Source organism: Erinaceus europaeus, chromosome 14 (genome assembly GCF_950295315.1).
Source record: "Erinaceus europaeus chromosome 14, mEriEur2.1, whole genome shotgun sequence".
NCBI lineage: Eukaryota > Metazoa > Chordata > Mammalia > Eulipotyphla > Erinaceidae > Erinaceus > Erinaceus europaeus.
Window position 1 is genome coordinate 10,148,355 of NC_080175.1, and position 72,089 is coordinate 10,220,443.

Sequence of the window (72,089 nt, forward strand, 5' to 3'; positions counted from 1 at the left end):
TTCCCTTGTATGTGACTTTTTGTTTCTCTCTTGCAGCCTTTAGGATCCTTTCTTTATCCTTACTACTTCTCATTGTGACTATGATGTGTCTTGGTGTCTTCAGGTCTGGGTTGATTCTGTTTGGTACTCTCTGGGCCTCTTGAATCTTGATGTCCTTTCTGTTATTCAGGTCTGAGAACTTTTCTTCTATTATATCCTCTAGAATGTTTGCTTCCCCTTCCTCTCTTTCTTCCTCTGGCAGGCCAATTATGTGAATGTTACTTCTTTTGATATCATCCCATATGTCTCTGTTGTTGTTTTCAGTGTCCCTCAATCTCTTTTTAAGCTCTTTCACCTCTTCCTTAGTTTTCTCTCTCACTCATCCTCTGTCTGACTAATTCTGTTTTCTGCTTCTGTTACTCTGCTTTCCCTTGCCTCAGCTTCTTTCTTCATTACAGCTATTTCAACTTTCAGTTCTCTAATTGCCTCAAGATAATCAGTATTTTCCTTATGGGTCTCAACTGTCGTTTCCCTAATACTGCCATTCCTTTCCTCCAATGTTGTTTTCATTTCTGTGATTAATAAGTTTATTATTGCTTGCATACTTTTCTTATCTATGGTTACTTCTGGCTGATTTGTAGTTTCTTCTGGCTCTTGTCTTCATTCATTGGAGTAGCAGTTTTATTTGTTTTTGATCTACCCATTTTTTTGATTTATGTGTTTCTTTTTTTATGCTCTGTTGTTCCTCAGCTGTTGTGTCTTGAGTACAAGCAACACTGTACTAAATACCTTCATGACAATTGCACTCACCAACCTCAGGAATTAGAGTAGCAGCTGAAGCAAGTATTGAAGCAGTTTAATCACTACCAGTTAGCCAAACAATTTCTCCAGTCCATGAAAGAATAGTAACCAAATCCCAGGGAAGAAGAAAGAGAAAAGAAAAAAGGGATAGCAAGAATAGACAGTTATGCAAATATACTATCCACTGTATATTCTAGGGGTAACAAGAGGGGAAAGGGAAGTAGAGCAGAGATACACACATAGAGAGTCCACTCTGAGTCAGATTTCTTCCCCAAAATAATTCAAAAATTCAGAAAGGCAAAGAAGAAGGAAGGAAGAAGTGTATGACAAGATAAAAAAAAGAAGAAAGAAAAAAAAAAGAAAAAAGAGACAAGAGAGAGAAAAGAGAAAAGATAAGAAAAACAGCTGTAATTAAAGAGCAGTGAAAAGAAAGGGTTTTTTTTATTACTTTATTTTTAATTTAATTTAATTTTTTTAATTAGCTAGGAGGAGGAGGGAGTGGAGAATCTGTAGAGGAGGTAGGAGTAACGAGACAAGTTCCTCCCACAATAGATAAGATGCCCACCACCCTAGCAATGAAAGATACCCTAAGAGTTAATTCTAATCAACCTAAAGGGGGGGGAAGATATATGCCTTTATATAATATTAATAATAAAATAGAGCAGGGTAAAAAAAAAAACCTGTCCCAGATTACCTCAAACCTCGTGATCAGAGGTGATTGTTAAGAAAGAGAAAAAAAAACCTCAGGACTAGACAAGGATAGCTGAAATAGACAGTTATGCAAATCTACTATCCACTGTATATTCTAGGGGTAGCTAAAGGAGGAAGGGAAATTGAGCAGAGATACTCGCAGTGAGAGTCCACTCTGAGTCAATATTCTTCCCCAAAATAATTCCCAAATGTGTTTCAGTGAATTCAAAAAAGCACACTGTTTGGTGGTGTGGGGGATGGGGCCTGTGGCTTTAGAAGCTGTAGGATTAAGGAAGAAAGGATGACAAGAATGAGAAAAAGAAAAAAAAAGAAAGAGAGAGAGAGAGAGAGAAGAAAAAGATAAGAAAAAGAACAGTCATAAAAGAGCGGTGAAAGGAAAGAGTTTTTTAATTTATTTATTTTTAATTATTTAATTAGCTATGCGGGGTGAGGTGGGGGCGGATTGGCTACTTAGAAAGAAAAAAGGCCAGAGGTTTCAGAAGGGTATAGACTTAGAATGAATGATACTCCTTGGTGGGACAGGAATCTTGGTAAAGAAAGAAGCTCAGCAGGGGAGCCTGCTAGGAGCTGGTCCCCAGGGACTGGTTATGGGGGGGTGAGGGGAGGGAGGTGTGCTTAATAATTTAAAAGAAAAAAATTTTTTTCCCTTTTTCTCTACTCTATTTCTTAACCCAAATTAAGTTATAATCACCTCCTTGGTGTCACCGCTAGGACCCCTAATTGACTGGCCTACTAAAGGCAGAAAATCCTACCGTTTCCAGAAGATGTGGTCAGAGCTCAAGCCACTAGCAGCTTCTCAGTCTGCCATCTTCCAGGAACCCCCCACAATCAAATATCTAAAAGTAAGCCTAACAGAATATGTGAAAGAATTGTATACTGAAAATTATGAGTCACTATTCAAGGAAATAGAAAAAGATATGAAGAAGTGGAAAGATATTCCATGTTCATGGATTGGAAGAATTAACACCATCAAAATGAATACTCTACCCAGAGCCATATACAAATTTAATTGCAATTCTCATCAAAGTCCCACCATTTTTTAAAAAAAGAGTATAGAACAAAAGCTATAAATGTTTATCTGGAATGAGAAAATACCTGAATTCATGAAAGACATCTTGAGGAAAAAAGAACAGAACTGGAGGCAGACTGCTCCCACATCCCAAACTATATTTTAGGACCATGGCCATAAAAATTGCCTGGTATTGGAAGAAAAATTAACACACTGACAAGTGGAATAGAATTGAAAGCCTGGAAATAAGCTCCCACACCCATGGACCTCTAATTTTTGACAGGGATGCCCAAACTATTAAATGGAGTAAGGAGAGTATCTTCAAGAAATGTTGTTGGGAAAATTGGGTTGAAACATACAGAATAATGACATTAATGTCATTATAATATAATGACATTTCACCACATACAAAAGTAAACTCCAAATAGGTCAAGAAAATGGATGCCAGACCAGAAACTGTCAAATACTTGGGAGGAAAATATTGGCAGAACTCCCTTCTATCTTAGTTTTTTAAATTTAAAAAATTTTATTTATATTTATATTATTTATTTTTCAAATTTTTATTTATAAGAAGGAAACACTGACAAAAACTGTAGGATAAGAGGGGTACAACTCCACACAATTCCTACCACCAGAACTCTTGCAAACAATGAGGAAATGACCGAATTTTCTCTAAGTCTTAGAACTGTAATGGTTATTGGGGGAGGGCTTAGGAGGAGAGAGCATTATAATACTTTGGTGGTCAGTGTGACGTAGAACTAAAACTCACTAATCTTACAAATTTTATGAACCATAAAATCACTCATTAAAAAACAACAGCTAGAAGTTCTTTCCTGGTGACCAAATCTGAACTGAGAATTATAAACAATTACAAAGTGAAAGTTGCGTAAGTGAGTCAGCGTGGTAAGTGCAGTGAATTCAGACTAAGAGTTCAGGAGAAGTTTCTGGGATATTAGGTTTGATGAGGAGGGCTGAACATTTCAAGTAAAGAACAGATGTTGATCATGGCTGAGAAGGACATCCAAGGAAACTCAGAACCTCTGTAATCCAACCCTTCCACTGTTACTTGAATTTCCTCATGCTACAAACATGTTATCACTCAGTTTCTACTAATCTTTAATGTCCAGTTTAATCATTCACTCATCATTTCAATATTTGAGTGACTGATCTATGATTTGTCTCCATGTATGTTATCTATGTCACAATGAGTAAGACTTAGAAGTTGACAGTCTACCATAGTGAGAGACAATGAGAGGAGGTGAGCTGGGCAACAACACTGGAATGATGACCTCAGCCTCGGGGATTCAGAGCTCGCTCCCTAGGAAATGATATTTGATTTGAGTTTTACAAGTCATTATTATCAGTGCCCTAAGGCTGTTCATTTCCTCTTTAAATAGACCTTTTTAATGTTGAAGCAAAATGTGTGCTTCATTAATTTTTACCTGAATTCAGAATAGTTCAAACCAATGATTCCTGAAGACTTTGATCTCAATGGGTGGAAAGACACCAGGAATGTTTGCACTCAGTTTTCAGTAAATGTCTACCTTATGGGGATCCTTTAAGAGAAAGAACAAAATATTCTTATTTCTTGAACAACAAATTCTTGAACAAGAATTTTTAGGGATTGCCAGAGGTAGCTACTTTGTTAATGTTGTGGCAAATATGAATTCTTAGTTAAAGTTCCATTTTCCTGCTCTACACATCAGGTCAGGTCTTGTCCACATGAAGGGCACAGGTGGGGACATAAAGCTCATAGTAGTGGCTGTTTGAGGTGTGCAAATTCAACTGACATTGGACATATACAGATATAGCTGATGGACACTGAGAGATATCGGGGTGCCAGGCCCATCCACCTGTTCAATCACTCCCATTTTTCTCTCTACACTGCCAAAATTTTAGACTCGTTTTGGATCCTTCAGAACAGTAGTTTTTCCTCAAGCCCAGGCCTCAGCACAGATTCATTTCCTGGATTAAAAAATTCTTCATAATATTCGATTCAAATAGATCCAAACAGGAAGACAAGATAGATTTAATATTCATAAATATTCTTGCAAAGGATTCAAACCATGTAGCCATCTCTATGGACATACACACACACACACACACAAAAGGGAATCCTGGTAAAATTCAGTTATATTAAAACTGGTTTCCAAAATAAACGACATCATATTTAACATCACTAAAGCTGAAGAATAGCCATTGGAATAGGGTAAGAAACAAAGACTGCATGGAGTCAGGCGGTAGAATAGTGGATTAAGTGCATGTGGTGCAAAGCGCAAGGACTGGCATAAGGATCCCAGTTCGAGCCCCCGGCTCCCCACCTGCAGGGGAGTCCCTTCACAGGCGGTGAAGCAGGTCTGCAGGTGTCTGTCTTTCTCTTCCCCTCTCTGCCTTCCCCTCCTCTATCCATTTCTCTCTGTTCTATCCAACAACAACATCAATAATAACTACAACAATAAAAACAAGGGCAACAAAAGGGAAAATAAATAAATTTAAATTTTTTTTTAAAAAAGAAAGAAAGAAAGATAGCCATTGAATATTTTAGCTCTAGCTCTCCTTAGCTCTTCCCTCAGTAATGAGTAAATTAAAAAAAATAATAATAAATGATGCTAAGGGGCCAGGTGACGGCACACCTAGTTAGCTCAGACATTACGGTGCACAAGGACTCGTGTTCAAGCCCCTGGTCCCCATCTGGAAGGGGAAAGCAGGGCTGTAGGTGTCACTCTGTTTCTCTCCCTCTCAATCTCCCTCTCCCCTCTCCATTTCTGTCTCTATCTAATCATAAATAAAAATATTTTTAAAAAAGAGATGTGAATTATTTTGATGAGGAAAAATAAAATAAATTAGATGCTTATTTTATGCCATGCATCAATTCATTTAGTGACGTTCTCTGTCGCATAATAAAATTGAGAGCCACTCATGTTCTAGATAGTAAGAACTTTAAATAACCTCATAAAAACATTAGACAAGACTTTAATTCAAAACTTCTAAAAGCAAAATAAAGAGCAAACAAGAAACAAATGAGATTTTTTTCAAATCTGTATGACAGCTAGAGGTGCCCCATATTTAAAGTGGGAAAGTATTTATAATTAGTGAGCTAAAAAATTAAATAGAAAAGAGACCAAGGATGTTGACAAGCAATTTTACTGGGAGTAGAAACTGTTGGTAGCATGTTCAGAAACTTTTAACTTCACTAATAATCAAAGAAGTGCTGTCAAAACATTTTCTCAGTTTAAATAATAAAAAATTTGTGGGGAAAAAATGCTTGTGTGCTCATTAAACAATGTTAACACCTGGTCAATTTTACTTTTTGTGAGTAAAAGTGTGTATGTGTGTGTGTGTGTGTGTGTGTGTGTGTGTGTGTGTGTGTGTTATAACATTACAAATAAAATGGAAACCTCCCTTTTATATCCTCCTTGTCTCTTACTGCTAAGACACAGCTGACTTATTATTATTTTTATTTATTTTTAACATTATTTGAGCCTTCTTTTACCTTGAAAGTTCTTGGCAGAGATTTTTCAGTTTAATTAATATTTTCTAAAGCATTTTTATTTTGTTGTTAATCTGATTCTTTTCACTAATTTTGCTTTTACTTTTTAATGTTTGGAAAAAAAAAAAAGAGCTCCTTTCTTTTTTTCCTGATAAGTATGTTTACGTTGACAGATTCCACATTTTTAAGTTTTTAAAATTATCTTTATTTATTTATTGGATAAAGAGAGCCAGAAATCAAGAGGGAAGGGGGTGATAGAAAGGGAGAAAGGTAGACAACTACAGCACTACTTCACCACTTGCAAAGCTTTCTCCCAGTAGATGGGGACAGGGGGCTCGAACCCGGGTCCTTGCGCATTGTAACATGTGTGTGCTCAACCAGGTGCACCACCATTGGCCCCAGATTTCACTTTTTTAACCAATGTATAACCCTACATTTTACAGGGAAAAATTTTTCTGTGATTCAGCTTTAAATATTTAATGATTCATATTGTTGATTTCTTCAGCGAAAGAGACTTGCTTATTTCAAACTTTTTAATATTGATCGACATGTTGATGAGGGTGAAAGAGAGAACCAGTGCATACACTTTGGCATATTTGGTGCTGGGGCTTTCCTTTTTCTTTTCTTCTCTTTCATTGCCTTTCTTTCTTTTATTCTTCCTTTCTTCCTCTTCTTTTTTTTTTTTTTTATAGAGACACAGAGGCAGAAGGGCTGGTAATGGCACACCTAGTTGAATGCATATGTTACAGCGTGCAAACATCCAGGTTCAAGCCCCTGGTCCCCACCTGCAGGGAGAAAGCCTTGCATGTGCTGAAGCAGAGCTGGAAGTGTCTCTCTTCCTCTCTAGCTCCCCTTCCATCTCAATTTCTGGCTGTCTCTAGCCAATAAATAAAATAAAATAAAATAAAATAAAAGACTGAAATCTCAGAGCCTGAGGCATGAAAATATTAAGAGAGACAGGGGAGGGCAGAGAGAGTGAAAGAGACAACACTGGATCATCCTTCAGTATGGTGGGGGCTGGGCTCTAACCTGAGTTGTGCACATGGCAAAGCAACACACTATATTTCCAGTCTTTTCATATTAATTGATTTTCTTTTACTTTTTAATTTATTTTTATTCATGATTTAATTGTGGTTGCAACACCATATGATTACAGGGGTATCATCCCACACCACACCTGCCACCACAGTTCTGACCCCTACCACACAAGGATAACCATCATAGTTTTCACAAAATCTTAGAGCAGAGTACTTACACACACACACACACACACACACACGTTCATGTGTTTCAATTCCTTATATTACGCATATGAATGAAATCATTCAGTAGTTATTTCCAAGAAAAGCAGGTCATTTGATAATAGATATGAACTATAATAGTAGGAGGCCACAAACACTAAAAACTGAAAGATGAAACTCCTTGACTTTGCCTATTTTCACCTCTCTTCCCCCCACATGCACACCACACACATTAAAAAAAAAAAAAGCAAGGAGCCCAGCGGTAGCACAGTGGGTTAAGCACACATGGCGCAAAGCACAAGGACTGTAGTAAGGATCCTGGTTTGAGCCCCTGGCTCCCCACCTGCAGGGGAGTCACTTTACAAGCAGTGAAGCAGGTCTGCAAGTGTCTATCTTTCTCTCCCCATGTCTGTCTTCCCTTCCTCTCTCCATATCTCTCTGTCCTATCCAACAACATCAATAACAACAACAACAATAACAATGAAAACAATAACAAGGGACAACAAAAAGGAAAATAAATGTATTAAAAAAATTTTTTAAGCATAGGCAAGGGTTTTTATTATTAAAATGACTCATGTCTGTGGCTTCAGGGTCTCAGTTCATATATATATACCAGGCACCATCGTAAGCCTGAAGAGTGCTCCACTGAAAAGAAAAACAAAAGCCAACAAACAAAAGATAAAAGCCAATCAAGAGAGAGAGAAATGCACCAGGGAATGAATTTAAGGTCTCTTGCATGCAGGGGTAACAGTGATGCCATAGCATCTCCGCACTGTCCGTGGAGTTTCTCTGGTGTTCCCTCATAGTGCCACGGTTAAAACCTAGACCTTCACATATGGAAAAGCAAATAAGTGATAAATGGCCTCCAAACCACCTCCTCATGTCATTCTTTTAATTGTTGTCCCAGGAAAAGAATCTCATTGAAATGTAAATAATACAAAAGTTGAGGGATTGAGCAGTGGTATGGTACACCTGGTTAATTAAGAACACGTTACTATGCACAAGGACATAGGTTCAAGCCCCCCTCCCCTATCCTTACTCTGCAGTGGGTAAACTTCATAAGTGGTGAAGCAGGACTGCAGGTGTCTCTCTTTCTCTTTCCCTCTCCATCTCTCAGTCTCTATCCAATAAAATAAAAATAAATTAAAAAGTTGAATTCATACTATTCAGGAAAGATATTATGTATTATAAGAGAAATAACAACAATCTCCAATATGTGAAGAAGCTAGAAAAATATATATGTTGAAGTGGATAAAATGTAATATACAATATTACAAAATCATTTTTAATTTACATAAGAAGCAGGTCAGATAGGAATATCCATGCTAAAGGAAGAGATAGAAAGGTAATTGGGGATGGCTGTTAGTCAAAAGGAAAGGGTAAATAAGAACTAGTAGTAGTAGAACTCTGTAAAGAAGTACAAAAAAAAAAAAAAGAATAGGAAAGCTATCAGGGAAGTGGATGGGATACGGAGTTCTGGTGGTGGGAATTGTGTGGAGTTGTACCCCTCTTATCCTATGGTTTGGTCAATGCTTTCCATAAATAAATAAATAAATAAATACAAAACAAATTTCAGAACCTCACCTCTCCAGAGCCTTACCTGGCCAGGGAAAGATAGAGATAACCTGGGGTTATGGATCAACCTGCCAACATTCATGTCTAGCAAAGAAGCCAGTTACAGACACCAGACCTTTCCACCTTCTGTACCCCAAACAGAATTTTGGTCCATGTTCCAAGAGTGACAAATAATAGAGGAATCACCTTTTTCATTTTCCTGGAAGCTTGCCTTTTCTTCTTCCCATTCTTCTTCTTCTTCTTCTTCTTCTTCTTCTTATTATTATTATTATTATTATTATTCTTTTTCTGCACTTGATTTATAAGAGTTTTACTCTGTCATCAGATAACTGATTCACAAGCTATCAGCAGTACTCTGTGTTTGGATTTTTTGATATAAGTATGTTTATTATTTACTCTGTAAATTGAATGTTTTTGAAAAATTTGTCATGATTGGTTGTCAAACCAGCTTCCATTCCTCTTTTAAATAGTGTTTAAATTCTCTCCTGTGGCTTTCTTTCTTTCTTAACACCTTAAATATTCTGAAGTCTATTTCTGGTTCTCCTCCGTGTAGTATTTGAAGCACAGGCTATCCACTGGAATGCGTCTGAATCTCCTTCTGGGTGACCAGTCCCTTTATCTGCTTTGTCATTTTCTACTGTGAGCTCATCTTTAGTTGTGGATGTTTTCCTGAAAGTCTTGTCTCCTAACTTGCTTTTTCTTTTTAATATGTCGCCAGGAAATGAACCCAAGTTTTCACACATATATGATACTGCTGAATGGGCTCTCTGGCCCAATTTATTTTTTTTAATTTTTAAAAATATTTTTTATTTTTGTATTTATTCCCTTTTGTTGCCTTGGTTGTTTTCTTTACTGTTGTAGTAAAAACTGCAGCAAAGGTGGGCGCGAGGAATCACATCATTGCAAGACTGGCCAGCTCCTCATGGGGCACGAGCGCTTCCACACTACGATCATCCTCTCTGGCATTATGCTATTCCACTGCAGAATACTGTGCCCCAGGATGGTTCCGTAGCCCCCATGTCCACTTGGTCGATTCCAAATTATATTCCTCCATGAGGATAATTTCTGGAACCATCCGTTCCACCCCGGTTCCATGGCTGCCAGTTCTTAGCAACATCACCCCGCCAGATATTCGTCGGGATGCGGCATCATCTAAGTTCATTTCCCACGTCTACGCTCGACCGGACCTGCCAATATACGTGGATATCTTCGCCCACCCTGTCCAACGCTTGACGTCTCGTCACCCAATCTGGTCCCCTATGCCTACACTGAACTTCTCTGTTCCAGACTCTTGGAAACAGAGTTGGCAGTCAGCTGAGGTAAAGAACAAACACCTCATCACAGACCCCTGCAAGCGTCAACCCGGCTTTGACCTAGCACGTTATGATTGGGCCCTCCTCAATCGCTATCGAACAGGCCATGGCCGGTGCGCCGCTATGTTCCATCGCTGGGGAGCCAGAGACGACCCGAACTGCCCCTGCGGCTCCAGACAGACTATGACCCACATAGTCAACGACTGCCACCTCTCCAGATTCAAAGGAGGTCTCGAAACTTTACATCAGGCTCAACCTGACGCTGTTGACTGGTTACGGAAGAAGGGCAAATGCTAGAAGAAGAAGAACTGTTGAAGTTGTTATTGTTGTTGTTCTTGATGTCATCATTGTTGAACAGAACAGAGAGAAATAGAGAAAGGAGGGGTAAACAGAGAGGGGAAAAGAAAGACAGACACCTGCAGACCTGCTTCACTGCCTGTGAAGCTACTCCCCTGCAGGTGGGGAGGCAGGGGCTTGAACCAGGATTCTTACACCAGTCCTTGCCTCACGTGCGCTTAACCCGCTGCGCTACCGCCCAACTCCCTTTTTTTTACTTCTAAGGGAAAGAAAAAGGAGAGAGAAAGAGTGAGAGCTTTTAAACAATGTGGTGGGAGTAGGTGAGGTTTTTCTCTATGGCACCTGAAATTCCTTAAAACCTTTTCTTAGATTAAGAGAGAAGGGGGAGGAGAGAGAGAGGTAAAAAGAGGAAGAAAAATATAGTACAATGTCACTTCACCATCTGCAAAGCTTCACCTCTTTGAAGTTACCTTCTGCTGTCCATTTACTCCCGATGTGGTACCAGAACTTAAACCCAGGATCCCTGAATGATCCTTGGTTTGTAAAAGTATCCATGTCCAGGGCACACCAGGCGGAGCACACACTTTACTATGTGTGATGATTCCAGTTCAAGTTTCCAGTCCCCAGCTGCATGGGAGAAACTTCATGAGCAGTGGAGCAGTGTGGCAGGAGTCTCTCCTACCCTCTGTCTCTTCTTCTCTGTCTGTATCTCATCCTCTATCAAAACAGAAATAAAAAGAAAAAAATAATTTCTGGGAGCAGGCACCAAGCCCCAGTGATTACCCTGGTGGCAAAACAAACAGAACGGTTTTGCTATTCCAGCATCACTTTTTATATTAACATTTTAATTTGAATTCCTGATCATAGTGGTCCACGGAGTCCAATACCACATTGTTGTGCCTTCATCTTACTCTAGCTGCCAAGGATGGCATTTGTTTTTGCACTGTGACCTCACATAGATAATAAGCTTCCTTACTGAGCTGATGGATTTTTTTTTTAACTATCTTTATTTATTTATTGAATAGAGACAGTCAGAAATCAAGGGGGAAGGGAAAATAGAGAGGGCGAGAGACAGAGAGACACCTACAGCCCTGCTTCACCACTTGTGAAGCTTTCCCCCCTGCAGGTGGGAACTGGGGGTTCAAACCTGGGTCCTTGTGCATTGTAACATGTGCGCTCAACCAGGTGCACCACCACTCGGCCCCGAGCTCATGGATTTTATAGAGACTTTTCTCTTTGGTCTTTCCTTCAATGAAAGGGCAGCTCACTATTTCTTCTGACTTTATACTCAGGACTTCACTTAAAATCTAGGTGTGCTGAGTGTCTGTCCGTATCCCTGTTTCCCTGTGGGAAGCTCTCACCTCATCTCTGGCTGTGCCTTATTCTCAGTGAACACGCTCACTGCTTCCTTTACTCACTGCTGTGATTTCAAGAACCCTACATCTGGTGCTTTTCTTTATTAGTGTCTGACTCTGTCGGACATTTATTGGTTTTGTTCTGTTATATCTTACTGACTTTTAAACAATGTGGTGGGAGTAGGTGAGGCTTTTCTCTATGGTAACTGAAATTCCTTAAAACCTTTTCTTAGGTTAATTTGGCTTAAAGAAAGAATAGATGATTCTCATTGTTGAGAATTGTTTGGTGATATGGACTTTCACCTATTTGGTAGGAGTAAAAATTTCATTGTAATTTGATCATAAAAATATGCTTACTCTATAAGCAGGATATGCTAGTCTGGTCCTTTGTGAATAAATATGTGGATAACAAAGTAACTATTATCACTGCAGTATAAAAATGGGGGTAAATTGCACTAATGGAAAATATTTTTTTATTATTGTTGTAGTTGTTGTTCTTAATGTTGTCGTTGTTAGATAGGACAGACAGAAATGGAGAGAGGAGGGGAAGACAGAGAGGGGGAGAGAGAGACATCTGCAGACCCGCTTCACCGCTTATGAAGCAACTCCCCTGCAGGTGGGGAGCCAGGGGCTCGAACCAGGATCCTTACACCGGTCCTTGCACTTCGCTCCATGTGCAGCTTAACCCACTGCAATACTGCCCAATCCCCGTGGAAAATATTTTAAGTGATCCATGTGTCCTGTTCGGACACCTGAAATATTTGAAATATATTATTTTCAAACCAAAATATATGCTTCTGTTTCTTGATTGTGAAAATTCTTATTTGAGGTTAGTTTAAATATACTATTTGCAATATAGGAAGAGTCTTCATATTACCATAACAGGGCATAGGTCCTATCAACTTATAACTAAAAAGTTTAAAACATTTTATAAAATATGGTGTAAATATATAGTATTTAGTGAGCATATACGAATAATTTATCTGAATAATTATTAAGGGAACCACAGGATATCAAAACAGGTTCAGAATAGATAAATGAAGCAAGAAAGCTGAGGGGCCAGATGGTGGCCAGGTTTGAGCCCCCAGAGCCCACCTGCAGGGGAAAGCTTTACAAGTGGTGAAGCAGTGTCTCAAGTGTCTCTCTGTTTCTCTCCCTCCCTATCTCCCCTTTCCCTCTCGATTACTGGTTGTCTCTACCCAATAAATAAGCAAAAATAATTTAAAAAGAAAAAATCCTTTTGTGCACTGTTGAACAATGACTAATAAGCTAAAGTTACATTTACCTAGTGAGTCAGGCATTGTCACACAATGCCTTAATAGGACAATGAAAGCAATGCCGTGATTTTCACTTATTTTAGAAACCTCAATGATTGCTACTGCTCATAAAAACCATTCTTCTGGGAGTTGGGCAGTAGTGCAGCGGGTTAAGCGCAGGTGGCACAAAGCACAAGGACAGGCGTAAGGATCCCAGTTTGAGCCCCCGGCTCCCCACATGCAGGGGGGTTGCCTCACAGGCTGTGAAGCAGGTCTGCAGGTGTCTGTCTTTCTTTCCCCCTCTGTCTTCCCCTCCTCTCTCCATTTCTCTCTGTTCTATCCAACAACAATGACATCAATAACAACAACAATAAAACAAGGCCAACAAAAGGAAGTAAATAAATATTTTAAAAAATTTAAAAAAACATTCTTCTACTTCCTTAAATATGAAAGTCAGGGACTACCTTTGACTTTCTCTCCCCAGAATCTAGAAGATCTCTCAGCTATCCATCCATGTTTATCTCTTTTGTTTATTTCTTTGTCTTACAAGCACATTGTTCAGCCAAGGACTGAGCCTGGGACTTTGCAGTTTCAGGTATGAAAGATGTTTTGGGGTTTTTTGTTGTTGGTGGGTTTTTTTGTTTGTTTGTTTGGTTTTTTTTTTTTTTTGCACAACCACTAGGCTACTTCCCAAGCCCCCATGCACATTCTTAAGATCTGCAGTATCTGTGTGTCCCTTTCCTCCAATGTCCTCTGCCACTGAATTTAGGTCATTTAAGAAAAGCTCTTTTTAAAAAAACCCTCTTAAACCACTGCAATAGCCTCTTTGCTTAATCTATGTCTCCAATTAATTCCAGCTCCCCTAGAGCTTTTTCATTGTGGTGGGGGAGAGGCTGAACTAGAGATATGCACATGGCAAGGCGGCACGCTATCCTAGTGAGCTATTTCCCCAGCTTTTGGATACATGTTATTGCCTGTGATATAATAGAAAAGTAAAGCAAACATTCAAAAGAGAGTCAGAGGCAGCAAAGGGAATTTCATGAAAATGAACAGGTCTGCCTTTGTCTTTGCATTGCTGAGGAAGTGAGCTGTTGAACGGACATGAGGCATGGTCTCTGTTGAGATGTGAGCCCTGAAGCTTGGGGAATGATGTGGTGTAAAAGGACACAGTTGTCAATTTAGATTTTTTAATGATTTATATCCTTGATGTATTGGAACTCTGAAAAATTTCCCAAGCTTGAAGGATGGTTAAAACTAAAGTGATGCTGAGTAAAAAGAATCTAAACATTGTACAGAAGGTATTTTAACCAGTCAAATGGAAAACAGATGTCTTAAATTAAAACACATAAATTATTTGAGCTTAAAAATTTCACATATCTTTGTGATGAAAATCTATCAGTCAGGATTTAATAAGATAGATTTTGAAAGCTTACATATTTGTATGTTTAGTTAATTGATGACATTCAATAAAAGGTCTCTTTAAAAAGCTGCTTCAAATTACAGATAACAATGATTATATGATAATGTTATTACATTTTCTTCATTTCATTACTGCTGTTAAAACGTGTTTAAGAATGGGAAATTTAGAAGACATAAGATATTGCATGTAAGAACATAACTATCATTTATAGTCCAGGTTTATAGAATTAATCATTATTAACAAACCTGCTTCTCACTTCTCACTTGTTAAGGAAAATGACTACTTTTCATAGATAGGATACATTTATTATAAAGAAGTCATATCACTTGGAAACTATAAAAGTGCAGTTAAATGTTTTTCCCCTGAAAGTCTTAATGACTTTACAAATGGATATGTTGTTCTCACTAAGGGACACTAGGAAAGTCCAGGTTTAAATTTAAGTTATGTTTCAAACACTGTCCTACAGAGCATTAGTTCATGCTGTTCTGGGAAATGTCAGTTTTTGTTTTAAAGTTGATAGCTGTGATGAAGTCAGTTTTCAAAAATTGACTAATTTCAATTTTGAGAGAATGCCTTTTATTTTTTTTTTCATCAGTAGAAATGAATAAACGAATTACCTTATAAGGACTGAGAGATGCTTTGCAGGATGACAGCTACTAAATTGAAAGTCCAGTGATGAAGATTCAGCTTTAGGAGCTGTTCAGTCTTGTGGCGATTATACTTTATTCAGAAATCCTTGAGAGCAGAAATTTTTACCTATTTGTTTCTTATCCGTAAACATATTTTCCTAAAAGCACAAACTTATGTGAAGTGTTTTCAGCAAACTGAACCCTTTAATCTGCAGTGTGTACTGTCTGCGGCCACCCACTCAGAAGGACATTTTTCCAGAAAGATTTCCTTTCTCTGGTAGAGCACAGGACTGAACATGTATGAAGTGTGATCCCTGGCACTGCATACCTGGTAATGGTGTACTGGCCTCTCTCCTTCTCCTAAATACAAAATTTAAAAATAATTATAAGCCTTCTCCTCAGGATGTGACATAATGTTAATACAGGATGACTTTCATGTCTGAGACTCTGAGCTACCAGGTTCAATCCCCAGCACCACCATAAGCCAGAGCTTAGCAGTGGTCTGGTAAGTAAAGATAAATTTTCAAACGAAATAAATAATAAGCCTTCTTATACTTGTTTCTCCTTCTTAGAAGGTATATGAAGACATGCGCTATGTGTACCAAAATTTGGGGTAAGCAACGTTGTCTCCTCTCGAGTGTTACCTTAGAAAAGAAAACAGAGCAACGGGATAGACGCTTCCCATTTCCTCTCAGTGAGTGGGAAGGAGAATGAGTGAATCTCTTCCTGGCAAACTGCTGGCCCCAGACACTTGGTGAGCTACACTTTGTCTTTATTAACAATGTCCTTCTTGCTTTGACACTAAATGTTTTCACCTCCAAGCTGGAGAGCAGAGTGGAGCCCAGTAAGAACATTTATCCAGCGTGATGAAAGAGGACGCTCAGGAGGGAATACTGGGAGGGAAATGTATCAGGCTGAGGTTGCATTTGTAGCTGAACATAGCTGCTTGGGGCCAGGGGTGGGGATGGGGGTGGGCTGAAGCTGAGGTGCCATCTGATGACATAATCACAGACACAAGTGGCCTGACAAGTGAATGAACAGGGAAGCCACACTCCGTTCCCCGCACACAAGAAGTTCCAACAGATCGTGGCTTTTTCCTGCCCTCACGCAATTCCCTCATCTCTCATTGAAATGGGTTGCTGTTCATAGGTCTCAAAAATGATCTGACCTAACTTTATAGGTATAGGATCTTCTAGATCTCAGTGCCTTTAACCTAGTAGTGAGGAAGCCTCGCTGAGGAAGAGAGGTCGCTCTCCTATTAATAGCAGAAAAGATTTATTTACTTAGGAAAGAGTTGCACTCTGCTCTAAGTGGTGCTGGAGCCGGGGATCCCACTCAGAAATTTGTTTTGAGTAGTGGTTTCTTTTGCTGTGAAGAAGCTTTTTAATTTGATGTAGTACCATAGGTTTATACTTGCCTTAGTCTTCTTTGTAATTGGATTTGTTTCATTGGAGATGTCTTTAAAATGTATGCGGCAAAGAGTTCTGCCAATATTTTCTTCTAAGTATCTGATAGTTTGTGGTCTAACATCCAAGTCCTTGATCCACTTGGAATTTACTTTTGTATTTGGTGAAATACAGTGGTTCATTTTCAAGAGACCCCTCACAGAATGGGAGAAGATCTTTACATGCCATGTATCAGACAAGAGTTTAATAACCAACATATATAAAGAGCTTGCCAAACTCAACAACAAGACAACAAATAATCCCATCAAAAAATGGGGGGAGGACATGGACAGAATATTCACCACAGAAGAGATCCAAAAGGCCAAGAAACACATGAAAAAATACTCCAAGTCTCTGATTGTCAGAGAAATGCAAATCAAGACAACAATGAGATACCACTTCACTCCTGTGAGAATGTGATACATCAGAAAAGGTAACAGCAGCAAATGCTGGAGAGGTTGTGGGGTCAAAGGAACCCTCCTGCACTGCTGGTGGGAATGTCAATTGGTCCAGCCTCTGTGGAGAACAGTCTGGAGAACCCTCAGATGGCTAGAAATGGACCTACCCTATGACCCTGCAATTCCCCTCCTGGGGATATATCCTAAGGAACCCAACATATCCATCCAAAAAGATCTGTGTACACATATGTTCTTGGCAGCACAATTTGTAATAGCCAAAACCTGGAAGCAACCCAGGTGTCCAACAACAGATGAGTGGCTGAGCAAGTTGTGGTCTATATACACAATGGAATACTACTCATCTGTAAAAAATGGTGACTTCACCGTTTTCAGTCGATCTTGGATGGACCTTGAAAAATTCATGTTATGTGAAATAAGTCAGAAACAGAAGGATGAATATGGGATGATCTCCCTCTCAGGCAGAAGATGAAAAACAAGATCAGAAAAGAAAACAGAAGTACAACTTGAAATGGAATTGGCGTATCGCACCAAAGTAAAAGACTCTGGGGTGGGTGAGTGGGGAGAATACAGGTCCAGGAAGGATTCAGAGGACCTAGTGGGGGTTGTATTGTTATATGGGAAACTGGGGAATGTTATGCATGTACAAACTATTGTACTTACTGTTGAATGTAAAACATTAATTCACCAATTAAAAAAAAGTGAAAAAAAATTTGTGCGTACAAGTCCTATGCTCTGCCACGGATCTACCTCCTTGGGATGGCCCCTTGAGTTTTATACTGCAGGGCCCTTATTTATGAGGAGATAGCATTCTTGTCATGCTCAACGGGCGAAGTGACTACTGAACAACAGGCTCGTCCCAGATCACACAGCCAGGCAGGAGGAGTGAGACTGGCAGCCTTTTCCCTCTCCAGCCTTTGTCTTTCCACACCTGACTGGCTTGGAGACTATGCCATTTTTCCCGTGACAGGAGATGGCATTCGCATGGTGCTGCCAGAAGATGAACAACACGATCTGAGGAGCTTTTGGTGGAATGAATTTCCCCAAACAAGACTATGGGGGCAACAGTGACATTTGAATCAATATACGGTTCGTCTTTTGCTATGATCCCATGGAAATTCAGAATGAAATGTCAATCAACAAACCCAGCTAACAGGCAAAAGAGAACAGCATAGCCGATTCCAAAAGAAAACCCTGAGTGCCAGAAGAGATAGGAGGAGGTAGTGTCAGAGCAGGAAGTTGGCCAGCTGACCATGGCCTTCAGGGGTGTGGCTTCTAATACCTGGGCAGGGCCAAAAGTTAGGACCAGAATCCTCCAGGAGAGGATTTGGGAGGGAACGTTTCAGGGCTTAGAAGGCCAATATCAAGGAAATACTCCTCTGTCCGGGCCAAAAGAATCATCCCCAAGAGAAGTTCAAATGAAGTCATGTGTAACTGCTGATAATAAACTTAAACAACTCACAGCATGTGAACTATCCACCCCAGGAAAAGGATTATTCCAGAAAAAAATATATATTAGAACCCGTCTCTGACTTGCAAACCTCAATAGAACCAAAACCAACCTGGCTTGATGCCAGTAATTTTGAAAGCCGGGAGACAGGAGTAATGATTTTATGGCCAGGTACTTTTTTTTTCTTTAATATGACATTAGGGGGTCTTGGTTACTGGAAAAAGTTTTGTGAATTAGTTGATTCCTTTTAAATTGGATACAAGCTCAGTCAATAACTTTGTGTGGGTCTGTGGTGGGGTGCTTCCCCATATTGCAAACACAACAGATTGATCAGTTTAATTCTTATGCTCAATAATTCTAACGCTAATTTATAGTAAGTAATTATTATAGTCAAATCACAGAGAAAACATTAGATTCATTCAAATCATTGCCTTTCTGACTTTTGAAAATTCATTTTTATTTGCTTTATAGAGGCAAAGAGAAATTGAGAGGGAAGGGGGAGATAGTAAAAGAGAGAGAGAGAAAGAGAGAGAGAGAGAGAGAGAGAGAGAAAAAGACACCTGTAGCAGTGCTTCATGACTATGGACTTGAACCTAGGTCCTTGTGCCTGATAACTTGTGTGCCCAACTGGGTGGAAACTCTTCCAATATGTCTTTTGTTCTTTTTTTTGCCTCCCAGGTTATTGCTGGGGCTCCGTGCCTGTACCACAAATCCACTGCTCCTAGAGGCCATTTTTTCCCTTTTGTTGCCCTGGTTGTTTTATTATTATTGTTATTATTGTTGTTGATGATGATGCCATTGTTGGATAGGACAGACATAAATGGAGAGAGGAGGGGAAGACAGAAAGGGGGAGAGAAAGACAGACACCTGCAGACCTGCTTTACCACCTGTGAAGTGACTCCCCTGCAGGTGGGGAGCCAGGGACTTGAACCAGGATCCTTACACCTGTCCTTGTGCTTTGTGCCATGTGCACTTAACCCACTGCATTGCCCAACCCCCCCATATGTCTTTTTAAATAAATCTACTAGAAGTATCAAAACCTTATATGTGGGAGGCGGGAGAGAGCTCACATGGTAGAGTGCATACATTAGCGTGAGGACCCATGTTGAGGCTCCAGGCACCATGGGTGAAGTTTCACAAGAAGTTGAGCAGTCCTAAGGTGTTTCTCCTTATTTCTCGATCTGCCTCTCTCCTTCTCTCCCTAAAAGGAAAAAAAGTGTCTACCAGGAGCAGTGGACTCATGCAGATGCAAAACCCCAGTGATAGCACTAGTAGCAAAATAAAAAGAAGAAGAAGAACAATAATAGTATGTAGAAATTGTTTGGAACAGATTGCTGATGTACTTAGTAGGGCTGATGTGCTAAAAGGAAATGAATTCTCTGTTCATTCTTTTATCAGCTACACTTGAGCAGTATTCTTCTCATTCGAATAGCTTTTCCATTGTCATGTCCTCATACAAAACTTTCAGTGTTGATAGATGAAAGAGATTTGTTCACTTTGAGTTTCCAAGAGCTTGGAGAAAAGAAAAGAAAAAGTCAGTGGTCTTGAAAAGAAATGTGAGCACAGCCCCTTTCTCATCCTTGCTGGGGGGGGGGGGGTTCAGCCAGGAGGGCAGCTTACTTACTTTCACTTCAGCCCCCACCCTTGGCAATCTCGCTGAACCTGCCGTGACCTCCTTTGACCAAGTCTCTCCATCCACCAGCAGCAAGAGCATCTTGTGGCCAGATGTGCGTCCCCCCCCCCCCACACACACACACACCCAGCGTTCCTGGGCTCGGATTCATAAATCCCCAGTTGCCCACTCTGGCTGCTCTCTCGCCACTAACAAATGCCTCTTTAGACCGCTGCTCTCTGACCCAGTCCTGAGGCAGGAAGCTGATTGGCCATTTTCTGAAATGACACAAGATGGATGAGGTGTCTTCATCACCAGACCCAAGAGGATGACAGTGAGGCCTCCTGCCCAAATCCTCCTTCCCTTTCCCTAGCAAGCGCAGAGCTGATGAAGTTATGTTGTATCACCAAGGAGTCCAAGAAGCTTAATCCAAGGGACATGGGTGGGATTTTTTTTATGCCCACCTCCATGGTCCAAAACACCATTGTGCGTCCCAAGTCAGTCCCCTGACTAATCAGGCAGGATCCATGGTTTCCTGTCTAGCTCGTTTTCCTCTATCGATGCATTAAACAATGCTTCTGGTGGGGAGATGCTTCAGTATCAAGCATCAGTGTCAGTCAGGGAAGAAGGTTGTAGCCATTAACATTTCCATGCAACTTTTCTGGAGAGAATCCATGTATGTACTTCAAGTGTTTTCTGCTCCTTTGCTTCCGTCAGCACCCACCACTTCTGGGGTCATAAACAAGCTGACATTTTTAAGACACTTAATTGACGGTTCACACCTTGATTTGTTCACTGAATCCTCTCTATAACCCCGTAAGATGGATATTAATGGTATATTTTACAGATGAGAAAAAGCAAGACTCAGAGACATGGGAATGACTTGTATAATGTCAGTGGTATAACAACCCTTCAATAATTGGGCTGGTCCACTAACACAAGAGCTTCTGCTGTCTAATGGTGATATTTCCACTGCATTATTATTACGTCTTTGGAGGACATCTGGCTCAGTCCTTTTTCTGTTGTTGTTCTGATCAGTGAATTGAGTCCTCTAGTCTGCCTGGTAAACAGAGAAGGGTAGAGCTGAGGAGGCTCTGGTTCTCTCTGCACCACACGGGATGCTCATGTCTCTTTCTGAGCATGAGTCTAAGGGGAAGCAGCACTGCCATGCCCAGCATCCTGTGCTCCCAACTGGATGCCACCAGAACATCAAATAAAAGTTCCTCCTCTCTTGCACAGTTGACTCCTTCAGTTGTGTTGTTACCTCTCTTTCTGACACTCAGATGCTTTTGTAGAATATGATAGAAAATTGCAAGCAGGGGCCGGGTGGTGGTGCACCTGGTTAAGCACACACATGACAGTGCACAAGGACCCAGGTTCAAGCCCCTGGCCCCCACCTACAGGGGGAAAGTTTTGCAAGTGGTGAAATGGGTCTGCATGTGTCTTTCTGTCTCTTTCCCTCTCCCTATCTTCCCTTCCTCTCTCAAGTTCTCTTTGCCTCTATCCAGTAATAAATAAATGAATAAATAAGAAAGTTCTAAGCAGTAAGCAACCAATATATTATGAGTGTAGACCCTATTCTATGGACAAACAAAAAAACAACACTGCTCAGAACAATAATCTCATTTTTTCGTCTACCTCTTCTTATGAACCATATTCTCTGATTGCCTTCTCTTTACAATCTTGGAAATATGAGGACAGGGACTCAAACTTGTCATTATTGTTAAAGGATCTGTCTTTCTCATGCCCAGCTCACTCTGGCAACAAAAAGGCACATAAGAACTTTAATGCCAGAAGATTCCAATCCCCATTCATTCCCACCATTACTTTGCTGTAATTTATGGAAAACCTGTAGCCCAATATTGATTTTTAAAAAAATGGTAGTCACTTATCTATGCATGCCAATTTTTAAAAAATAATCTCAGTAATAAAAAAAATAAGTAAACTACTACCAAGGGGCCAGGCGGTGGTGCACCTGGTTGAGTGCACACATTATAGTGTACAAGGCCCAAGGTTCAAGGCCCCAGTCCCCATCTGCAGGGAGAAGCTTCAAGAGTGATAAAGCAGTGCTTCAGCTTCAGCTCTCTCTCTCTCTCTCTCTCTGTCTCTCTCCTCTCCCTCTCAATTTCTTTCTGTTTCTATCAAAAATAAGTGACAAATTTACAAATATATATAACTGGGGGGCCAACTGGTGCTGCACTTGGTTAAGCATACATATCACCATGTAAAAGATCTAGGTTTGAGTCCCCTCTCCCCACCTGCAGGGAAGAAGCTTTATGAGTGGTGAAGCCGGTCTATGGGTGTCTTTCTCTCTCTTTCTCTGTCTTCCCCTTTCAATTTCTTTCTGTCCTGTCAAATAATAATAATAGTAAAAGTACAACTGAGTTTCAGAAACCTTGCATAGCTTGCTTATGATAAAACAGCTACAAGAAGTAAAGCTATCGACTCTAAGGTCTCCTGGCTTCTTCTCTTACATAGATGACACAGACAAAGTCATAGGACAAATCCTACCCATTTTAAAGAGAAATCTCCCAGACCTTGACTAAAGTCACAAGGATCTATTTGATCGCCTGGGTTTTATATGAGGACTGCTGATGAAATTATTAGACACAATTTTTCAAGGAACTTCCAATTTTTAAAGGCAAGATTCATTTGAAGTGATTTGAAAACACAGCTTAGAATGGCTCCAGAGAGTACCACCCACCCAATATTTAGAGGGAAAATTCAAAGTTTCTCTCTCTAGTATAATCTGGGAGAAATCAGTAAGTTCTCTCAAATGAATAGAATCACTACTTTCTTTTTTTCTTTAATTTTTTAAAACTATTTTTATTCATTTATTATTGGATAGTGGCAGAGAGAAATTGAGAGGGGGGCAAAGGTAGAGAGGGAGAGACACCTGCAGCCCTGCTTCACCACTCTTGAAGCTTCCCCCTGCAGGTGCAGACCAGGGGCTTGAACCTGGGTCCTTATGCACTGTAATATGTGAGGCTGAAACTGGAACTGGTTTTTACTATCACCCACCTATCCACACCAGTGAACCTCTTACATCCCTACATACTAGTGTCCCATAAGCAACTTCCCACCCCATGAAGCATCATGCTGGATTTTGCTAGAAGTCTGTGTTATTAACACGTTCTTACATCAGCGTAAGGGTGTTACTTCTTCTAATCTGTCTCCATTTTGAGCCAGATGAGAAAATGGGCCATGCAGGCATGGGGGACACTTCCCACCTGGGTTCAGTCTGACATGGCTGACGATGACTTCAAGACTCCGTTCTGAGAAAAATATCATCTTCAGGAGTGTGGCATCAGCTGGGTACGACCACTAGACCCAAGAATGTGTTCAGACACACCCCTGAATTACACTGCACGGTAAGTGGACAAATAGCCCCAAATCTTTTGCTTAAAAGCAAAAACTCAGTGACGGCATTTTGCAGTCTCCTGAGCATTGCTCTGACTTCCATACCACTGGCATAGACTCTCCAGGGAACCAAAAGCCCTGCTCTAGACTGCGTCTTTCAGTTGGTGAATGAAGCAGTGAATGGGGCCAGACTCAGGACCAGCTGAACCCCTAGAACTCAGTGGAAAGAGGAACATCTCAGAGCCCAATCAGAGGCAGAGAGGTAACGTCTTCCATGGCAAGGTAGGGACTACTGAAACTATTTGCTCTCAGTTATTGCTCCTTCCTAGACATTGGCACTATATTAATTTAGAAGTGATTATGTACATGGCTGTAAACTGACTGTGCCCATGTTAATTGATGCCCAGGACTACACCTGTGGGTAACTGGAGTGAGGCTGCCCACTTGGTTGCTTGATCACAAAATTAAACCTTTGATATTATGGTAAGACACAAATTGTGCTGATAAAATTCTGTCCCTTACCCCCATGTGTGCTCATGACACGGGTCAGATAGTGTCAACATCACTGTCATCACTGTCATCTATGGGTCTTTAACACTAGAACAAGATTTCAGCAGCCAGGAAAATGTCTCAAACAGTAGTGCATGGGATTTGCATGCCTAAGGCTTCTGGTTTAATCCAGATCTATCCCCAATGCCACATGGACCAGAGTGGTAACTTCTCGTGCTCTCTCACATGTTGCCGGGGTCTTAGAACCAGAGTTTAGAAGCATACCAACAACATATGAAACTTGATATCAGATCAAATAAATAAAAGAAATACAGGAGCCAGATAGAAAGAGACCTCAGGGAGCAAGGGTGCCTGTTGCCACACATGCCAGCTCCCTCTGTGCTGAAGTCCTGGCAGCACATGGGAGGTGCTCTGGCAATGGAGAAAACTCTGGCACTGTGGTGTCTCTCTTTCTCTGCCTTTGTTACTGTCTTTCTTCCTGAATGAGAAGGGGTCCCAGGGTGGTGCACTCATGCATGTGCCAGGCTCTAGTTACACACACACACACACACACACACACACACACACAACTTCAGATGCTGTTGCATGCCAGCTTCATGCCACCATCTGCCTTGTTCTCCCCTCTGTCCTGACTGCATCTGGGAACAAGACCCAATTGTGCGGTGCTTGAGAATTCCCTAGTAAACACAGTGGCAAACCAAACTTCCCCAGCAACTGCTTATTAATAATTGTCTATGGACATGGTGAGGGTGCAGACCAGGTCTTCCTGGTATGGCTGTGTATCCCAGGACCTGGCAGAGCTCTGGACATATAGATTTGTCTTCTGCAGAAGTGAAAAAGAAACCCCACTTCCTCCCACCCCCAGGACCTTCAACTCAAAGCCCCAAGCCCTGAATTTCTCCCAACAGGCCACACAAACTGGTCCAGAGTAGGACTTGTAGTTTTCACAAACACAGCTTCCTGGAGCCCCTGTGTCCATCCAGACCCAGGAGACAAAGGAGCATATTCATGATCAAATGATCACCTTCATGCCTCTCTGAGATTATTGCCAACTCTTTCAACTAGAAAAAAAAAATGGGAGGGAAATATTAAATGCAAATGACGTGATTGTCAGGCAGGCCTAAAACAGGCTTCGATGTCCACTCCTGAGGAGAGAAGGAGGCCAGGGTCCAGCTTTAAGGGAGATTTATTTTTTGCAGGTCAGGTGTTTTTTGAAGTTTGCAGATGGCGATTTCATTTGCATTTAATGTCCTTCAGATTATTTCCTTTCTGCTGTGCTAAACACCTCTCTCTCGGTTGGGTCTAATTTGATGAGGTCATGCTGTAACCCTTGACCCCTTGAATCTTAAATGAAACCATCTGAGCAGAAAGGAGAGGGGCCTTCTTAGTCTTGTTCACAGACATTGGATATCTGCAGATGTGCAGCCCACTTTGCTAACTACCCACTGGCCAGTCCAACTCCTCATTAGAAGTAGAACTAGTGAATTCCCTGAGAGTCCAACATTTGAAGAATAAACAGGTCCAATTAATGCTTTGTCACATTCTTGTCAAAATAAAAGCACTATGCCAAAGAAAGAAAAAACAACAGTCTGTATCTAGACAGAGTAATTTGGGAGATTAGCAAACAATTCATCTTGGAAAACACCTAAACACTGCAGTGTGCAAAATATTTGCAGTGTTCTGCCGAGGAATTGAGACATGCTGTGTAAAAGTAGGCAAGTATTCTTGCCTGTGTGCTAGAATACACTGTCGACTCCCTTGGGTCCTTATTGGTATAGGTTGAGGGCAAAGAGACTAATTCTTTTTTTTTTTTTTAAACTTTTTATTTATAAAAGGAAACACTGACAAAACCATAGGATAAGAGGGGTACAACTTCGCATGATTCCCACCACCAGAACTCCGTATCCCATCCCCTCTCCTGATAGCTTCCCTATTCTTTATCCCTCTGGGAGTATGGACCCAAGATCATTGTGGGATGCAGAAAGTTGAAAGTCTGGCTTCTGTAATTGCTTCCCTGCTGAACATGGGCATTGACAGGTCGATCCATATTCCCAGCCTGCAAAGAGACTAATTCTAACTCCTAATTAAAACTAAGAGCAAAGTTTAAGAAAATAAGTGTAACACTCCTTTCTTTCTTTTTTTTTCTTTGTTTCTTTTCTTTTTTTTTTTTTTTTTTTGCTTGATTAGGTCTAGCATAGAAGCCTTATAAGCAATTTTTTGCAATAATGTTTATCTCCTTTAAATTTATGGACAGAGACAGAGAGAAGTTGAAAGAGAAGGAGAAGGGAAAGATACAGAGGTAGAGAGACAGAGAAACACCTGCAGCACTGCTTCAATACTTGTAAAGCTCCCCTCCTGCAGGTGGAGAGCAGGGGCTTGAACCAGGGGCCTTTTGCACTGTCACATGTGTGCTATACCAGGCTGGCTGTTACCCAGCTACTATTGATTCTACATGTCTGCCTTTTGTAAGTAACACTGTGATGAACAACTCATGCATTCATCTTTACTGATATTCCAGATTCTTCCCTTATCATAGATTTCCAGAGATACAAATACCAGGCCATAGAGTGTGAACATGACTTTTAAGCTTCCCAGAAGGACTTTGTTAAATTACATTCCTGCCAGTAGTATCTGTGTTCCCCTTTTACTCTATTTCTTCCTTGATATGCAGACCTAGAGGCAATAATGTAGATGTGTACACACACATAAATGTGCATACAGTGCCTCTCCCAATCCATATCAAATAATATTGCATCCGCTGATCACAACTTAACCAACGCAACGATTGCCACCTCAACATGCTTCACTTCAGACTGTGTCCAGAGACTTCACATGTGGAATGACAGCCCTTCAGCTTCATTACTCGGGTGAGACTTTTCCTTTCATAGTACACTCTAATTCCATCTCAGGTGGTTCACTTTCTAACAAAGTCCCAAAACCTAGATATACACCAGTTTCTGTGAGAGAGAGCATATGTTCACACGTATCTATAAACTACTGCAAAATATATACCTGAAAGCAGAAGTACACTGGAGTTTGCAGTGAGTACCTCCCTAACACTTCCTCTCCACTATTCCAAGTTTTGGGTCCATGATTGCTCAACAATTTGTTTGGTGTCGTATGTTAACTCTCTTTTCAGTCACCAGGTTCCAGATGCCATCAGGATGCTGGCCAGGCTTCCCTGGACTGAAGACCCCACCAATGTGTCCTTCCCCAGAGACACACCCTACTAGGGAAAGAAAGAGGCAGACTGGGAGTATGGACCGACCAGTCAACGCCCATGTTCAGCGGGGAAGCAATTACAGAAGCCAGACCTTCTACCTTCTGCAACCCACAATGACCCTGGGTCCATGCTCCCAGAGGGATGGAGAATGGGAAAGCTATCAGGGGAGGGGGTGGGATATGGAGATTGGGTGGTGGGAATTGTGTGGAGTTGTACCCCTCCTACCCTATGGTTTTGTTGATTAATCCTTTCTTAAATAAAAAAATAAAAATAAAATAAAATAAAAAATGTGCATACAGGACAATTCATTGTGTGCTAGAAACAGCTCCAGAGGTCCCTCTTGCATTTATCTATTTAATTCTTACAACAGCGCTACCAGATAGCTCTTATTCCACCCAGCTTTCAAGAAAAGGTGTCAAAGGCACATGTTGTCAGGTGTGCTATAAGCATGCTCCCCTCACCTCTTCCTCTGCCATCTCTCATAGAGAGAAATGCTGACTTAAGTTCAACTCAATTAAAAATAATCACAAACACTCAAGAGAGTGCATGCCATACAATTTTGCAGACTGAGAACATTAACAGAAGCCTAGCTCAAGTACAGGAGAATGCCAGGAGCAGTTGTCATGACTTGGGAAGTGGGCTTCCTCTCTCTTCAGATGGAGCTGTAATCTGAGTCCACACTGTAATCACAGCCCTGGTTTAACTTTGTGTTTGTTGTATTCAGTGAATGTTGTGTTATAAGCATGTCTGTACTCCTATACAGTCAGTATGACATCTTTTTTTGTTTTAATTGTGGAATAGTATTTTATCAAATGATTGGTTGATCCCTAATTGTACATAGCTCTGATTTTTATATGTTGACATTATTTCCAGCTTTATTCTGGGCTCTGAGTAATATTGCAAAAAACACTTTATTCCTGTACAATGTTATCATAATTGAAATTACTTTTAAAAATCAGTTTAAATAAAAAGTAATTACTTCTAGACTGTTATGATTTGTTCATTTTGACTTCAAAAATTAGTTATGTAACTTATAGTACCTTCATAGTATTATTTTTTTTACTGCCAACAGGGCTATCACTAAGACTCAGTGACTGTACAACAAATCCGCCGCTCCCAGTGGCCATTCCCCCACCCCACCCCTTTCTTTTTCTGTTTGATAAAGACAGAGAAGGCAGGAGAAGACAGAGTGAGAGAAAGAGAGAAACCTAAAAAGCTTGTGAAGCTTCCACCCAGCACAGGGGGACTGGGGATTTGAACCTGCATCCTTATCAATATTAATGTGTGTACTCTACCAGGTGCACCCCCCCAGTCCTGCTCTCATAACTATTTAATATGAATAGCTAATGAATAGCTATGAACAGTAATTTAAGTGAATAGCTTTGGGATGGTGGTCAACATTAGAAGGCGAGAGAGAAACAAATAAAATAATGGCCCTGTGTAGTATTCTATAACTGAAATTTGTAAATGAGACCAGGAAACAGCTCAGCCAGTAAAACAAATGCCTAACCAATGCCCTGGGTTGGAGCTCTGGTACCAGGTAGGAACACCAATGACAAAAGAAGCCCCATGGGTAGTGGAGTGGTGATTTACTGTTTCTGTTTCTTTTCTCTCTCTCTCCCTCTCCTCTCTTCCTCTCTCCCTCTCTCCTTCTCTCCCTCTCTCCCTCTCTTCCTCTCTAAAATAAAAAATGGCCCAGGGAAGCTTCTCACATTTATTCTATACTTATAAAGCCCTTTGTTCACTCCTCCAATACCACATTAAAGAAACAAACAAACAAACAAATAAAATCTGTGAAAATACACCAAAGAGATGCCTTGGGAAGGAGATCAGATAATTGTCTGATTTCAAAGGAACATCTTTTTTTTTTTCTTTTTACTTATAAAAGGAAACATTGACTAAACCATAGGTAGGATAAGAAGGGTACAACTCCACACACTTCCTATCACCAGACCTCCATATCCCCTCCCCTCCCCTGATAGCTTTCCTATTCTTTATCCCTCTGGGAGTATGGACCCAAGGTCATTGTGGGATGTGAAGGTGTAAGCTCTGGCTTCTGTAATTGCTTCCCCGCTGAACATGGGTGTTGACAGGTTGATCCATACTCCCAGTCTGTCTCTCTCCTTCCCTAGTGGGGTGGGGCTCTGGGGAAGCAGAGCTCCAGGACACATTGGTGAGGTTGTCTGTCCAGGGAAGTCTGGTTGGTATCATGCTAGCATCTGGAAACTGGTGGTTGAAAAGAGAGTTAACATATAAAGCCAAACAAATTGTTGACCAATCATGGACCTCAAGGCTAGAATAATGCAGATGAAGAGTTGTGTGTGTGTGTGTGTGGGGGGGGTCCTCCATTTTGTAGATAGCTAGTAGGCATATTTTAGTTAAATTCCAAAGGGCCTGTGGCTATACTAGGTGTTATTTTTTTTCATTGATTTAACACTGATTTACAGTACAACAAAACTGGGAGGTGACTTCTTACACCTAAGTATAGGCACAAGACCGCACCCACCACTAGAGTTCAGATATCATTTCACCAAAGAAGCCTCCCTGCCTCTCCTCCCCTTTCCACCTTTAGCTTTTAGCTTAAGAATCAGCCAGGCTGTTGTTTTGCTAATTCACTGGCTGTATTGGCTACATTCCACACATGAGTTGAGCCATCCAGTAATTCCCTTTCACCTCCTTATCTATTTCACTTTAACAATCAACTCCTGTTTTATCCCCAAAGCTATGATTTTTTTTTTTAATGTCAGGATACTACTTCATTAAGCATATAGCTTTTAGTTCCTTTACCTAGTCAAGAAAAAAGGGGGAAAAATGTAATAAAGTGCCTAAAAAACTAATTTATTTTCCATTGACCACAATGAGCTTGTGACCTAAGAGTTCCATACCATTCTAAGTGACCATTCAAAGGCTACTATATCAAAATATAGTGGAAAATATGTAGATTTAGCCTTAGGAAGAAGAGCCTAGGAAGGGAGGACATTATTATAACCATCACAGTTTTCCCAGGACTGAGGAGGTTTCTAGCCCACTATGGGACTATTAGTGTTAAAAAGTAAAGTTCTCAAACTCTGTTGCATGATAAGTTCTCAAACTTATGAGTTCTCAAACTCTGTTGTATGTTCAGAGAAGCATGGAAAACTCCCCAAGCTCAGGGTGTCAACTGGGTAGTGGTCCACCCAGTAGAGCAAACACGTCACCATGCTCAAAGTCCTGGGTTCAAGACCCTGGTTCCTATCCACAGGGGTGAACATTTCATAAGCAGTGGATCTCTCTCTCTCTCTCTCTCTCTCTCTCTCTCTCTCTTCCCTTCACTTCCCCCACATACATCAAAGGAAAAAATGGCCACTGGGAACAGTGGTGAAATCATTGTGCAGGCACTAAGCAACTCAAAAAGTAGAAGGTTATGCTGAAGTATGCATTTGTACTTCCTTGGAGTTACCTGGCATTACATAGAAATAGCCATGCTGCTAAGACAGAACAGGGGTAGGACTGGCTGCCTTCTTTTTTAATTAGTGATTTAATAATGATCAACAAGATTGTGGGATGAGCGTGGTACAGTTCTGTACAATTCCCACTACCATAGTTCTGTATCCCATTCCCTCCATTGGAAGCTTCCCTATTCCTTACCCCTTTGGGAATATGGATCAAAAATCTCTATAGGGCACAGAAAGTGGGAAGTCTGGGTTCTGTAATTGTTTATCCACTGGACATGGGTGTTGACAGGTCAATCTATACCCCCAGCGTGTTTCTATCTTTCCCTAGTGGGGCAAGGGTCTAGTGGGGTTCCTGGACACATTGGTGAGGTCATCTTCCCAGGGAAGTCAAGTAGCATCTGCAACTTGGTGGTTGAAAAGCACTAATATATAAAGCAGAACAAATTGTTTAATAATCAGACACTTAAAGGTAAGAATATAGCAGATGAGATTTGGAGTCTTTGATGTTGGAAGAAGCTAAGAAGTATGTTTTAGATATATTTCAAGGGGCCTCTGACTTTACTCATTTTTGCCTGAGCCTGACAGCTAGCATGCTAAAAAAAAATATCGTGTGGTAAGATGGTGTCAGAGTTGGGAATAGGACTAGAAAACTGGATCAGGACAGAGAGTAGCTCCCAAATCTGGGAAAAGTATATAAATACTGTTAACTGTAAACCCCACTGATCTGACCTAGTACCCATGTTTATTTATGAAGTACAGGAGTCTCTGTAACCTCTGCAACTCTGTTGGTCTGGGCTTCCATTCCATGGTCATAGCTGGGAACATTCTAGGCTGCACTTATTTCAGGACCAGTCTTCCCGAGTAACAGAGTATGTTGACCCAGCCTCCCTTCAGAGAGTGGGCCAGTTTCTACCATTGTTGTTCTACATTGAGAACAAGGTCCTGTAGAGGGCCCACAAGAGAGTTTATGATGTTGTTCCTGATGTCTGAGTTAAGCTAAAGAAATCTTTAACTACATCAGCTTCACCTGAACCTTGTGACCATCAGTGAGTGCAGCTTCTTTGTTCTGATGGGATAATCTTAAGGGATCACATCACCTGCAGGTTTCTGACCCTTTAAAACCAAAGGGTTGGCTCAAATTGAAGAGCGAGTTCTCAGACTCCACTTAAATTCTCCTTTGATCTCACCTGTCCTTTCTAGCATAACCCTAATACACCTTGCCTAGGAATAGCTGGCTTCTTGTCAATTTCTATTACACGGAAGCCTAAAAACCTTAGTCAGTAACATTCGCTGTAGCTAACACCCAAAAAGGATCAGTAGGAAGAGAACTGAAGCTTAGTTATAAGGTGGCATGCTCATTTGGGGATAAAGTTATTTTGCTTAGCATTCACTCTACTGAACATTTTGTTTCTGGGGTTTTTTAATTTGTATGTTATCTATCTTGGTGGGATGAGAAGCTGTACCCATGGGACAACAAGTATTCTGTGAGCTATTAACCTCCCAATAAAAAAATAAAGAATAAGAAAAGAAAAAGAAATAGAAGGAAAAATATGACTGGAAAAAAATGTCATTGATGATATTTACAAATAAAGGCCACCCAACCAATCCGGAATGACTTGGTCTCTGCTTCTCAGTAAAGGCAATTCAGAGGTCTCACCTCACTCAGTAAAGTTATCATCTGACCAGATCGCCTGCTTGCCCTGAAATCTTGCCTTAATTGGTTCCCAGAAAAGCTAAAGATCAGGAGACGACTGAGAACCACGGGCTAAATTAGAAGTGTATTCATCAAGCTCTCCCAGAGGAGGCTGTGCAAGTTTGTCCCTGGATGGTGCCATTAACACACTTTTTTTTTTGTTCTTAGCACCAAATTTAAAATAAAGGTTTACAAGAAACACAAGTGGAAATAGACTAGATGAATCTTGCATTTAGAGGTGCCATCTGTTCAATTTTTCACCCTCACAGTCAGAGTGTTAATATCTCCTGTGCGAAGATACCATTTGTCAGCATTTTCCCCTGTTTGGAGTTACCAAACAGTTCATTTTTTAAAATTTCTCTGGCCTAAGTCAGCTGAAATTCTCAAAGTGCAGATGTCTTGAATTTTATGTGTGTTTTCAGCCAACTCCTTGATTGAGGGGATTTCCTTTCTGTTTAAAAATTTTTTTTAATTTTTTAATTGATTTATTTTTATTTCTTGATTTAAACATCATGCTTAATAAGCTAGAGAGATGAAAGACAACTACCAGATGATTTTGCTTATTTGTGAAATATAGCTAATTGCTTTTTTGCTTGGTTTTGTTTTTACCAGAGCACTGCTCAGCTCTGGCTAATGGTGTTGCAGGGGATTGGACCTGGGACCTCAAAGTCTCAGGCATGATGGTCTTTTTGTATAATTATTATGCTATCTCCCCTGCCCATATTTATTTATTTTTGATGCAGATAGAAACTGAGAGGGAATGAGGAGATAGAGAGGGAGAGAGGAGAGACACCTACAGCTTATGTCACTGTCTCTGAAGCTCCTCCCACCGCCCCCTGCAGGTGGGGCCTGGAGACCTAAACCCAGGTCCTTTGACATGGTGACATGTGCACTCAACCAGGTGGACCACTGCCCAGCATCCCTTATTTATTTATTTATTTATTTATTTATTTATTTATTTAATTTTTCATTAAATTAAATTGAGAGTGGGAGATGAAAAGGGGGAGAGGAAAAAAAGAGGGAATTTCCTTTTAAAACTCTTCTGGGGGAGGTTGGTATCTATCTTGATGATTAACTTTAGCATGACTTAAATGAGCTTTAGAGGCCCTCATTTTAAAAAAATACAGAAATTCATCAGAGGAAGGAAGAATATAATATTTCTATTGCAACTGCCAGTGATCTTTATAAACCTTAATTAAGCCCTGATGGGGTATAAAATATCCCAACTTTTATAAATGACTCTGTCAGCTAGACAATCTGCAATGCTTAAATTCCCACAAGATTCATACTCATTTCCAATAGCAATTCACTAAAAAGAAGAATATAAATACTCAGGTTGAATCGCATTCCAATGGAAGGAGAAAATAATCTATGACTTACTTTCGTACCAAGGCAAAGAGTTCTGGTTTCCTGGTTTGGGCTGATCTTCCTCCTGTATTTGCAAAGAAAAACCACAAGGTTCTGTTGTTGATGGTGTCACTGTCATTATTGCTTTTAAGCCAGCTGCTCTTTCTTCTGCTTTTTCCCACCATCAAGCAGGTGTGTAGGTTTTAAAGTCAATAAAGTTGTTATTTTCCCTTGGCCAGTGCTAGTTCCTTAAATGGTTTTGAAGTGTTTTTTTTTTAATTTATTTTTATTATTTTATTTATTTATTCCCTTTTTGTTGCCCTTGTTGTTTTATTGTTGTAGTTATTATTGTTGTTGTCGTCGTTGTTGGACAGGACAGAGAGAAATGGAGAGAGGAGGGGAAGACAGAGAGGAGGAGAGAAAGATAGACACCTGCAGACCTGCTTCACCGCCTGTGAAGCGACTCCCCTGCAGGTGGGGAGCTGGGGTTCGAACCGGGATCCTTATGCCGGTCCTTGTGCTTTGCGCCACCCACGCTTAACCCGCTGCGCTACAGCCCGACTCCCTTGAAGTGTTTTTTTACAAATACTATCGAGTGGGGTTTAAAAAATAATAACACTCTATTTGTAAATGGAACCAAAAAGGAAAGAAGATAAAGTGCTCTAGCTTAAGGGGGCTGGGCAAGAAAACAACCAAAGACCACATAAATGATACCTACCATGCAGCATGCAAAGCAAAAGCAATCATGAGAATGTGACAAAAAAAAAAGAAAGAAAGAAAGAAAGAAAGAAAGAAAGAAAGAAAGAAAGAAAGAAAGAAAGGGTCAGGAATTAACACACTAAGTAGAGTTCACACATTACTGCACACAAGGGCCAGGGTTCAAGCCCCCCAGTTCCTATCGGCAGGTAAGCAGGAAGGTAGTTTCTTGAGCTGTGAAGCTGCTACAGGTGTCTCACTGTCTCTCTTCAACTCTATCGTTCCTTCACTCTCGTATTCTCTGTCTATATCAGAAAGGAAGGAAGGAAGGAAGGAAGGAAGGAAGGAAGGAAGGAAGGAAGGAAGGAAGAGAGGAATGGATGAAGGGAGGGAGGAAGGGAGGGAAGAAGGGAGGAAGGAAGGGAGGAATAAGGGAGGAAGGAAGGAAGGGAAAAAGTCAATCTGAGGAAAAAGAAAGAGAAGGGAAGAGAGAGGAAGAAGAAAGATAGTCACCTGGAGAGGTAGATTCCTTGTGCTGGCACCAAGCCCCAGGAAAAAATGTTGATGCTAATAAAAAGAAGTTTCACTATGACTATATTATGAATAAAATCAAACCATTAAAAATAATAATCTTCCTTAAAAAAAAATATGGCATAGGTCCTGAAGAGCCATGACAACAAATTTGTCTGTGAACAGGATCTGGGAGGAATGATAGCGTCAACATGCCTGGGTGTCTTCTTAAAGTGAGAATTTAGGGCTGGGGAGAAAGCAAAAGACTTTTCATGACTGAGTCTCTGATGTCCCAGGTTTAATCCCTAGTACTCCCATAAGCCAGAGCTGCTCAGTTCTGTGGTCGGTCACTCTCTCTCTCTCTCTCCATCTTTCTTTCATTAAAATAAACAGTGAAAGTAATAAAATATTTTTTAGCATGGTAATTTATACAGTAAAAGGAGAGCAATGCTAGAACAGGTAGCCCAGCCATTGGAGTCTGTGTTCAACATTTTGGTACTCAACTTCCGGTTGAACCCAGCTTCTGGTTGTGATCAACTTGCGGTAAAATGTGAAGCCAGCAGTCAAAGCGCTTGTAGTCTGTGCTGCCGGGTGCTCCAAGGGCTTTGAACAGTTGCCGGTCCCTGTTCCGGCGCCAGATGCCTAGCTAGCTTCGCAGGTGGGAGACAGGCAGCCAGGGACTCATGACTGAGAACACAGTTCAGTCTTTATTGATGAGCGGGGATGCAGTGCAATCAATCTAATCTCTATTCATTAGAAAATCCTGTCCTTTATATCTCCTGAGGTGGAAGTGTCAGGATGAGGAAGTACGTAGGATAGGGGGTGGGGAGAAGGAAAAAGCACATGAACCAGTGGGGATTAAATGGTGTAAAACAGGATGTGACTAGAAGAGGGGGTAGAGTGGAAAAAGAGCGCAAACCAGTTGGGATTAAACCAATGCAGGCCTCAGGTAAAGCAGTGATTATGTAAACATACCACAGTGTTAAGCAGTGCAAGCAAACCAAACGTGATGATCAAAACAGAAGATCTTAGAAGCAGAATTAGAAGCAGACCAACAAACAGTGACCTAAAGGTTTAACCACTGAGCTGGGGAACATTGCTCAAGAGCAAAGCACTGGGGCATTTTGTTGAAATATTTTATAAGGTTAGTTGTTGCTATTGTATCTCTCTCCCCTCCCAAGCATAACTTGGCCAGCCAGTTCTTCTAGTTTCAAAGTTTCCAGAAAGAACTCAATTTCAGAAGCAGAACTAGCAGAGCATGCCTCGATGTTTCTACCAATACTCTGAAGTCCCACTGGTGGAGCATGTGTCTCTAGCCTATTTGTCCATGGAGGTCTGTACCTATGAATTGCTATGACACTTTAATCCCAGTGCTTTTGATATACATCAATCAAGACTCAGGATAGCTCATATGAAGCTGGACAAGATCACAAACTATATAAAAAGTGACTTATTCATACCGAAAATGGTCATGAGATGCACATTTTGCTAGACACTAACTCAAGTTGCAAGCTTTTTGATAACCAAAGTGAAGAAGAAAAACTAGCAGGACAGGTACATCTCACTGTTTAGCAAAAAGGGCAAAATGTGTGGTACTCTTCAGTTTATGATAGAAAGATAGAGACACAGTATTGAATTGGAGGACAGTTTCACCAAGGTTTAGCTACATTTCAAAGCAGTACACAGACTTGTCATTAAGTTAGAGCATGGGAGAATAAGAACATCTCTTAGACGTACCGTCAAGCATCTTTAATTTCAGACAGCCCTTTGATGGGCACTCAGAGTATTCCATTATCAACAGAGCTATCTGGGGAGTGTTGATTGAAAAGAGATCTCTGCTGGTTGATTGATGTGTGTGAACGAGATCTATGTGCTGTGGCTGCCAAATTGGGACTAGAGAGCAAGACTGATTTTGGTTATGTTTATTAAACCCAACATGTGTTTTTTTTTTCCTCAACAGAAGACAATTTTAATTATACTTGTAATGAATATCTGTGGGGCAATGACACAGTAAGAAACTATCTCACTATCTCACATTGTTATCAACACATTAGTATAAATTTATCGATGATTTGCCTCTGTGACATGAACTGATTTTCCTCTTATAAAAGAAAAGAAATAATATACGCATATGTTCTGATCCCATTTAAGAGTCTTTTAGTTTCCCTACTCAGAAGCTTGAAAACATTTCTTTCACAACTTCACGTTTGCCTAGAGTTTCATTGTCTGGTCGAGGAATTGAATTTAATCGCTTTCTGATTGTTGCTAAAGCTGGGTATTTATTTTGCTGAATTGAAAGTGTACTTGTTTATTACTCTATCTTGAGCAGCATCACCATCATCAACTCTGTACTCTGTGTGCAGTTTGATTGTTTCATCCTTTAAATGCAGAGGCATGGAATGACTGATTCAATGGAAAGAAATTATTTGAGAACTTTTGGTAGAAATTTTCCAGAAACACAATATATCAATAACTCCCTCCAAGGGCTTCAGAACTAAAGGTAAACTCAACACAGTACTTATCTCATGAAAACAACATTGCCTATCAATCAAAGCCAGGAGAATCTTGTTACCAAAAAAAGGCTCAAGATCCCATTTTAAGGGGGCTGAACAAGGAGACCCAGTTAGGCTCAGGTAGGTCCGTGGAAATGCAACTCAAACTGACTTTCCAGGAAACAGTTAGAGAGTATGTTATTCTCTTATTCTCCCCCAGAAAATAAAGCTCTCAGGAAACATAAAAAGCAGTTATGAAATCATAGTGCTCCAGCATCCTAAGTAGAGGAACTGCAAAGATCTGCTATGGAGATGAGAGGTGAATAACCTTGCAAGAGAGAGAATGCCTGCAGCAGTGTCACCTGAATTTGTAATGTATGGAATTAGCCTTGCTGACTTCCATTTTCAGAGCACCCGCCCCATGTCCTGCAGTGTAGAGGCATCTCTCAGACAGTCCTCCCAGCTACTTTGCAATGTTGATCATCTTCCGTCCCAACCGATAAGGGACAGGGGGCTTAAATGGACCCAGTGGTCCCAAGTTCTAAAGCAAAACGAAAGCAATGTAGTCAGAAGCTGTTTTTCTAGGTCTCTCTTGCCTATCATTAAGAAAAACAATTTATGTGTTTATTTATTTTTACAAGAAAAAAAAAAGGATCAAAGTACCGCTCAACTCTGACTAATACAGTACTCGAGATCAGTGCTGGAACCGCATGCATGTAAGCTCTATGCTTTCCCACCAAATAAGGACGCCTGTCCATCTGTCTCCTATGCCAGTTTGCACATCAAACTAAACTGTGCACCTCACTCAGAAGAGGCAATAATGTTTTCTCTGTCTTGTTCAAACACCAGTTTGGCTCCCATTTCCAGAGGTCTAACTGAACCTAGCCAAGTCTCATTCTCCTATGTCCTTATACTTAGAAGGGAAACTTATTCTGATGCTGCCAAGGTTCTCCTGGTTTTGATTGACGGGCGATAGCATTTTAATGTTGTTGTGTTGGATCTTCCTCTAGGTTTGAATACAAGATCAGAGCCCCTCAATCCCGACTGGGACCCCGTAAACCAGCACAGTTCCCCTGAGTTACCTTTACAACCGACTGGTTAAGGACCCAGTCACTGAGAGGGCAGCTGAGGATGAGCGCAGTGGCAGCAATTAACTTAATTAAAATAAAATATGAAATTTCCTTAGTCTTACAGTCAGCAATAACTCATTTAGTGGAATTAACTCTTCTTTTTTTTTTTTTTTCCTCTCCAAGCTTTACCTCTGCCTTAGGGATGTCTCTGCGAGCCAGATTTCATGCTCCGTGCCAGAAATCTCTAAATCCGTGTAAGTTGTGTTTCATTTCTGTACAGTGCATTTTTGAATGCTCATGGGACTTATCCATAAAATTCCCTCAGATGGCTGACGTTTTCCTCTCTCTTGCTACCCTGGATTTGGAGAACACAGATCACTTTAAATGCTGGGTGAAGTCCAACATTTCAGATGTGGAGCACAGAGCTGACTAACCAGAGCTTTCTTGGCAGAGGGACACCTTGGACACTGACTGACTCCACCTTCTTCCTGGCTGGCTTTCTGTTCACCCTATAACCCTCAGCTCCTGTCCCATTTGGTCTCTGCTATCTTGACTCTTTGAGGAACCAAACCCTGTAGTCTCTGATGTGACTCTCTCCCACCTCCACAGCTCAACTCAAGGTCACTCTGCATCTTTAAGTAAATTACCGATCAATCCAGATTTTTCTCTCTCTGTCAACACCTTTTTACCACTTTGCCAGAGGGAAGCTTACCTGTTCATGGTGACTGAACTGACCCGACCTGATTCACACCTTTCAGTCAAACTCATGAAAACTGAGAATTTTGAACACTGATGCTCTGAAGGCAGAAGCCCCTTTGGTGAAAGAACGTCTCCTGTGTGACAGAATTCTCATTCAAGTGCAGCCACTTCAATGTCCCCTGTCTCCATTGCATTTATTAGTTGGAAGTTATGTATTCTAACAGCTTCCTTTAAAAATCGCAAAACAGGTTAAGTGTAAAGTGAAATTAACATTTTTATTTTCGATCATAATACTCACACAAACACAAATTTCAGTGGGTGAAACTGCTACACATACTGGAATAAAACGTTGGCCAATTTTATTCTGTAATCTGTACATGGGAAAAGGCATTCCAGCTTTGATGTCAAATCCAGATACAGCAGCAACAACAACAACAGAAAAAGAGTTGATAATTGTTGTGGGGGGGGGGGAATCATGAGGGCTGGGCAGTAGGACAGTGGGTTAACCATACATGGTGCAAAGCACAAGGAACGGCATAAGGATCCTGGTTCAGAGCCCCCCCCCCCCCACACACACACACCTGCAGGGAAGTCGCTTTACAGGTGATGAAGCAGGTCTGCAGGTGTCTGTCTTTCTCTCCCCCTCTCTGTCTTCCCCTCCTCTCTCCATTTCTCTCTGTCCTATCCAGCAACAACGACAACAATAATAATAACAATGATAAACAACAAAGGAAGCAAAAGAGGAAAATAGCCTCCAGGAGCAGTGGATTTGTAGTGCAAGCAACAAGCCCTGGAGGCAAAAAAAAAAAAAAATAGAGAGAGAGAAAGAAAGGGAAAAAGGAAGAAAAAGAGAAAGAAAGAAAGTAAAATCATTAAGTTAAAGCGCAAAGTTGAACTGGAATAGAACTGTAGCTTACATCACAAACAAAATGTTACTACCCAGGAATGTAAGCAACTCTTGAGAATTATGGAGGGTGCAAAACGAACTGGGGCAAGGAAAGGAGCAAAACAGAAAATGCATAAAGCGCCCTTCCATGTATTCGTGAGCATGATACGTATCAGCGCATGTACGCAAACAAACGGCGCTTATACACTAAGACGGGGCTTGACTTCACTTCTAAGGAACTACAACTCAAAATACACAGAGACAGAATTTCTTACAAGTCTTATAGGAAAAAAAAATTGTCAGAACTTTAAAAATAGACTCTTGGTGAGAATTTGAGGAAGCAGATCCTCATGCGTTGCTAGTAGGTGAAGTCTGATTACAAATTCATGGGCCTCTTAGCCCTGAAATCCAACGATAGAGAACTTACTCTGAAGATATTCCTTGAGGAATACAGACAAATTATGCAGAAAGTTATTCCTTGAAGTTGGCATTTACAATAACAAATTATTAAAAAGTAGCCTATAAATGCCAAGATTTAGGATTATGGTTGAATAAATGATAATACAAGTCACATAGAAGGACAGTATGTAAATGGTTTTTTTAAAAAGAAGTTAAGGGAGTCGGGTGGTAACACAATGGGTTAAGTGTACGGGGCGCAAAGCACAAGGACTGGCATAAGGCTCCCAGTTCGAGCCCCTGGCTCCCTACCTGCAGGGGAGTCGCTTCACAAGCAGTGAAGCAGGTCTGCAGGTGTCTATCTTTCTCTCCCCCTCTCTGTCTTCCCCTCCTCTCTCCATTTCTCTCTGTCCTATTCAACAACTACGACATCAATAACAACAACAATAGTAACTACAACAACAATAAAAAAAACAACAAGGGCAACAAAAGGGAAACAAGATAAATTAAAAGGGAGTTAAAAGGACATCTATAGACCCATACATAATAATTTTCAAGAAGTATTGTTAAGTGAAAGATGAAGCTAGCATATAAGGTGCTTTTCATATATAAGAAATAAGAAGTAAGATCTTCCCTCAAAGGAATATAAGAAGTATAAACTAGATATGAATTAGATTGTCTGTATCTTACCACAGCTAGATGATTACACAGTTGAAGAAGGTATAGAAAGAACACGACTGTGAGGGCCACATGGTGGTGCGCCCAGCTGCGTCCACACATTACCATGTGCCAGAACCCAGATTCAAGCTCCGGATCCCACCCACGGGGGGAAAGCTTCACGACCAGTGAAACAGGACTGTAGGTCTTTCTCTTTCTCACTCCTTCTCCCACCCTTCCTCTCAATTTTCCTGTCCTAAAATAAAATAAGATAAAAGTAAAATAAATATTTCTATGAAAACAAATGTAAATAAGTTACTTAGTTATGAAACTGTTAAATTAACCACAAGAGAAAAACAAAACTCGTTTGGCACCTACTCTTCACCTGTACATTACCCATGGGATATGGGCAAAGGACATAAGCATTTCTCAAAGAACTCAACTCAGTAGCTGTGGTAGTAATGTTAATAGGAGGGTTCTGAAATCATGTTGGGTTGAGAAAGTCAGTAAAGATGTCTGGGGTATTGCTGGGGGCAGGGGGCTTTCACTGTGGGTAAAGGGAGATGGTCAGAAATAGGTGAAATAGGGAGAAAAGATTAGAAACTTGGAAGGTGTGTGTGTGTGTGTGTGTGTGTGTGTGTGTGTGTGTGTGTTGTTCACATGCCACTACATGAGATGTTGAGGAGGGAAGCAGTGTTAAGTTCATCTTGCCTCATGGGGAATGAGATACAACCTAGGTAGTGGAGAAAACAGAATGAGAGAGCAAGTTATTGCCTCTCTGGGGGAAAGAACAGGTTACAGTTTGTGAAAATTAAATACAGAGAGACAAAGTCACAGGAAATGAGTCCATGTTTCTAGCACGTCATGCAAGGTAAGTTGGCCAAGTGGAAGAAAAAGCATAGACTCCAGAGACCTTGTAAAATTGCTTCTCATTCCAACACGCCTCGTCCCTTGCTTTGCAGCCCTGAACAACAGGATCTCCTTGAGCCATAGGTCCTTCAGTATACGGGAGGAAGCCCATCAATCTGGCAAGGTTACCAGGAGGACAATAATGAGAGATGTCTCCAGACTGCAGGGCGTGGGGCAGGTTCTGCAAAAATGAACAGCAATGTGGCAGTTACTATTTATGAATCACTAAGTCCTGTGAGCACAGTGCTGGAGGGACGACTGAAACATAGATTGGGGTGGGAGGAAATTTGGACTCAGCATTCTCAAGTTGTTCCTAGTCTTTGAAGTAACCGACCTACTGCTTTCCATTCCTATGGATCAGGTAGTAGAAAAGCACACAGAGTCGTGAATGATAAAATATAAGGGCAGTGAAATTGATAGCAAAATTACCATTACCCCCAAACTACTTAAACAGTGTTGTCTAGGCAGGTATCTAAAGTAAGTTTCATAGTCACAATTTTCAAGCTTATTTTAGCAAAGGAATCTAAATATTCTCTTTCTTTCCCCCTTTTGTTGCCCTTGTTGTTTTAGTATTGTTGTAGTTATTATTGTTGTTGTTGGATAGGACAGACATAAATGGAGAGGGGAGGGGAAGACATAGAGGGAGTGAGAAAGATAGACACTTGCAGACCTGCTTCACCACCTGTGAAGTGATTCCCCTGCAGGTGGGGAGCCGGGGGCTCGAACCGGGATCCTTATGCCAGTCCTTGCGCTTGGCACCATGTGCGCTTAACCTGCTGTGCTACCGTCCAACCCCCTCCCCATACCTTTTGTGTGTGTGCCCAAGAATGGTATTGCTAAATGATTTTGTAAAACAATGTTAAATCACTAATTAAAACATTAAATATTGCTAATAATAATTTTGGAAAAGCTCTAAAAGTCCTGAGGGTCTATGTTTCACTTTCATTTTTCTTGTGACCGCACTTAAAAAGAACACCTCCACCCTGCTCTATGCTTTTGGCTACTGTTTCTTTCCTCATTTTCTTTAAAGAGTTTGTATTTGGAGAAGTGAGTGATGGGGATAGAAAGTATGACTGTTTGTCCAGCCTAGCTTATAACTGTTGGGACTATTAAACTTAATAACTATTGGGCATGCTTCTCTTTAGTAGATCACCCATTCATCTATTTCTCTATCTTTATCTATCTATCTCTACCTCTCTCTTTCCTGTTGGGTATATATGTATTTTTCTTTTTAATTTTTTATTAGTGGTTTAATAGTGGTTTGTAAGGTCATAAATTTACAGGAATCAGGTTTCACATTCCACTCAGCACTCAAGTTCTGTGTCCTACCCCCACAATGATAAGCACCATCATTCTCTCAAAGTCTTAGACACAACTTGATTACTCCTTTTCTTTGCAAGTTCATGTGTTTATTTTTAATAAGCATTGATTTCCTTTGTTTGCTACCCTACCTGCCTGCAAGGGGAAACCTTCAATGACCTGAGTACAAGAGCCAAATGGATCTTGGCATCACTGGGGTTGCCCGGTAACACAGCTACAAAGACAAGGGAGGATACTTTCAGAAGGAAGATACCGATAAAAAATTTTAAGAAGTTTTGATGTCTTGATGACATCAATGAAAACTTCAGTGAAGGGCTTCAGTGAAAACATTGTTTCGACTTTTGATAACACAGAGAAGTGATTCTTTTCTTTTCTTAATTTTTATAAAATGGAAATATTGACAAGACCATAGGATAGGAAGGGTACAATTCCACACAATTTCTACCACCAGAACTCTGTATCCAATCCTCTTCACTGATTGCTCTCCTATCCTTCATCCCTCTGGAAGTATGGACCCAGGATCATCATAAAGTGCAGAAGGTGGAAGGTCTGGCTTCTCTATTGCTTCCCCACTGAACATGGGTGTTGACAGTCAATCCATATTCCCAGTCTCTCTCTCTCTTTCCCTAGTAGGGCAGGACTCTGGGGAAGTGGGGCTCCACAACACATTGGTGGGGTCATCTGTCCAGGGAAGTCAGGTTGGCATCATGATAGCTTCTGGAACCTGATGGCTGCAAAAGAGTTAAGACATAAAGCAGAACAAATTGTTGACTAATCATGAACATAAAGACAAGAATATTGCAGATGAAGATTTGGGGTCTCCATTTTGATTCTTACAGCACATGCAAGAAACTCCAGAGTGGTTGGAATTATATATAATTTTATTTTTATTAGTTATTTTAAAATGATGAACAAGATTGTAAGATATCAGGGGTACAATTTCATACACTTCCCACCACCAGAATTTCCTGTCCCATCCCCTGTATTGGAAGTTTTCCTATTCTTTATCCCTATGGAAGTGTGGACCAAAATTATTCATGGGCTGCAGAAGGTGGGAGGTTTGGCTTTTGTAATTGCTTCTCTACTGAACAAGGACACTGGCAGGTCAACCCATAATCCCAGCAGGGATTATAATTTTTAAGAGAGCTTTGTATATCAGAAGCTAAGTATCACCAATTCTTATTTTCAGTAGTGTAGTGAGCTGAGATTTAAAAAAAAAAAAAAAAAAAAAAAAAGCTTTTCAATTTGATGTAGTCCCATTGATTTGTTTCTGTTTTAGTCTTCCTTGCAACTGGGTTTGTATCATCAAAGATGTCCTTGAGGTTTAGGTGGGACAGTGTTCTACCAGTGTTTTCCTCTAAGTATTTGATAGTTTCTGGTCTAGCATCCAGGTCCTTGATCCATTTGGAGTTGACTTTTGTTTCTGGTGAGAGGAAGTGGTTCAGTTTCATCCTTCTGCATGTTTCAACCCAGCTTTCCCAGCACCATTTATTGAAGAGAGCCTCCTTCCTCCATCTAATACTCTGGGCCCCCTTATCAAAGATGTCCATAGGTGTGGAGGTTTAGTTCTGGGTTTTCCATTCTGTTCCACTGGTCTATGTGCCTATTTTTGTTCCAGTACCAGGCTGTTTTGATGATGATGGCCTTATAATATAGTTTGAGATCTGGGAGTGTGATGCCTCCATTTCTGTTTCTTTTCCTCAAGATGGTTTTGGCGATTCTAGGTGTTTTCTGGTTCCAGATAAATGACTGTAATTTTTGTTCTATTCTCTTAAAGAAGCTTGGTGGAACTTTGATGGGTATTGTATTAAATTTGTATATGGCTCTGGGGAGAATATTCATTTTGATGATATTAATTCTTCTACCTTCTGCATCCCACAATGACCTTGGGTCCATACTTCCAGAGGGATAAAGAACAGGACACCTATCAGGGGATGGGATGGGATACGGAGTTCTGATGGTGGGAATTAAGTGGAGTTGTACCCCTCTTATCCTATGGTTTTGTCAATGTTTCCTTTTCATAAATAAAAAATTTTTAAAAAGAATAAATGAGATCTAGAGTCAGAAGTGGTTGATGATTTATCCCACCACTTTATAGTTAAGGGTTCTTAGCCAATATACCTAAGTTTTCTAATTCTCGTTATGTCTGGGGCAGGGAGGGACGCAAAAGACCTGGAGATGGGGAAGAGTTTACTGGCATCTTCTCACTGGAGAGTTGGAAATAAGTTTAAGCCTGTGCAGCAACCTGTAGTGCTTTTGCTCCCCCCAAATTTTTTTTTTTTTTCCTCCTCCAGGGTTATTGCTGGGCTCGGTGCCTGCACCATGAATCCACCGCTCCTGGAGGTCATTTTTTTCCCCCCTTTTGTTGACCTTGTTGTAGCTTCGTTGTGGTTATTATTATTGCCCTTGTTGACGCAATTCGTTGTTAGATAGGACAGAGAGAAATGGAGAGAGGAGGGGAAGACAGAGAAGGGGAGAGAAAGATAGACACCCGCAGACCTGCTTCACCGCCTGTGAAGAGACTCCCCTGCAGGTGGGGAGCCGGGGGCTCAAACCGGGATCCTTACGCCGGTCCTTACGTTTGCGCCACGTGCGCTTAACCCACTGTGCTACCGCCCGACTTCCCCAAAAAATTATTTAGCAACTTCTGTCACTGGTTTAACCAGTGCGTAAAATAAATAAATAAATAAATAAATAAATAAATAAATAAATAAATAAAAGTAGGGATGGAGAGAAACATCTTATTATGCACATGAGCATCTTACATTTTTCTTTTTTCTTGTCAAAACAAAAATTTGGCCAAAATGAGATAGAAAAAAACCTCGTAAAAACAGGTCCTCCAGGGGTTGTATGATTTATTTAGGAGTTTACTTTAGGAGTCATTATGTTTTTCAGCAGTTTTACAACCTGTAAATTGCTAGAAACTTACAGAGATACACGCGCTTCTTATCCAGAGATATGTACATGAACTTCATCCCTGTGGTAATGCAAAGTGCCATTACCGTGTGGATATTGACCAGTTTTGCAGCTGTTATTGGTAAAATTCATTTCTGCATTCTTGGTTAGTTTTTGGAGACTTGTTCAAAGACTTTTGCTTGGGGGCCAGGAAATAGCCCTGCCTGTTAAATACCGGTTTGCATGGCAGAAGTCCTAGAGACCACAGGTTGAATCCTTGACATCACCTTATGCCAGAGCTGAGCAGAGCTCTGAGTCTCTATGAGTTCCTCCTGTTTCTCTCTTTCAACATAAGCAAATAAACACTTAAAAGTCTTCCCTTATACCCATTACATCTTCCTGATGCTCAGAAGCCAATAAAACCATTGGTATACACATATTAAATGACTGTCATGCTTTTATCCACTTAAAATATGCCTTGGGCTCAGAAAGCTAGCTCACCTGGGTGGGTACGTAGTTTGTCATGGGAGTGGCGACTTGGAATTCAGCACCCATTAACACGGGAGGAGGGGAAAGTTTTAGTAAAGGCATCTTTGGTGTTTCTTTGTCTCTGACTTTATCTAAAAGAGTTGGTCCAGAGCAATGAAACCAAGACAATGACAAAAGAAATACCTTTATAAAAGAAAAAAAGAAGCCTCTTAAGATTGTGATTGGATTAAACAAGTGAACAGTGACAAGTGACAGTATCTGCTCAGTTGACAGTATTTTGGAGTTATCTGAGTATGGGAAATAAAATCAGAGTTGGAGGGAGGCTGTTAAGATCCAGGCCCCTGGCACACCCAGATACATCCATGCACAAAAAGGATCCAGAACAGTGATCCACTCCAGGCTCAGAAGGATTGAAACCTGACCAATCATCTCACCTGATTTCTATGTTAACACACCAGTTGGAACTTGACTGACTTCCTTTTTTTTTTTTTTTTAACCAGAGCATGCTTAGCGCTGGCTTATGGTGCTGTGGGGGATTGAACCTGGGACTTAGGAGCCTCAGGCATGAAGTCTCTTTGCATAACCATTATGCCAGCTACCCTCTGCTGACTTCTTATAATGGGCCGTCACTAACAACTTGATGAACTAACAACTTCTGACCTTGATTATCATAGCTGAACAGAATGAGGACTACCCCTCATTTCCTATTGCATATGTAAACCCCACCCTATCTGGACAGCTCTAGTATTTGTATGTTATTTTAATCAGGTCTCCATCACGGTGGGATGACGTGTTGGGATGACAAAGCTATGTCATTTCTTTATTCCTTTTCTCTGGGAAGCTGTGAAACACACTCCATAACTTTAATATACTCTTTCTTGATTTTATTTTTCTTTATAAAATGGAAAATATTAACAATACTATAAGATAAGAGGGGTACATTCCCACACAACGCCCCCAGAGCTCCATATCCAATCCCCTCCCTTGATAGCTTCCCTATTCTTTTTCCCTCTGAAAGTACGGACCCACCTACAGGGATGCAGAGGTTACATAGGCTCCTATGCTGAATGTGGGCTCCAGATAAAATCTATGGGGTTTACAGTCAACAGTATTTATATACTTGGGAGTTGGGCAGTAGCGCAGTAGGTTAAGCGCACATGGCATGAAGCGCAAGCACTGGCCTAAGGATCACGGTTCGAGCCCCTGGCTCCCCACCTGCAGGAGAGTCACTTCACAGATGGTGAATGAAGCAGGTCTGCAGGTGTCTATCTTTCTCTCCCCTCTGTCTTCCCATCCTATTTCGATTTCTCTCTGTCCTATCCAACAGCAAGGACACCAATAACAACAATAGTAATAACAAAAATAAACAACAAGGGCAACAAAAGGGAAAAAATAAGCCTCCAGGAGCAGTGGATTCATAATGCAGGCACAGAGCCCCAGCGATAACCCTGGAGGCAAAAGAAAGAAAGGAAGGAAGGAAGGAAGGAAGGAAGGAAGGAAGGAAGGGAGGAAGGAAGGAAGGAAGGAAGAGAGAGAGAAAGAGAGGGGAAAGATATTTGTCTTATAAACACAATAATGAACCACAGAGAACTTTCTGGCTCTAGCTCTGAGCCAACAGAGGGCCTTCGTTTCTTTAACCACTGACATCAGCAGAGGATGATGACAAGTAATGTGTCCTAATAAAAAAATAAAATAAAAACTATGAAAGCTAAATTAAAAGGGTTTAGTCGAGCACAGTACACACATTATATTCTTAAAGAGCTCATGCATTGACAGGATAGCTCAGGATGAATGGGACGGGAAGAGGTTTAACTCTGAGGCCTTTTGGAAATACTTGAAAATGTAAGATTTTTTCTAAAGGATTTCTTAATCACTGCTGTCTTGTCCATCATGAAAAAAGAAATGTGATGTTTGCATTTTTCTGGATGCCTGAATCTCTGCCATTTGGACTTGTTTAGCAGACTCTCTCCTGAGATGTAGTACAATGTGGATAAGACACAGTCTGATCCATAGCAAATACAAATCGTATTCACTTCTTCTTTGGAGTCCAAACTTCAACCGTAACTAAATACAATATGCTGGCTCTTTTTGTGCTTTTTATGAACTTTTGAAGCAGGTTTGTGATGAATAGATTTTATAGGATTATGCAGTTAAAGTTTGCTTTTAAATATTTCAGAAAGAACTCATAAACATGACCTCACATGTTAATAAATCAATTATGGAATGCTGTTTTATACATATGTTCAAAATATGACCCTGTCCAAAACTCCTTAAAGAAGTACTAAGAAATAACTTTCAGCTTTCACTCGGGAGGCCCTGGCTTTCAAAACACTGTGTGTGGAATTCTACTGCTCTGCACAAAGAAAACAAGACCACTTTCTTCAACATAAATTGATTTTTTTTTTATCCTGCAGGGTTATCGCTGGGACTCAGTGCTGCACTATGAATCCACTGCTCCTGCAGCCTTTTTTTTTTTTTTCATTTTTTAAAAATTTTTGGATAAGATAAAAACTGAGAGAGGAGAGGGAGGTAGAGAAGGGGGAGAAAATAGATACCTGCAGACCTGCTTCACCGATTGTGAAGCGATCCTCTGCAGGTGGGGAGCCAAGGGCTTGAACCGGGATCCTTATCTGGGTGCTTCATGCTATGTGCACTTAACTGGGTGTGCCACTGTCAAGTCCCCAGTTGATATTGTTTCTAGTACATTCATTATAAAAGCCATGCTAAGCATGTGACGTTCGCTCTCCACAAAGCTTCTTCTCTCTTTACTTTCTCATTCCAAATAGAAACAAAAAAGTTAAGAGCAAAAGAAAAATCAGCCAACAAACAAGGTCCAGTCCTGACAAAGAGCTCTGAAGTGTGCACCTCTCAACTGTAGGTCTGTACTGACACTTGACTATTCTGGAATGTCAAATGTCAAAAACAATGCTAACTTTCTTCACCTCATCTTGAATGAAGCTTGAAAGAATCATATTAAGTGATATTAGCCAGCAAAAGAAGAATGAATGCAGGATGATCTTACTCATGGGCAGAAGTTAAGAAATAAGAACAGGGGAGTCAAGTATTTTATTGCAAATCATTTTGCTGGGAAAATAATGGTTATAGGACAATTTCTCATATCTCTGTGACAAGTGTCCCTGATCTAAGACATCAGGACTTCTGCTAGATATTCAAATTTAAAATCTGAACATTCAACCTTTTGGAAGCTTCTTTCTAATACTTACTCCGATTTTTTTTCTATTTGTTTGCTTTCATTAACAGAATTGAAATTCTCCCTACACTAAACTGAAACGTCCACTTGGATGGTAAGTCAGGTTCTTGCTATTTGTTCACCATAATCAGATAGCATTTAAATCTTAGCCTATCAAAATTAAAAAGAACCCAAAGGTCCTTTCAACCAACTCTGACAACAGCATGAATTTCCTCTTCACTATTTTCCAACAACTGCTCATTCTTAGATGAATTCCATAGGACATTGTTAAGAAGGATCATTGTGGGGGGGGGGGGTATTAACTTTTTTTATTGGGAGATTAATAGTTTACAGAACAGTTATTGTCACATGGGTACAATTTCCCATCTCACCAAGATAGGTTTCTGCAAAACACTTCCACTCCCAAATCATCATGTACCAGGACATGCAAGTCCTTCCTCAGGAGTCCCTGATCTGCCTTCCTTCCTCAGAGTTCTTAACTTTAGTGTAACTCATCATCAACCCGAGGTTTACTTTGCATTTCTTCTTTTTGTTCTTGTTTTTCAAGTGCTTCCCATGAGTGAAATCATCATCCCTTTTTCTCTTTCTGGCTTATATCATTTAGTATTGTCCCTTCAAGCTCCATCAAGTTGAGATGAAAAATTGTAAGAAAATTATAAGTTGGTCTTCTCTAGGATAAAACTTCTAGACCTTTAATCTTGCATGCCAAGATTAAAGGTGACTTCATCATTCTTAAGAGTTCAGTAGTATTCCATTGTTTATATATACCACAACATTCTAAGCCATTCATCTGTTATTGGACAACTAGGTTGCTTCCAAGCCTGTGCTATTAAAAATTATGCTGCTATGAAAGTAGGTGTACACAGATCTCTTCTGAGTGTATCTTTTTCCTTTTCTAAAATTATCTTTATTTATTGGATAGAGATAGCTAGAAATCAAGAGGGAAAGGGGGTGATAGAGAGGGAGAGAGAAAGAAAGACACCAGCTGCACTGCTTCACCACTCGCAAAGCTTTCGCCCTGAGATGGGGGTCAAGGGTCCTTGTATATTGTAATGTGTGCGCTCAACCACATGCGCCACCACCCGGCCCCTTGAGTGTATTTATTTCCTTTCAGTATATCCCTAGGAGAGGAATTGCCAGGTTATAGGGTAGGTCCATTTCTAGCCTTCTGAGAGTTCTCCAACTGCTCTCCACAGGGGCTTAGGAGGGGTCCTTAATTCCCATAACCTCTCCATCAATTGTAAATACACGAGATACATAGAAATACATGATTCATACATGACAGTATCACATGAGTGAAGTGGTACCTCATTGTTGTCATTATTTGCATTTCTCTGATAGTGACTTGGAGTTTTTGTTTGTTTGTTTTTGTCTTCTGGCTCTTTGATTCTCTTCTCTGGTGCATATTCTGTCCATATACTCTCCTCACTTTTGTATGGGGTTGCCTTTTTCTCCTTCTTCTTCTTCTCCTTCTCCTACTCCTTCTCCTTCTCCTTCTCCTTCTCCTTCTCCTTCTCCTTCTCCTTCTCCTTCTTCTGTTGCTGAAAACAATTTGGTGAGTTCTTTGTATGTTTTAGTTACTAACCTTTTTTCTGATGTATGGCATTTTATCCCATTCCCTAAAAAAGAGTCTCTAAATTAAAGAAGCTCAGAGCATCCCAAAAAGAATTGACCCAGATCTACCTACATCAAGATACATCATAATTAAAATGGCAAAGACGAAAGATAAAGAAAGGATTCTGAAAACTGCAAGAGAAAAGTAAAAAATCACATACAGATGAAAGTCCAAAAGGTTATCAGCAGATTTACCCACACAAACTCTAAAAGGCAGAAGAAAACAGCAAAATATACATGGAGTGCTCAATGAGAAAAGTTTCCATCCAAGCATATGCTATGTTGCCAGACTATCATTCAGATCGGATAGAAGGATAAAAACTCTCAAACAGGCAACAGTTCAAGGAAGCAATTATCACCAAACCTGCTCTGCAAAAAGTTCTAAATGGACTCCTTTAAACAACAACAACAAAATGAAAAGTATGTCATACATAAGAAGACTCAAGACAAGTTTAGAATAATGGTATTAAAAAGATCTTAAATTCGTAGTATCATTAAATGGCAATGGTCTGAACTCACCCATAAAAGGCTCAGAGTAGGAACGTGGATCAGAAAACATAGGAATCCCACTCTATGCAACAAGACAAAAACAGACTCAAAGTGAAAGGGTAGGAAACCATCAGACAAGGGAATGAGCCATAAAAGAGAACAAGGACAGCTGTACTCACATTTGAAACAACAGACTTAAAATTTAGTGATGAAATATAGAGATGGACATTATGTAATTCTCAGAGGATCGTGCAACCAAGGGGACTTAACAATTATTAACATCTATGCACCCAATCAAAATACTTCAAATGTCTGCTGAGAGAGCTATGAAAATACATTGATAGCAAACCAGTAACAGCAGAAGACTTTAATACTTCATCTCTTAAATAGAAAGATCAATCAGGGGAGTCAGGTGGTCGCAGATTAAGAGCAGGTGGTGCAAAGCGCAAGGACAGGCTTAAGAATCCTGGTTTAAAACCCTGGCTCCCCTCCTACAGGGGGGTTGCCTCACAGGGAGTGAAGCAGGTCTGCAGGTGTCTGTCTTTCTCTCCCCCTCTCTGTCTTCCCCTCCTCTCTCCATTTCTCTCTTGTCCTATCCAACAACAATGACATCAATAATAACTACAACAATAAAACAAGGGCAGCAAAAGGGAATAAATAAATTTTAAAAAAAATTTAAAAGAAACATCAACCAGGAAAAGAATTGATAATGGATATAACAGAATTAAATGAAAAAATGGACAGACTATACCTGTGGTTTGACTCCACCCCCACTGGTTATCAAGAGCTTACAGGATGCATTCACCACTTCAAATGTCTTTTTTTTTTTTTTTAGACAGGGAAGAGACAGAGGAAAAGAAAAAAAAGAGAGACATGTAGCACTGCCTTACAGCTTGTGAAGCAACCTCCCCTCACCCCTACATATGATGGCCTGAGACTTGAACCTAGGTCCTATAGCTTAGTAAAGTGTACACTATACCAGATATGCCACTGCCTAGCCCTAGGATCATTGTATTCTTAAGAAATTGTAAGTCGGTCTTCTCTAGGATAAAACTTCTAGATGTTTGAATTAATCTTGCATGCCATTTTTGTCTCTCTTTATTCGGGGCAGGGGGAGAGGGTTGATGATTCACTGCACAGCTGTTAACACATAAATACAACCTCTCAGCTCCCCATGATAGGTGTTTGCCAGACACACTGTCCCCTAACCTAGGTCCTTTTACACCATCATACAGTCCAGCCCCTCTATTTCATCCCATTCATTTCTTCCCCAGAGGCCTTTCCTTTGGTGTAATACACCACACTCAGTCCAATTTTCACCTTATGTTTCTCCTAACTGTCCTTACTTCTTAAGGACACCTGTAAGTGACACCATGTTTTTGGTTAACTTTTTGAGAATGGACAACTTCTTTCCTTCCACCTGGGATGTCAGATAAAAGAGTTGTTAACCTGAGTGTGGAATCCAACTTTCTTTTATCTATCTATCTATCTATATATCTATATATATTTTAATATTTATTTTCCCTTTTGTTGCCCTTGTTGTATTTTATTATTGTTGTAGTTATTATTGTTGTTGTAACTGATGTCATCGTTGTTAGATAGGACAGAGAGAAATGGAAAGAGGAGGGGAAGACAGAAAGGGGAAGAGAAAGACAGACACCTGCAGACCTGCTTCACTACCTGAGAAGTGACTCCCCTGCAGGTGGCGGGGGGAGCTGGGGGATCTAACCATGATCCTATGACAGTCCTTGCACTTTGCGCCACGTGCGCTTAACCCTCTGCATTACCGCCCAACTCCTGGAATCCGACTTTCTAAAGTACATCTAGGGTACTTGTTCTTCAGTCTCATTTCTTCTAAGCCAATAATTTTACCACAATCTCAGTCTATAATACAATTAATAACATGAACCATAAAATTAGTATGATCCATACAGAGAAAACTCCTACCCATTTTTTGAACAGATGAGAAAACACTCAACAGAGTAGTGGATATCTTCAGTCAGACTCAGAAGATTGACTGTCATAAATAAAAGACACCAATCCCTTCAAAATTAAGTGAGCATGAATATGATGATAGTAAAAACCTGATAATGAACCTCTAAATTTGGTGTGCATAGTAAACAATAATTTATAAAAATATCCTAAGAAAAAATGTTTCCCAGTGGTGTGTTGGTGAGCTGACCTTTGCCGAATTCTATGGTATAAATATTCCCAACTGTGAGTCATTTTTGAGCTGCACAACATGATAAGAAGAAATGAAAATGATGATTTGTGTAAACTCTAAAAGTCAGCTCTAGGACATCATTGACAGAAGCCTATTAAACAGTGTTGTAAAATAATAATATAATTATAATAAAATACCAATTCAAAATGTATACTACTGTGAAAAGAGGAAAAAAGAGAGGAAAAGGCCAGTGCGATATTATGAGCATTCCCAAATAGATTATACTTTCTACAAAAACATAATAAAGTGATTGAGAAATTTAGTTCAAACTAATGGAAGACAGAAGCATAATAAATGAGGATCGGACTGTCAGTTCATTATTTGACTGAGGAGGAAGGCACATGGGAAATAACTCAAAAACCCAGTCCACACTCTACAGTAAAATCTGGATAAACTTGTGAATAAATTGAAGGAAACTGATAGCAAGTGTGGGAGGTTTGGTGGTGGCGCATCTGGTTGATTATACATGTTAAAATGTACAAAGACTTGGGTTCAAGCCCCCAGTTCTCACCTCCAGAGGGTAAGCTCCACAAACAGTGAAACAGTGCTGCAGGTGTCTGTCTCTTAAAGGGAGACAAAGGTTTCCCCTTCCCTCCCAGTTTCTGGCTGTCTCTATCCAATAAGCGAAACTAATAAATTTTCTTTTTAAACAAGAAAGTGTGGTTCAGCCTTCTGGAAGGCGAGACTATTTTGGAAAAAATAAAGAGAATATGGAAATAAATTGATAAATGCATTTGGTGTATAACATAAAACCAGTGGAGGAGAAAAGCACAAATTAAACAAAGGGACTTCTTTTTCTCACAAGATATAGGGGCATAAAACAATTTAGCATCTCACTTTAAACAGAAAAAAAAAAAACCTTTTTTTTGTGTGTGCCTCCAGGGTTATTATTGCTGGGTCTCAGTACCCGCACTATGAATCCACTGCTCCTGGAGGCTATTTTTTCCCTTTTGTTGCCCTTGGGTTTTTTTTTTTTTTTTTTTTTATCATTGTTGTGGTTAGTATTATTGCTGTCATTGTTGTTGGATAGGGCAGGGAGAAATCGAGGTTGGAGGGGAAGACAGAGAGGCAGAGGGAAAGACAGATGCCTGCAGACCTGCTTCACTGCTTGTGAAGCGACCCCCCTGCAGGTGGGGAACGGGGCCTCAAACTGGGATCCTTAAGCCAGTCCTTGCACTTGGAGCCATGTGCACTTAACCTGCTGCGCTACTGCCCCCCACCTCCCCATTTTTTTTTTTTTTTTAACCAGGGCAGGGCTCTGCGGAGGTTCATGGTGGTGGGGGAGGATTGAAACCTGGGACATTTAGAGCCTCAGGCATGAGAGTCTCTTTGCATAACCATTATGCTATCTACCTCCACCCCTGAAAACAAATTTCAAGATCTTGCTTGAAGGCAAAACAGACAGCAGTCCTTGAGATACTTTTGGTGAGGGAGATAGACTCTGGGGTTGCCTCCAACTTTCTGCCCTGACTTTCCAGGAAATAGTGCAGATGGGGGGAAGCCGGGGCAGAGCCCCACACCTGTGAGCTGAGAAATGCACTACAGATCATTTCAAAGTGATTTTACTGCAGAAATATTTAGATTAGGGCAGGTCTCAAATCAGTGACTTCATTTTTTTCCAAATGAAACTAGAGAAAGAAGAGCAAGTTAAACCCAACATAAAAAGAACAAAGGAAATAATAAAGATTGGAACAGAAATTAATGATCTTATAACCAGAATAAAAAATGTGTGAAATTATTTTTTTGATAAGAGTCATAAAACTAGAGACTTTCTAGGCAGACTGATCCAGGAGGCAGAAAAAAAAACACAAATTGTCAATACCAGAAATGAGAGACATCAGCATCACAGAACCTATAGATATTAAGAGAAAACAGTGAAATTTTTACATCAATAAATTTCACAGCTTAGATGAAATGAATCCATTATTTGAAAAACACAGTTAAAAAGAACTAATCAGCTTAGCCTGGTTCTACTTATAAACGCTGAATGTTTTGTTTAAAGCCTTCCCACAAAAGAAATTCCAGATTTCAGTGGCTTCGATCGTGAATTTTTAAATATGTTTCTTAACTTTATTTATTTGATTTGACAGAACAGAAAAGTTGAGAGGGAAGGGACATAAGAGAAGGAGAAAGATACCTGCATCCCTCACCAAATGTATCACAAGGATTACTGTGTATTTTGCCTTCAAGCAAGGTCTTGAAATTTGTTCTCAGGGATGGAGGAGATAGCATAATGATTATGCAAAGAGACTCTTATGCCTGAGGCTTCAAATGTCCCAGGTTTCAAATCCCCCCCCACTCTTCGCCCCCATCACCATGAACCTCAGCTGATCAGTGAATATAAACTATTTGTATAAATTTAATATGTGTGGCATTTTTGTTTATCAACTATATGTCAACAAAGCTAAAAAATAACAGGAAAAGTATCACTCTCAACTAGAAAATGGAATTAAGATAGTTCTCCAACTCACTAGAGTGCTCCATAATGATCCAGAAATGGCCCAATATCAAGCCACAGAATGGCTTTGTACAGGAAACCCTGACAGTTAACTTGTGTCATTCTTCTAACACTTCCCCAAGCACTGATTGCGGCCATTAGTATTACTGTCACCAGCCCAGTAGGGACCTGTCTTATCCTTCTAATTTCTCCTCTGCTAGGGAGAATTCTCTGTGGCCTTGGCTTGTCTGCGTATCTGATTCAAGGACTGAGAAGATTGGAACTGAAGTGTGGGGCATGGTCAAATTACTATACCCTGGATTCCAGAAGGCTGCACGAATGAGTGCCTGGCGTGTTGTCCCTCTAACCTGGGAGACTTGCAGACTGGCTCATCAGAGGAGTGACAGAGGAGTGACTGACTCTGACCTAAGCACTTGACTTAAACCATCTGCAGAAAGATGACTAGTTAAGTCAGACCCTTCCCAGAGCCAAGTGCGGTTCACTGTTCCAACTCCAGCATATACTTCTCCCAGGGCACAGTCATGCTCCAGGAAATAATTCCCTCCTCCTAATTTAGTTTTGACTCTTTCAAGCTAGCAGAAAATAAGTGATTCTAGAATGAAGCTATGAATGAGCTTTACAAGATTTGCTTTTGCTTAGTTATTTGTTGACAAAAAAAATCCCAGTCTTGTCTGCCAGTTCTAAAAGGAAAACACACACACACACACATACACACACACACACACACACACACACACACACACACGAGTTTTGACTAAAACCACTATTTGCTTTGGGCTGCACACGGCAGAATTTGATTTGCAGTGAGAGGAATGTCAGTCTGATAACACAACTGCAATTTCTCCAGCTATTTACCTTTAAATCTCAGTATTACACTTGCTACTGGGGATGTATGAAAGTAAAATATTTGCACAGTGTGTGAGTCAGTAGAAGCAGACAAAAAGGCCCAAGTGACCTCACAGGACCAGCACATCTGTGGGAAGGAAGCACATCTTGGTCCCACGTGCTCTGTGGACGTGCCCTGGCTTGGGTCACTGCCCCTGCAAGTTATTGACAAAGTCTGCTGGGTTGTGACATAATCAAAATCTCATTTTGGGTTTGTTTAGAGCTTGGGAAGCAACCAACAGGCTGCTGCTTTTTTTTTTTTTTTTTAATTCATCATTGTTCTCTGTGCATTTTCATTGTCTTTGGGCCCCAACTTACACAGGTCATTTTGCATAACTAGCTGGAAATCATAGCTGCTATTTTTCATGTGTGTCAGGCCTGCCTTTCTTTGCAAATGAACCCATTCTCCGTCAAGGATTTTAGTATCCTTTTGTTTTTTCTGTCCTGGTTTTGGGGGTCCCATCATTCCAGGTGAGGCATTTGAAATGCCTTGCACACGTGGGAGAGAGCTTTCCCTTTCAGATTATTTAAGAATTTGTTTTTAAAGAAAAAAATGCTAATTTACTCCAGGGACAGTTCACTTTGTTGCTAATTTATTTTATTTTATTTTATTTTGTAACTTTTTTTTTTTGCCTCCAGGGTTATTGCTGGGGGCTCAGTGCCTGCTCCTGGAGGGTTTTTTCCCCCTTTTTGTTGCCCTTGTTGTTGTATCATTGTTGTGGTTATTATTATTGCTGTTATTGCTGTCATTGTTGTTGGACAGGACAGGAGAAATGAAGGGAGGAAGGGAAGACAGAGGGGGAGAGAAAGATAAGACACCTGCAGACCTGCTTCACCGCCTCTGAAGCGACTCTCCTGCAGGTGGGGAGCCGAGGCTGGAACTGGGATCCTTATGCCGGTCTTTACACTTTGCACCATGTGCGCTTAACCAGCTGCACTACCGCCCGCGCTACCGCCCGCGCTACCGCCCGCGCTACCACCAGGCCCCGTATTTTGTAATTTCTATGATGGGGCAGAGGAAATGTGAGGGCAAGTGGAGATGTAGATTAATGGTAGGCAGGCGGGCGGGTGGGCAGGCGATAGATAGATGCTTGTTCTTCTTCTTCTAGCGTTTGCCCTTCTTCCGTAGCCAGTCAACAGCATCAGGTTGAGCCTGATGTAAAGTTTCGAGACCTCCTTTGAATCTGGAGAGGTCGCAGTCGTTGACTATGTGGGTCATAGTCTGTCTGGAGCCACAGGGACAGTTCGGGTCGTCTCTGGCTCCCCAGCGATGGAACATAGTGGCGCACCGGCCATGGCCTGTTCGATAGCGATTGAGGAGGGCCCAATCATAACGTGCTAGGTCAAAGCCAGGTTGACGCTTGCAGGGGTCTGTGATGAGGTGCTTGTTCTTTACCTCAGCTGACTGCCAGCTCTGTTTCCAAGAGACTGGAACAGAGAAGTTCAGTGTAGGCGTAGGGGACCAGATTGGGTGACGAGATGTCAAGCATTGGACAGGGTGGGCGAAGATACCCGTGTATATTGGCAGGTCCAGTCGAGCGTAGAAGTGGGAAATGAACTTAGATGATGCCGCATCCCGACGAATATCTGGCGGGGCAATGTTGCTAAGAACTGGCAGCCATGGAATCAGGGTGGAACGGATGGTTCCAGAAATTATCCTCATGGAGGAATATAATTTGGAATCGACCAAGTGGACATGGGGGCTACGGAACCATACTGGGGCACAGTATTCTGCAGTGGAATAGCATAATGCCAGAGAGGATGATCGTAGTGTGGAAGCGCTCGCGCCCCATGAGGAGCTGGCCAGTCTTGCAATGATGTTATTCCTCGCGCCCACCTTTGCTGCAGTTTTTATGAGATGTTTGTGAAATGACAGAGTGCGATCAAGAGTAACACCAAGATAGACTGGCTGGGCTTCATGCCGGATTCTCATATCGCCAAGCTGCACATTAAGCTCACGCGAGGCCGAGGCATGGTGTAGATGGAAAACAGATGATACCGTTTTTGCAGTGCTAGGGATTAGTCGCCATTTTTTACAGTAATCAGATATCAGAGACATGTCTTTCGTGAGTGTTTCCTCGAGGATGTCGAACTTGGATGCCTGAGTTGCACAGCAGATGTCATCGGCATAGATGAATTTCCTTGAAGAAGTTTCTGGGAGGTCATTGATGTAAATATTAAATAGCATAGGAGCCAGAACAGAGCCCTGGGGGAGGCCACTTGAGACAAGTCTCCATCTGCTAGACTTGTCACCCAGATGTACCCAGAAACTTCTGTTTTGGAGAAGAAACGATATAGTGTTGGCCACCCATGGAGGCAGGCATCTTGAGATCTTGACTAGGAGACCACGGTACCAGACCGTGTCATAGGCTGCTGCGAGATCAACAAACATAGCACCTGTCTTTAAATTCTTCTGGAATCCATTTTCAATGTAAGTTGAGAGGGCCAGAGCTTGTTCGCAGGTAGATCTTTCTGGGCGGAAACCAGCCTGGGCGGGTGATAGGAATTTCTCTGTAAGAGGAGAAATACGTGACAGAAGCAGCCTCTCAAGGAGTTTGTAACACATGGAGAGGAGAGAAATTGGTCTATAGCTGGCGGCCAGTGTTGGGTCTTTCTTTGGTTTCAAAACCGCTATAATCTTCGCACGACGCCAAACTTTGGGCATAGACTCAGATTCCAAGATGTGGGACAGGAATGAAGCAAGCCACTTCTTTGCCGCAGGACCCAGGTTAAGAATGAGTTTTGGGGTGATGTTATCATAGCAGCAGCTGTTTAACCCTCTTCAAAGCGTCTTCCAGTTCAGACAGTGTAAAGGGAGAGAGTTTTGGAGATGGACAAGATAACCGGAAGTGGGATGACCACTCATGGGAAATTTCTCTTTTCCAGACTGGGTCGATCTTAGCACGTCCAACTTGAGTTAGGTGACTGGCCACTGAGTTCGGAGATACGGGAGGATGGGGGACGGGAGGGGGTTGGCTACCGGCACCCAGTCTGTGAAGAAGCTTCCAGGCCTTCCTACTTGAGTGGATGAAGTTCAGACTTTCCGTGAGTTGTTGCCAGCGGGCTTGGCGTGCTGCATCCAGGGAGGCAATGAGATGGTCAGCCACATCTGGGTTGCCCGACTCATCATACTGCTTTAGTAGTTGCTCGCATTCAGCATCAAACAAGGCGTATAGTTAGCACGTCTCCCACGAGGAATGGCTTGGGAAGCTGCTTTGAAGATGGCTTGGCGGAAGCGCCTGTAGGAATCTTCAGAGGGGATAGAGTCAATTGGAATTGCAGGAATAGATTTGTTGGTAAGATCACTGAACAGACGCCAGTTTGCTTTCCGAAAGTTCCATCTTAGTTTCTCTGAGCACAGAATCAGTGGGAGCTGGAGACCAATGTGGATGATAGCTGGGCGGTGATGACTGTGCGGGAAGATCTTGAGAACTTGTCTCGTAGGGGGAAAGGCTTGGCCGTTGACTGTGCTAATCCAGCACAGGTCGGGTGGCACTGCTTTACAACTTGTAAAGCGTCCCTGCAGGTATGGACCTGGTCTTGAACCTGGTTCTTGCACATGCATTCAACAATGTGTACCACTACCTACTGAAGAAAAAAAAAAAAGCAGTCATCTGGCTAGGTTAAAATGGCAATTTTACTAGATTCCTGAAAGTCAGGGTAGCAGCTTGGCCTTCAAGACTTAGTGATGATAATTAGTCCTAAGTTACACTGAGAATAGATGAAAGGAAAAGACCTAACAGTAACCCACACAGTGTGAGCTAATTTCTCTAGTAACTCCGTTCTCCAGCCATCATCTTCCAAGAAGCACATATCCCAAGAAACCAGAGCTCAGGAGGAGAGCATGAATCCCAGAAGCTAAAGAGACCTTTCTCCAAAGAAAAAAACAGCTCTTAAATTGTTTTCAGAGCTCACAACAGTACAATCCGTTTTCCTTCTATACTTTATGTCATATGTTAAATGCTAAAAAGATGTCTGCTGGTCACGTCCACATGCATGGGGTCCCACCTTCCTCTTAGCTTACTGGCTTTAACCACTAAGTCATAATGGATATCCTAATTTGCTAATTTAATTTTTAATTTTATTTATTTATTGATTGATTGCTGAAAAAATTGAGAGGGGTGAGGGAGAGATAGAGAGAGAGAGACAAAGAGACACCTGCAGCACTGCTTCACCACTTGTGAAACTTCCCCCTGCAGGTGAGGACCAGAGCTTGAACCTGGATCCTCGTGCACTGTAATGTATGTGCTTAACCAGGTGCACCACCACCTGGCCCCAGTATTCTTTTTATTTTTATTAGTGATTTAATAGTGGTTAATAAATTATAAGATAACAGGGGTACAATTCCACACAGTTCCCACCACCAGAATTCTATGTCCCATCTCCTCCATTGGAAATTTCCCTATTGTTTAGTCTCTCTATGGGAGTAGCAACCAAAATTCTTCATGAAATGCAGAAAGGGGAAGGTCTGACTACTATCATTCCTTCTCCACTGGACATGGGCATTGGCAGGTCAATCCATATCCCCAGTCTGTTTCTACCTTTCCCTGGTAGGGTAGGGTTCTGAGATGGTGGGGTTCCAAGACACATTGGTGAGATCATCTGCCTGGGGAGGTCAGGATGGTATCATGGTAGTGTTTGCAACTTGAAAGGCAAGTAAGATTTAAAGCAAATTATTCCATTAAAAGGAACCCAAAGGTAGGAATGGAGCGAATAAAAACAGGGGTCTTCATGTGGAAAGAAGTTAGGAAGTCTATGTCCCTAGAGGCCCATGGCTTTAGTAATTTTTGCCTGAGCCTAATAGCTAACATGCAGGTGGACTAAAAACATTGGGAAGATGGTGTCAGAATCAAGAATAGGGCTAAGGAAGCTGGATTAGGGCAGAGAGTATATAAATACCATTAACTGTTAACCCCATCGATCTGACTTGGGGTCCGTATCTATTCATATTTAGCACAGGAGCCTGTGTAACCTCTGAGTCCCTGTCAGTATAAGTTCGCAGTCCATGGTCCAGGACTTGGGGTCTGAGTCTACACTGGATAAGTCTCCAGTGAATGATTCAGCATAGGAAAAAAGAAACTAGCTCCAATTTCTACCCTGACTTGGGGTCTGAGTCTACACTGGATAAGTCTCCAGTGCATGATTCAGCATAGGAAAAAAGAAACTAGCTCCAATTTCTACCCTAGATCTTGTCATATTTCTTATTTTCTATTTTATTTTGTGTTATTTGCTTTTTGAGTCAGATATCTCCTTCCTATTTTCATGTTCTGGCAAGCATCTGTCAAGTCATTCATATTCCTGGTTCACAAGACAAAAGAAAACAAGTTCTATTGTCTGTCTTATCTGCACAATGAAGACTGGGAGGCAGGTACCGAAGACATATTGCACTCAATCCTCACATCTAAAGATTTAATCAATTGTTTTCTTTTTCCCTTCTGTTTCTTTTGTGCTTCTTCAGAAGTGGTGTCTTAGGGAAGAACTGAGGGGAGGCAGTAAAGGGAAATTGTGAGTTTTGAATACATTTTATTTGAACTGTTAGATAGGTTAAGCTTCTTTTCTTTTCTTTTTCTTTTTTTTTTTTTTTGCCTATAGGATTATTACTGGGGGGGAACTCTGGTGTCTGCACCACGAATCACTGTTTCTGGCGGCCATTTCTCCCATTTTGTTGCCCTTATTGTTTGTTGTTGTTATTGTTGTTATAGCTGTTGGATAGGACAGAGAGAAATGAAGAGAGGAGGGAGAGACAGAGGGGGGAGAGAAAGATAGACACCTGCAGACCTGCTTCACCACTTGTGAGATGACCCCTTTGCAGGTGGGGAGCCGGGGGCTTGAACTGGGATCCTTATGCTGGTCCTTGCTCTTGTCATCATGTTCACTTAATTCACTGTGCTTGACCATCAGGCTTCTTTTGCTTTTTAAAATAGATTTAACTTCTTTTTATTTAGATTTTTTTTGGATTTTTTTTCTTTCTTTCTTTATTTCCTTTTGTTGCCCTTGTTGTTTTATTGTTGTAGTTATTATTGATGTTGTTGTTGTTGTTGGATAGGACAGAGAGAAATGGAAAGAGGAAGGGAAGACAGAGAGGGGTAGAAAAAGACAGATACCTGCAGACCTGTTTCACCACCCATGAAGCGACTTCCCTGCAGGTGGGGAGCCAGAACTCAGAACTGGGATCCTTAGACCAGTCCTTACGCTTTGAACCATGTGCGCTTAACCCGCTGCACTACCGCCTGACTTCCGACTTATTTTTATTTATTTTTTTTGTAAAATAGGGTTCTTGTCTTTTATTATTATTTCTTGTTATCTTTATTTATTGGATAGAGACAGCCAAAAATTGAGAGAAGTGGGGAGATAGAGAGGGAGAGAGACAGAGAGACATATACAGTACTGCTTCACCACTTATGAAGCTTTCCCCATGCAGGCAGGGATCGGGGGCTTGAACCCAGATCCTTGTACATTGTAACATGTGTGCTCAACTAGGTGTGCTACCACCCAGCCCAACTTAATTTTTTTTTAATTTACTTTTAGAGCAGTTTTGGCTTTCCAGTGACATTTATCAGAAAGTACCCAGTACATATCAACTCCAGAACTCCATAAATGCACCAACCTTCTCACCTTGGGCCACCGAGGCTACTATGGCGGATTTGTGATAGTAGAAAAACTTACACTCACAGATCATGACCCAAAGTCAGTTGTTCATATCAGGGTTCACTTTTAGTGTTGCACACCCTATAAATTTTGGCAAATTTATGATGTATAGTTACCATTGTGTTGTCATGCAGATGACTTTCAGAACCTTAAAAGTCCTTTGTATTTTATCTACTCACCACTTCCTCCCCAGCCTCCTGCAGTGGCTGCTACATGTTGTATCACTGGGACCGTACACTATGTAACTTTTCAAGAATGGCTTCTTAAATTTCATATATATGTTTAAATTACTTCTATGGACTTTTGTGACTTGATGTCTTTTTTTTTCTTTTTGTTCCATAAGTTAAGATTTATCTACTCACTTGCTGATGAAAATCTTTGTAGCTTCTAAGTTTAGGCAATGATAAATAAACCCCCTATACATAGATTATAGACATTCAGTTAGCTCTGAAAATACTAAGGATGATGACTTTTAGATTATTTGGTCAGATATGCTTAGGGTTTTCTGCACCCATCCAAGTACTACCCAGACTCAGCCCTGCTCAGCTTCAGATACTAGGCAAATTAACACATAAAGAAAAAAACTGAAAATGAAATCAGTAAAACAGAGGATGAAATGGGGGACATAAAGAAAATAATAAATGGTCTAGAAAAGAGATCAAAAGTTAATGAAATCAACACCAGAAACACCTCGAATGAGCTAAAGAATTATAACACTAGAAAAGTAGTTCCAGAAGAAGAGACAGAGACAGGAGAACATATTCGAGATGACATAAAAGCAGAGAACTTTCCCAAATTCCTAACTGGAGGCATATATACATTCAAGAAGCACAGAGAATCCGAAACAGAACCAATTCAGATATATGCACACCTAAGCATGACATAAGTAAACTAGCAAAAACCAAAGACAAAGAAAGAATACTTAAAGCAGGAAGGAAAAAAAACAAAGGGCTACATACAGAGGAAACTCATAAGACTATCTTCAGACTTTTTGGAAGAAATTATAAAGGCAAGATGGAAATGGCAAGACATCTATAGTGTTCTAAATGAGAAAGCAAGCCTTTCAACTTAGAATTCTCTATTCTGCCAGACTCAAAATGGATGGAGTCATAAAGACCTTTTCAGATAAGAAACAGCTGAAAGAAACTATCATTCAGATAGTACAAGCCTGTGGTACAAGAACTTGTAAAAGGACTCTTATAACCAAAAGAAAACTAAAAAGTCCATAGTTAGACTTAAACTACAGACAAGATATACATAAAAATTAGCTTTGGAATATCTTAAATTGGTACTTTCACTTATGGTTTTTGTCAGTGTTTCCTTTTTATAAATAAAAATTTTTTAAAAATCAATGGTCAAAGTCCATCAATTAAAAGAAGCAGAGTAGGACACAACCTGACCATATGTTGTCTGCAAGAAACCCATATAACTCTCCAGGACAGAAGTAAGCTCAAAATGAAAAGATGAAAAGTCATCATACATGCCAATGGACCACAGAAAAGATCATAAATAGCCATACTCATGACAGAAACAATAGATTTTAAAATAGCCAAAGTAATAAAAGATAGGAATAGATATTAATTAAAATTCAAGGGATGAATCAATAAAAGAAAATAACAATGATCACTATGCACCAAATGAAGGGGCAGCAAAGTATGTGAAACAGCTATTGAAAGAACTGGAAAAAAGCACATTCATAGCAGTACATTAATACCAGATGGTTTGAATACTCCACTCTCACAAGTGGACAGATCAACCAGAGAGAAAACTGATACAGAAATAAGATAATTGAATCAACTGATGGGGAATTTAGACTTACTGGACATCTTTAGAGCTCTTTTACCCAAGAAAATAGAATTCACATTCTTCTTAAGTCCACACAGAATGTTCTTATACATTGACAACATATCAAGCTACAGGAACAGCATAAAAAATTTTAAGAATATTGAAATCACTCTAAGCATCTTCTCTGACCACAACAGAGTTGAATGAAGATTCAACACAAAATAGAAAGCTAGAGGAAGTCCCAAAATGAGCTCCCTACTCAAAATTAAACAGCACTCTACTTAGCAACAACTGGGTCAAAGAGGATATTAAAGTGCTCTGGAACTAAGTGAAAATAAAGACACAAGCTACCAGAATACAGTCACATACTGGGGAACAACAACAAAAGGCCCATATAAATAATCTGACTAAATATCTTAAAGAAATCGAAAAAGAATTGCCAAGCAAACCCAAAGGCAATAGAAAAAGTGAAATAATATAAGTTAGAACAGAAAAAATACTATTGAAAACACACACACACAAAAAAAAAAAAGTACACAAGATTAATAAATCTAGAAGTTAGTTCTTTGAAAAGGGAAACAAATCAATAAATCCTTTGTTACACTGACAAAAAATGGGGAGGGGGCAGAAAGAAGTCCCTTATAAGTAAAATAATAATAGACACCACAGAAATCCATAGTATCATATGAGATTTTAGTGAACAACTTTATGCCACTTAACTAGAGAACTTGGAAGAAACACATGAACTCCTTGAAATATAAATTCTTCTAAAATTGAGCCAGGAAGACCTAGAAAACCTGAATAGACTTACTAAAAACAAGGAAAATAAAACAGTTATCAAAATCCTGCTCAACAACAAAAGGCCCAGATAACCTCACAAATGAATTCTACATTTTTTTTCTTTCCTTTATTGGGGGATTAATGTTTTACATTTGACAATGAATACAATAGCTTTTACATGCGTAACATTTCTCAATTTTCCACATAAACTTCTACAAAATTTTTAAGGAAGAGCAAAATATTCTACTTTATAAGCCCTTCCAAAGTTATCAAAGACACAACACTTTCTTCCACCTTCTATGTAAGCCAACATTACCTGATACCTACCAAATGCAATCCCACTGGAAAAGGACGGGGAAGACATGGTCAGAATTTTCTCCAAAGAAGAAATCTAAAGGGCTAATAGACATATGTTTTTTTAAAAAATGCTCAAACTCACTGATGAATGAGGAAATTCAAGTAAAAGTAATCATGAGATAGATACCACTTTACACCTGTGAGAATGTCCTCCATTAAAAAAAGAGAAACACCAACTGTTAGAGAGGCTGTGGGAAGAAAGGGACTCTCCTGCATTGCTGGTGGGAATGTAAATATGTCCAACTCCTACTGAAAAAAGTCTGGGGTTTCATCAGGACTCTACCTTATAACCCAGCAATCCTTTTAACTTTATAATCTTATAACCCAGGAATCCCTCTCCTGGAAACATACCCAGAAAAACAAAAACATTTATCCACAAAGACTTACACACACCTATGTTCATAGCAACACAGTTTATTATAGCTCAAAGTTGGAAGCAACCCAGATACCCAAGGACAGATGAATGGCTAAGAAGGTTGTGGATAACACAATGGAGCACTATCCAGCAGGTAGAAATGATGAGGTCATCACTTTTTCAATATCTTGGTTAGAACTTGAAGGGATTCTGTTGAGTGAGATAAGCAGAAAGAGAAAGACCAATCATAAATGATGTCACTTAAAGGTGAAATTTAAGAAGAAACTCAGACTGGGTGTGGTGTGTTGCACCAAAGCAAAGGACTCTAGGGAAGGAGGGGAAGGGGAGAGATTGTTGGGGTCCTGTCATGTCTCCTACACAACTATCAAAAGGAGATGAGAAGTTGTTCCTATTTATTAAAAACTATATTGTAAACCATTAATTCTCCCACTAAAAGAAAAGAAATTAAAAATGGTATGCTCATAGATTTTGGGTTTTTTTGGGGGGGCGATAAACAGATTTTACTTATACATAAAGAACTACTACATACTCCATTTTTCTGTAAATAACTATCATATTGGTTAACAAGTATCATCACAGAAACAAAATATTTTTAAAAGATAGATCACTGCATTTATATTTACAAAAAGCCCCAAACACAAACATGCAGTTCTCTTTTATTAAGAGAACTTCAATTAAGTCAGTGGCATTCTAGTAATGAACCACAGAAATGATAGTATAGTCTTTAGTGACATTCTAAAACAATGAAACTCTAAGTTAAGGCTTTATGTTTGCTTTGCAACACATATTCATGGGCAATTGAGACCAACATAAACTGTCATCACCGAGTTGAGTTCATCTGTCTAGGATACATTGTTCAGCCACTATCAACAATTCTGGGAGATAGGAATAGCAACACTAATGATTTAATTAAATGAATTATAAGTCTTCTCCTTAGGTTTTAGCAACAAGTTTGTGTGTCACAGAAAGATTTTTTTTAATTTACAGGCTTACCAGTTCTCTTTTTTTTATTTATAAAAAGGAAATATTGACTAACCCATAGGATAAGAGGGGTACAACTCCACACAATTCCCACCACCAGAGCTCTCTATCCCATCCCCTCCCCTGATAGCTTTCCTATTCTTCAACCCTCTGGGTGTATGGACATTGTGGGATGCAGAAGGTGGAAGGTCTGGCTTCTGTAATTACTTCCCCGCTGAACATGGGCGTTGACAGGTCGATCCATACTCCCAGCCTGCCTCTCTCTTTCCCTAGTGGGGTGGGATTCTGGGGAATCAAAGCTCCAGGACACATTGGTGGGGTTGTCTGTCCAGGAAAGTCTGATTGGCATCATCTTAGCATCTAGAACCTGGTGGCTGAAAAGAGAATTAACATATAAAGCCAAACAAGTTCTTGAACTTTGGGGGGGGGGTTCTAAGAAATAGTTGGAATTTCTTCCAAACTAGATGCACCATTTTGCTTTCCCACTAAGAATGATGGGACTACCTGCTGTTGTACACATTGACCTCCCTGAGTATCTTCTATGGTGAATTCTCCAGTTCTCAGCAAGCCTCTTTCAACATAGTTTCTATTCCTTTTTTTTGGTGATTGCTGTTGCCAGAGTACTGCTCAGCTCAGGTTTATGGTAGTGCTGGGGAATGAACCTGGGACCTGGGAGTTTCAGGCTTGAGAGTCTGTTTGCATAAACCTTTATGCTATCTCCCCCACACTATTCTTGACTTTTTTTTTTTATACAAGTTGTTATAATGCACATTCCCTTTTTATGGAGCTCTATATATCAAGATACTAACACCATGTGGTTGCTTAATAATTGACAATAAAGTCCAGGTTCAGGTTTTCCTGGACTTTAACCAAAAATGTCAATGCAAGGAAGGGAATGGTAAAGATATATTATAAATATCTCATCATAGAATAATATATATTTTGTAGTGAAACTTGGTACTCATTTAGTGCACACAAATTATCTGTATTTAGTAGATATGTATGGTTAGCGTAACCCTTCATGCCACATTTTACTGCGCCATTGTACAAGTGAAAAAAAAATATTATGCCTATTTAAGAAGACTGGTCCTGAGGGAGTCCGGCGGTAGCACAGTGAGTTAAGCGCACATGGCACAAAGTACAAGGACCTGAGTAAGGATCCCAGTTCTATCCCCTGGCTCCCCATCTGCAGAGGTGTTGCTTCACAAGTGGTGAAGCAGGTCTTCAGGTGTCTATCTTTCCCCCTCTCTGTCTTCCCTTCCTCTCTCCATTTCTCTCTCTCCTAACAACAACATCAGTAACAACAACAACTACTACAATAATAAGGCAACAAAGGGGAATAAATGAATATTTTTGAAAAAGAAGGAGAAGGAGAAGGAGAAGGAGAAGGAGAAGGAGAAGGAGAAGGAGAAGGAGAAGGAGAAGGAGAAGGAGAAGGAGAAGGATAAGACTGGTCCTGAAATGAGTGCAGTCTAAAATGCTCCCCTATGTACTGCATGCTCAGACCCACAGGGACTCTGGAGGTTACACAGGCTCCTGTGATAAGTATAAGTATGTGGACCCTGACAGAGTAAACAGTTAATTGTATTTACATATTTTCTTCAAGTTTGGGAGCCACACTCTGCCCTAATCCAACTTTCTAGCCCTATTCTCAACTCTGACACCATCTTCAACCTCTATGTTAGCTACCAAGTTCAGCCAAAATTTATTAAAATCCTAGGCCCCTTGGAACAACAACCTGTTCATCACTTGGAGGCATTTTTTTTCTAATTAAAAAATGTATTTTGGGAGTTGGGCGGTAGCGCAGCGGGTTAAGCGCATATGGCGCAAAGCGCAAGGACCAGCTTAAGGATCCCAGTTCGAGCCCCCGGCTCCCCACCTGCAGGGGAGTCGCTTCACAGGCGGTGAAGCAGGTCTGCAGGTGTCTATCTTTCTCTCCCCTCTCTCTTCTCTGTCTTCCCCTCCTCTCTCCATTTCTCTCTGTCCTATCTAACAACAAAGCAACGTCAACAATGGCAATAATAACCGCAATGAGGCTGCAACAACTAGGGCAACAAAAAGGGGGAAAAATGGCCTCCAGGAGCAGTGGATTTTTTTCCCTGGAGGAAAAAAAAAAAGAACTACAGTACCACTCTGGAATGTACTCTGCTAGCGATCAAACTCAGGACCTCACATTTGCACGTCCGTCCTGTGCTCTTCCACTGAGCCATGTCCCCAGCCAAGAAGACAAACTATGTAGAAGCACTGGTAAAGAGTCTGAGATTGACGAGCCAATCGGTGGCTCACTTGGTTAAGCACACACATTACAGTACATAAGGACCCAGGTTCAAGCCCCTGATCCCCACCTGCGGAAGGGAAAGCTTCACAGGGGGTGGAGCAGAGCTGCAGGTGTCTCTGTCTCTCTTCCCCCTGCTCCCCCCTCAATTTCTCTGTCTCTATGCAATAATAAAAATAAATAAATACAAATATTTTATTTAAAAAAAAGACTTTGAGATTGTCTTCCCAGAAGTCATCTAAATTCTGAGGTCAAGTTTATACAAATGTCTTTGTGCTTCACATTGAATTCCCCTAATAATATCATGGAAACCTGGGCCATTTGTACACTCCATTTGTTTTTTCTGCCATGCCCTAAACCCTACACACATGAACAGGCAGTGCTACCTCCAGGATGAAATGTCCTTGAAAGGCAATGAGGTTTGCAATTTTGTAAGTTCCTTGCCTAAAATAGTAATTGACAACAAGAGAACTTTTTTGGTTTCCTCCTAAACAGGACATTCTGTGACACTTGGGGCACTATGCAAAATGAGAAGGGGTGGCTTAATTGATGTGTTCAGAGATCACAGGGCTTTTCTCATCTGTCCCCAAATAACTCCAGCATTCCACTTGACTTTTAGCAAGGTTATATTCTCAAGTCAGCTAGCTTCACGAACTCATAGAAATCAGTTTATTAGAGAGTCGGGCGGTAGTGCAGTGGGTTAAGCGCATGTGGCGCAAAGCACAAGGACCAACGTAAGGATCCTGGTTCAAGCCCCCAGGTCCCCACCTGCAGGGGAGTTGCTTCACAGGCGGTGAAGCAGGTCTGCAGGTATCTATCTTTCTCTTCCCCTCTCTGTCTTGCCCTCCTCTCTCCATTTCTCTCTGTCCTATCCAACTACAACAACATCAATAACAACGATAATAACTACAACAATAAAACAAGGGCAATAAAAGGGGAAATAAATAAATACTTAAAAAAAGAAATCAGTTTATTAATCAAGCTAATAATCCTCAGTGTATTCAAGTCTCCATACACCTAAAGATACAACTGACCATATGTTTGTCTCAGACATTGATTTCTATTCCCTAGAATCACCATACTGAGTAATTTAATTGGATTAAAGGATTCCCAGAGAGCTCTAAAAAGAAATCTCTGGGTGTGTCTGGGCTACATTAGCATCTGAATTGACAGACACAGTGTAGACAATCATCTACCCTTTTCAGCTCTGGCTTATGGTGGTACCTGAGATTGAACCTGAGACCTTGGAGCCTCAGGCATGAAAACCTTCTAGTTAAGGATTATAATACCTTCCATCCCTTGGCTCTGATATTTTTTTCAAATTTTTAGAATTTATTTATCTATTCACGAGAACAATAGAAGGAGAGAAAGAACCAGCTATCACTCTGGTACATGTGCTGCTGGGGATTGAACTCAGGACC